The sequence below is a fragment of the Rhineura floridana genome, chromosome 11 (genome assembly GCF_030035675.1).
Source record: "Rhineura floridana isolate rRhiFlo1 chromosome 11, rRhiFlo1.hap2, whole genome shotgun sequence".
Lineage (NCBI taxonomy): Eukaryota > Metazoa > Chordata > Lepidosauria > Squamata > Rhineuridae > Rhineura > Rhineura floridana.
In genome coordinates this window covers 57,232,939-57,304,685 of record NC_084490.1, presented here as the reverse complement: position 1 = coordinate 57,304,685, position 71,747 = coordinate 57,232,939, and the positions used below count along the sequence as shown (strand labels likewise).

The window sequence follows — 71,747 nt, the reverse complement described above, 5'->3', positions numbered from 1 at the left end:
TCCAAGTGTTTAAGTCCATTTTCTGCTCGTTCTGAACAATTTGTCTCTCTTGTCCACAGTGAGTAGGAAGGTCAGTGTTCTTTCTGTGACACTTTTAAAAAATGTGTTTGAAGCAGCCCAGATCAAAGCTTAGAAGGTTACTTTTCAATTACAATTGTTCTGAAAGGAATTGATTACTGTTACTCAAATGTAATCACTACAATTACAGTTAAGTTACTTTTAAAAAAACTGGAGTGTCTACAAGGTGCTGGCCTTGGAGGCTGTATACTTAAGTAGCCTAAAACAACATTAAAAATAAACACACACAAAAAAGAGGTTAGAATAATTATTTTTATCCATAAGATAGCAGTGGTGGTCTCTCTGCTGGTAAGGGAGGCGGGGTGGGAGGCAGAGACCACCGCTCAGATCTTTGTGTCAAACCAAATGTAACCCTCCACTCTCTCTCTCTCTCAGCCAGCAAGCATCAACTCTCACTCAACCACCTCCCGGACCCTGCCATGCCGCCAACTAAGGCACATCCACCCAAGCAAACATTTTCCCCTGGGGTGCAAAACAGTTAAAATACTGCAAATGCAGCAAAGTAGCCAGGGTGGGCGGTGGAGGCTGCTTTGTGTGCCAAGTGCAAACACAGTATTCACACACACATCATCTCTCATCTCCACAGTTCTTTATCTCCATTCCACTGCTGCTTCCTTCACCTTCATCCCTGCCCTTGCCCTCTGGCTCCTTTCTCCCTCCACTCTATTCTTCTCCACCACCATCTTTTCCCCCCCAAACAATTGTTTTCTCCACTCCACCCTGTCTCACTCTCCACCTCCTCCCTCGCCACCTCCTAAAAACCCACAAAGCACAAGGGAAGAGCAAGAAGCCCAGTTCTGAGGCACATGATTTTCATCCACGAATCAGAGGAGCAGAAGACTTCCCCTGCTCCCCTCCCAGTAACGCCCAAAAGTAATACTGAAAACATTGCAATTACTCCTCAAAAGTAATAAAATTACTCCTCGTTACAATCAAAATGTGAAGGAATTACCCACTGATCCCTCAAAAAAGTAACAAATTTCAAGTAATTCATTTTTTGTAACTAATTACTTCCAAGCTCTGGCCAGGATCCATACTTTCCACTTACGATATGAAAGCACTCTGGGAGGGCAACTAGGGATTTGGAATGAGGTGCCAGTGGTGTGCAGCTGTCACACTGAAATGTCTCATTTTTGTTTAAATTAGATGAGATGGTGGAAATGCAGAACCAATATCTGGATCTGTAATGGACTGGATAAGGGTCAATAAACTAAAAATCCTGACAAAACAGAACTAAAAATTCTGACAAAACAGAGACTGGTGTAGTTAGGTGGCACGTCTATTCAGGAATACAGTGTTCAGCCTGTTCTAGGTGGGGTTGCATCCCCCCTAAAGCTGAGATGAGGAACATTCCTGCATTGAGCAAGGGGGCTGGACTCAGTGGCCATATAGACCCCTTCCAATTCTACATTCTATGACTCTGTGACTTAGCCCATGGACCACATCTGGCCTATGGATGAATTTCATCCAGCTGCTAATATCTTTAGATTTGTTCTTGGCTCTCTGGACACTGCAGGTCAAGGGGCAAGTGTTTTACTGGGCCACATCCAGGTTGGGAAAGAGTGTTTTTTTCTTTAATGGGAGGGGGGGGAGAGAAAAAGGCCTCTCACTACTCCTCACAGCAGCATGAAGCTCTCTGACTGCCGTCTCCCAGCCAGCTGCATCTCCTCAAATGTGGCGTGTTGATGACTAACAGGCCTGGCCAACAGAGCCATCGCCTATCCAGGCTGGGACTGGAGGGTGTGTTGTTTTGTTCTTGTTCGGGGAGGGGGGGGAGAAGTACTTCAGCTCTGGCAGTAGGGTGAGAACCTCCAACTGCAGGCTCCCCACGGATTTTACTTCCTGGAAAGTTGCCTTGAGAACAAAAGGCCCCACAGAACTGCTGCCGCCGCCATACTCAGGAAATAGCAGGCTGGGTCAAGTGAAGGATAAGCTTTTGAACTTTTGCTGTTTACTCTAGAGTAAATCTAGAAAACCCTTCAGAGGGGCTTGAGGGGGTGGGTGGAAGGAAAGAAAAACACAGGGAGCTAGAATGTCGAATGCTACAGCGGCTGTAATATTCCATTTTATCTCCCAACAAAACGTAAGCATAATACTAAGCAAATCTGGGAAAAGAACCTTTGATTCAGAAACCTACGTTAATTAGCCTGCTTCTCCATCAAGCATCAGAATCGTGGGGGGGAAAGAGGTACTGGAAAGAGAGTGACAGCCAAAAGGTGTGGCCCCACCCACTTTTGTCTTTGACCTTGCCGACCTCTGGCCCTGGCCCCTGAGTGATTTTTTCTGTGAGGCGATGGCCCTTCATAGAGAAAAGCAGGGGTGCGGAACCTCAGGCCAAGGGGCCAAATATGGCCCTCTAGGCCTCTCTGTCAGGCCCTCAGAACTCTTCCCCACTGGTTGTGCTTTGCGTCCCAAGAGTGCCTGGGTGGAATGTGTCCTTGAAGTCTGATAATTCCTCTTGCTTGTCTGGAGGGAGGATAGAGAGGCATATGGAGCGTGGGTAGAAACTAGCCAACTGTGGAAACGTAACATTTACATTTGTTTCTCCACACACTTTTCCTCTGGTCCTTCTCAGTGCTATGTGGCCCTTGGAAGGTTATTGCTGTCTGGAGTGCTTCTTGATGCAACTTTGTCACTAGAGGCCCAAATGGCCTCTATGGCCCAGAGCCCCTTTCACAAACTGGCTGGTATGCCAGCTCTCGCCTCTTCTGGAAAGAGGTAGACTCGTCATAGTAATCTGTGCTCTAGTAATCGCCAGAATTGATTAGTGTAGTGTGTTCACACATGAGGTTAACCTGAAGACTATCTGAAAATCACGTTACTTCACAACGCTGCCACCAGACTACCAACTGTGATCAGATTCTGGGAACGCATCATGCCAATGCTTAAAGAACTGCTTCTGGCCCATTTCCGAGTATAATTCAGAGTTGGTGCTCACCTTTAAAGCCCTACATGGGTATCTGAAATGGCTGTTCCCATATCAACCTGCCATAAGCTGATATCATTGAGTGATGCACTCTGAGGTGAGGCTGATGGCAACCATCTAAATGGTGGTAGGGCCCATAGATGGTATTCCCTTTTCTGAGGCTCGCTTTATGTGTACTGTGCTCTGTTTTTCATAGTGGGTGAAGGCCTTTTCAAAATTCTGAGCTTTACATTTTATTTACATATTTTTTAAAAATTTCTACCTCACCTTTCCTCTAAGGAGCTTAATTTTCCCAATTTTATCCTCACAACAACCCTGTGAGGTAAGCTAAGCTGAGAGACAATGACTGGCCTAAAGTCACTCAGTGAGCTTCTATAAGTGAGCTTGTTGTAAGCTACTGCTTTGAATTGCTGGTTTTCATTGTGTGTGTTTGATATGTACTGGTTTTACTCCCAAAGAGGGCTTGCACTTTAAAGACTTTCTTCTTTAAATCAGGGTGGAGATGGGGAGCCTCCGGCCCTTGGGCCAATGTTGGCCCACCAGGGGGTCTAATTTGGCCAACAAGGCCATTTTCCCCAAACCACACCCACCTGTCTATCAGCTGACATCACTTTTGACATCAGCTCATGGACAAGATTCAATTCTGCACTAGAGGAGAGTTTAATTCTGCAGCAGATTTAACTCTTGCTCAACAGCTGATTAGTGGGGGTTAAATCCTGCTCATTCTGGCTGTGTGCAACTCTTCCCTCTTAGGAACAGATGCACAAAGTCAGAGGAAGCATCAGGGGGAAAAATCAGGTCTGCTTGCATTTGCTGCACGTGCCTGTTCCCTGGAAAGAGTGAAACCATCCAGCATTGGGTTTTTAGTCTCAGTGGCGTCACTAGGGTTGGTGTCACCCAGTGCAGCAACTCATGGTGTCACCCCCATGGACCTCCTCCCATACCAGACCATACAGAACGGTCGGAACCTCCCGAGTGTGGAAGAGGGCAACTATGGTTTCCCCAGGACTGGTCTGGTTGGTTTGCCTTTTGCCTTTTTTCAGCAGGGAAAACACAAACCCTGGCTGTGGAGGTTTTCTGGGAGCTATGAGGTACCAACAGGATTTTCTGAGCCCGGTACAACCCCAACCATATTCTATTGGCAAGTAAATAAACTAAAATAAACTTAATTTGCCTCTGGGCACATGAAGATGGCAGGTGGCTTGGGGGCAGCGGGCTTTGCAGAGATGCACCCAGGGGTTCTGTAAGCCAAGATGATGATGATGATGATGAAGAAGTTTACAAAAATAAGGGAAGGGGCAAGAGGGAACCAGAGCCAACTCTGATAACTATGTTCTGCCTCCTCTGTCGGAGGCAGCGTGCCCGTTACTGGGTATCACAAGTGAGGAGAGTTGCTGCTGCCCTTAGGCCTTGCTTTTTGACTTCCCATAGACACTGGAACGGCAGCTGTGGGGCATCACAAATGGAGAGGTTTGCTTTTGCACTCCGGTCCCACTTGTGGGCTTCCCATAATGGACACCTGGCTGGCCACTTTGAGAAGAGGTCGCTGGCCTGATCCAGCAGCCAGGCTCTCCTTATGGTCTGAAATGGGACCGTGAACACAGCCCTACTCTTCCTTTACCTCTGTTTATGTCTGAGCATCCCTGTCCAGGTCCAGCAGCCAAGCTCCTCTTGGGTGCAGGATCCTGTAGCCTTCGGCCAGTGTCAGGTAAAGGGCCGGCCATGGACCACTGGCCTGACCCAGCCCGCCCCTTGAGGATGGCTGCTGAGGGCTGGTGCTGGAGTGAAGCGGGCCGCCCCCCGGGGACTCCTCCGCCGCTTCCCAGTGCCTAGGGGCGGCTCTGGGTGTCACTCCCTCTGACGGTGTCACCCGGTGTGGTCTTATTGTGTACTGATCTGGCATTAAACAACAGCACACATGGGCCAAAGGGCACAGCAGATGAGCAACCAGATACTGTCCATGGGAGGAATGGGAGCAAGGAACAAGGCCTTACCCTCATCTTCCATGATAGCCTATTGCCTCCAGATGGCTATACTTCCCTCTACCCATGATCACTGAAATTGGGGGTGGCATCACCCATGCCCCTGCTTCCCAAGACTTCTGCTAAACACATAATATAAACACAACAGCCCATCAATAAAACCTACTTGAACAGTTATCCCAGTATGTCTTTGAGAGAATTGGGAACAGTATTACTAGAACTACACCAGACTCACCCAATATCTTTCACACAGGGAACATCTCCTCCCCCCTCCATCTCACATCCAGGGAGGGCCAGCCTTCTGCCAGTTGCAGACTCTCACTCTGAAGGCATCTGGTGACTTTCTCTGATCACACATTTCATTGCACAGGCTCTCATCCTGCACAGAAACTACACATGCGCCTTACACCCTTCCCCACTACCAATCTCCTCTGGATAGTGTTTTTTTTTAAATACAAGGGTAACTCCCTTGCCCTTGGGACTCTCTAAGGGGATTCCCAGGGGATGATCCCCTTTGGTGTCGTGCCTTTGGTGGCAACCCCACTGGTGACAGACCTACCACCCAAGGGCTGCCGGGCTTTTATGCTCCCTGACCTAGGCAAGAGCTGATGCAAGAGGCTGCAAGATTGAATGCAGCCTCTCTCTGGACTCAGGGTCAGGCAGGGGGTCCCAGTCCTTACAGCACTTACCAGGGACGTCAGCTGTCTCAAGAGAGAGCAACCTGGGGGAGCAAGCAAGCAGGCAGGCACCCAAATGCTCAAATTCTACCTTTAGCCGACTCACAGGTAGAAATTCTCAGAGGGAGAACTGTGTGACTTCTGTTTTGTATCTCCACATACACATCTGTCTGTTCCCCTCCCGATCCCCTGCTTTAGCTGTGAATTTGCATTACATCACTTATTCATGCTTTGGGCATATTGTTCAAACACACAAATCTCCCACCTATTGGGAAACCATTTGCCTACAATTAGCTCCTATTGCTCAAGACATCAGCTGACCATTCAGAATGCTTAATACCAGAATCAACTGAGCTGGGTCTCAGTCCATTTCTAAGCATAATTCAAAGTGCTGGTACTTATCTTAAAAGTCCACCACCTCGGACCTCGGAGGATTGCCTGTCCCGACGTGATCTTGCCCACAGAGACTAATGGTACAGTGTCTACTCAGAAGCAAGCCCTGTTGACCTAATGGGACTTGCTCCCAGGTATGAATGTAAAGTATTGCCGCCTAAGATGATATTTGGAGGTGGTCTCCAGTTGACTCCATCATCTAAGGTAAGGTAGAAGTGGCCCAAAACATTCTGCTGCCTGAGGTAGTGCAGCAACTACTGCTCTCCCTCTCTCCCAAGTAAAGGTGTACAGTACAACATGTCATGTTGTTGCCTGAGGTAGGAAATCCCACAAACACTGCTGCCCTTTCATTGTGCTACAATACAGCAATAATAAATGAAATAGCCAACAATTTGCTGCCCTTTCAAGGTACCAAAAATGGGATGGCACTGCCTAATAGGAGGGCTGGCCCTGCATAACTACAGGGGGTTTCTTAATCATGGTGCCCTGCCTGTGGAAAGCTCCCTCAGGGATGCTCACCTGACACCTCCTCTTGCTCCTTTTTCGTAGCAGACAAATACCTTTTTAATTTTCCCAGTTTTTTTAACCTCTGGTGGTGATGGTTTTATATTGTAGTTATATCTGCAGTTCTTGTGGTGGTCTTATGTATTGTTTCTTCAATTAGTTTGTTTTAGTACATTATTTGCCTCCCTGGAAATACAGTATCCAAGGGCCAAGGTGAAAATATAGAACTGAAGTTGCTGTAGATATTTGTTTTATTAATTTTTTTAAATGCCATGTTAGCCTGAGAGTATTTGTTTCCACTGAAATACTATAAATAAAATTTCCGTGATAAAGAAATTATCAGCCAGCTGCCATATATCATCACTTCCTTGCCTAAACAGGTTTGGTCCTCGGTGCTGTTTGACCCCCACTTTGATACTATCATAAATGCACAATAAGAAGGATGAGCCTTACAGCCTTGAAATCCACCAACCAGAGTGTGGTACAAAAGATGTACACTTATAATGACAGTATTTTCAGTCCAGGAATTTGTTTTGACTACCGGAACGAAACAATATTAACAGTCCTTCCATGCAATAATCCACTCCTGATTATCCCAAGCTTTTTTTCATTGGGTAGAAACTGGAGTCATTTTATTGTTGCTATCGTTAAAGTAATGAGCGTCAGAAATCATTTCTGATCTACTGCAAGTCGTCCAAAGATCTAGCAATAGATCCCACTCTGTCTTCTGGCATCCATTTTAAAGTGTCTCCAACTCTCTTTTTTTGGGGGGGGTGAGAATAGATAGACAAATTAACAAGAAACAAAGAAAAACCACCAGTGATTTGAGGTCAGTTATTCACATATTACAAAGGTATTTCCTCATCACCAAAACAGATTTTCCTGTTTGTGGTGATGTCTCTTAACAGTTTTTCCTATTAGTAAATCAAAAAGTCAAGTGTTTTAGTCTCTCTATGTAAGCACACCATGGAGGTCTAGTCTTCAGGGATTGTCTGTTTCTTTGAACCCTCCTCATACAAAGCCATTGCCTCATCCTTGTCTACATAGATACTCGCTCATGTTTACATGGATAGCGGTCTCCTCTTGCTCCCAGTGTCTTTCCTAATGCTTACAAATATGCCAAAATCCCCTTAACTTGGACAACCCACCTCACTGTAGGAAAGTTATGAAAACACAAGTTCCCCAAAACACCACTCCAACTACATAAACTAGGGGTCCCCTATCTTTTTCATCCTGCAGGCACAGTTGGAAAACAAAGAAACTTGGAATCACAAAATACCCATTTCACAGAAGAAAAACTGGCAATGCTTAGAGCCTCCCTCCCAACAACAATGACCCAAACATCTCCCTGCTACAAAAGAAATAAAACACAGACCAAAGATAAAGCGGGTAACTCCAATTATTTTTTAAAATAATTTTTACAAATGAACAATAGGAATGGCAGGGGGCCTTGGCAGGTGTCTGAGGGTGCCACATGGGGCACCTCAAACCCACACACACCCTTCAAGAGGTAAGCTGTTCCTCCTTTGCCTGGAGCTCAATTGAAGTTCATGTCTGTAGCGATTCCTGCTGCTTGCAAGCGGTCTCAGTGAAGGCACACTTAAATTGTAATTGGAACTTTCATTTGATTTTCATGGATCAGGTCAGTTAAGGAAGGGGTCCTGCTTCCTCCCATCTTCCAAACTGTTTCCTGTGTCAAACTAATGTAAACTGTGTCACACTAATTATCCAAACTGCAGATCTAGGTTCTAGAACAAGTTTTTATCTGGTGGTTGAGATAAAACCAGCATTAGAACCAGAAGGACTGACTTCACCTCAATTTAATTTACTGTAATCTGGTTTGGGTATTTTCTTCTGATCCACACATGTCCAGTTGTGCCTCTGGCACATTCTTTTCTGCTGGTCCCTGGGGTGAAGAAGTTATTCCTTGCTGATGCTCATCTCTCTCTAAGTCACTCACTTAAAGCATGGGCTGCGTTTTCTCAAACTCCAGCTTATGCAACTCGTTACTCCTACCCTCTTGAATCTTTCTCATTCCTCCAGCTTTTCACACTGGTGACAAGCACCTGGATAGAGAAAACATATTGACTCTCAGCAAAAACTTTCAGTGATGCATTGAGACCAGGACTTTAGGTGTAGAAGTCCAGGGCCCTGTTGGGAGTAGAGCACCAATTAATGTCACAAATGACCTGAACCAATGTGTATGTGTGTGCGCAATAGAAAGACAATGTATTCTTCCCCTGCTGATTCCTTTTCTAAAGTATTTGTTGTTTTTGCAGGCTGTGCTCCTCCCCTTCCCCATTTCTGTTCCTGTCTTTGTTCTTAGTTAGTTAGTAATGGCTCCCCAAGTGCAGGCCACATGGCAGCTTCAGCATGTATTACCTCTTTCTAATAATACAGTAGGGCCCCGCTTTTTGGTGGCCCGCTTTTTGGCATTCTGCTAATACAGCGGCTAAAATTAGAGTAAGGCCCCACTCATATGGCACTTGTTCCACTTTTACGGCATTTTTTGGGTGTCGGGTGCCATTTATTGAAGGAGTTCCATTTTTCAGTGGGTTTCGCTTTTAGGCGGGGGTCTGGAATGTAACCCGCCATATGAGTGGGGCCCTACTGTAAACCTTAAGTTTCTTTATCTTTCAACTTCCAGTTGATAACAAACCAGTTATTTCTGCACCCTGCTAACAGGCCCCACAGTAAAATGAGCAAGGGGGCTCCCAAATGCAGAGGGCTGGCTTATCATATTTTGAAGTAAGTGCACATTACCATCTCAAAAGGAGGGTCACTGGAAGACCATTACATCCAGAGTCTAAAATTACCTAACTGCACCACTAAAACTTCCCAGTCCCAGCCTATCAGCTGATCATCCATCTTATTGACCTCCTCAGCTATCCCTGACTTGGGTGCTCTGCAGCTATGGATGCTGGAGAATGCTGTCAAAAACGGGAGTGGAATTTCCCACAATTTGCATGTTTTCCGAGGTCAGGAATGGAAATCGATCAAGCAAATACAAGCGGCATTTGCTATAGTTTTTTTTAGCCTGCAAACATGTAAATATATTGTTTTCTGCATTGATGTTCTGCTTTCCTTGAAATGTATTGAAATTAGTTAATTACTAAGTTTTGGCCATAGTGGATAGTGAGACAAATAAAGTAGGTTTTAGTGGAAGCCAAACAGTAGCAGAACGGAAGCATCACTGATTACAACTAATCCAGAACAGACGGAAATCGCTGCTTCCTTCCATCCCTATCTGCAACTGGACTTCTGGGTCAGCTTCTTCAAACCGAGGTAGCTGCTGACAAGCAGTTTTTCTCATCCCCTCCTTTATATCCCCCAAGTTTATCTTAAGTTTTTCGCAAATAGCAGCTGCAGTCCTGTCAGTCTTTCTTGGTGTATTGTACAGCTTGGCTTCCTATCATCTGGAAAAATGTTCTGATTTCTGTGAGGAGTTCTACTGCTTTATCTTAAACAACCATCTTTTTCTGATGAGGTAGATGCCTTTGTTAAATATATTTATATTTTTATATTTTATAAATATTTTATGACCCCAATGCAGAGACCCTGACATGTTTCACAAATGCTTTCGATCTCTTAGTATCTTACTTACACTCACCTGATAATGGGAGGTGACTTAAATGAAATTTAGACCCCATCCTGGACTGCAGTACACCTCCATACAAAACACCTTCTATGGTACACACTGTCTTACAGGCATACATGGAGGAACAGGGCCCAGTAGATCCATAGAGATGCCTGCATGCCAGGGACAGGGACTACGCTTCGTGTTGTCTGTCCACCTGAACTGCTTTAGACAGAATTATTTTCTTGTCAACTCCATTTTGATGCCTTTGGTGGACAAGTGTGAGATTGGTATGACAATCATATCAGATCATGTCCCAGTTCACAGCTTGGAAAAGTTACCTTTTTGAACTACAACTCCCATCAGCCCAATCCAGTGGCAATGCTGGCTGGGGCTGATGGGAGTTGTAGTTCAAAAAAGTAACTTTTCCAAGCTCTGCTTAGTTACACATTCCCTGCAGCTGAACCAGATTCTGGTCCTGGAGCCTAAATACTTCCCTCCTACAGGATGATGAATGTGTTTCACAATTCTCCTGGGCACCATCTGGGAGGAAGGGCAGGATAGAAATGTAATATATATTAATAATAACTGTCACGATAACTTACTTTGCCTTGAATGAAAACATTACTTATTCAAGGGCAACAGAATTGGAGAATTGGAGAAGTGTGAATCCTACATGTGAAGGTGTGTGATAACCTTTGCTGCTCTCAGGAAAACAACAAAACGCTCACCAGGAGACTGAGGCCCCATCTGCATTATATATTTACAGCAGTTTTATACTACTTTAAGCAGTCATGGCTTTCCTCAGAGAATCCTGGGAACTGTAGTTTGTTAAGGGTGCTGACCCCTATTCCCCCCTCAGAGCTACAATTCCCAGAGTTCCCTGGGAAGAGGAGTTGATTGTTAAATCAGTCTGGGAGTTGTAGCTCTCTGAGGGGAATAGAGGTTTCCTGACAACTCTCAGACCTTTACTACAGTTCTCAGGATTCCTTGGGGGAAGCTGTGACTGCTTAAAGTGGAATAATAGTGCTTTAAATGTATAGCATAGAATGGGGCCAGAATTGGACAGTCAGGTTAAGTCTCTTCTCAATACACATCTAACGCTTCCAAGGACTTTTACACTGACCTAACAAGAGCCAGATATGAACTTAATGTACTTGAGATCTCAACTTTGCCTTTACATGTTTAAGGTAAAAGTACTGGGAGCCAGGTGAGGGGCCCAGTCAGCCTATCATCTATTCTAAAGCAACCAACAAACAGGAACTATATTCCTGCAATTAAGGACAGTACGAATATGTTACCCACCACTTCAGCTGAGGTAAATAACTAGTTCCAAAAAATGTACTCTAAGCATATGAAAACAACACCAAAGCCATAGAAGCAGAGATATCTGCATTTTTGACCCATTCAAGGAACCTCATTAGATACAGATCAATCAGCATTCCTTGCAGGAGAGAGGACGTAAACAGAACAATCAGATCAATGAGTAATGAAAGGTGCCAGGTCCAAACAGATTTCCTGTTGAACGGTATGAGTTCCATGTTGACTTATTGGCCCCAAAGCTGCACTCAGTGTATCACAAAACCTTTGAGAGAACTTTGCTCGCTTCCCTCCCCCAAAACCTTCATCTCTGTAACTCCAGACCCAGACAAAGATCCCACATTGTGGTGGTTGTGGCAGATAGGCTACAGGAGGTGATCAATGCCGGTACCAGTCTGCAACAGGTCTTTGAAGGTGGTGCGCAATGCAGCAGCACTACCGCCACTGCCAGGGGCTTAGATAGGTTCAGCTGCGTGAATACGCTGTGTGCGCACGCCTGCCATCACTCAAGACAGCAGCAGAGGCACGTTGATGCCCCGCTGCACTCTTGGGTGATGGCAAGCATGTGCGAACTGATGCAGTGATGCCGGAAGTGGCATGGGCAGCCTGCAGCAGCAGGGGTTTTGCCTGGGACAGTGGCTCCTGCTCTGCGATCTAGCTACACCCCCACAGCCCCAGCCGCAGGGCCCTTGGCCAATGTCCAACCTGGCCACCGGCTAGTGCTGAGCCCGGAGGTGATAAATATCCGGATCCATCCAAGCCAGGTCAATTTTATACAGCAATGGCAGGGGTTTGATAATCTCCATCCGGTGATGGAGGGGCTCAATAGTTCCAGCAATTCACCATCTGCCCTTTTCTCCTTAGATGCAGAGAAGACATTTGATCTGGCGCATTGGCCCTTACGCTTACAGCATTTGGTATGCTCCAGGAGTCTGTATACTGGGTACACACCCTGTACTTAACATCCAAATCTAGGATATGGACTAGTAGTGTGTTGTTACCATTTTTTCCTGTGCAGAGGGGCATCAGGCAGGGCTTCCCCGTCTCTCCAATGTTTGTTTGTTTTTAACCTATGCCTGGAACTGCTGGCAGTTACCATGGGACAAAACACCAGAATTCATGATTTACAATATTGTTCTCTATGTGGGTTCTCTATGGTTCTCTATGCAGATAACATTTTGCTTCTTGTCACAGACTGCACCAACAGTATCCCAGAGGTTATTGATTTGATAGAAGGACATCAGACTACAATATCAACTGGACCAAATCTCCCTCTTACACAGGGTGCCTCTCTATGAGGATATGATACCTGGCAACTCCATATATGCTCCAAATCTCTTCCATACCTGGGAATTCAAATTCCTAGAGATGTAAACAAATTGGTACAATTAAATATAGATGGAATCCTGAGTAAAATATGCACTGATTTGAAGAGGTGGCACATCTCCCTTTAAGTCTATGGGGTCAGTTCAACATCCTAAAAATGTATATTCTACCCTGCCTTGTTTCTGTTGTATGGGGGCTCCGCAATGTCTTTTCTGGGGGAAAAAGAGTATAAAGCACTGACAGGTGCTGGTGTTGTGATGCCCCACCACCATGCAACACTAAGCAAAACGATCTGGTCCTGCCCCAAAGTAACAATAAGTTGGTCAAAGGTAATCAGTTGTATAAACATGGTCCTAGATACATCCTTGAGATTTACCAATCTCAATGCACTATTGAATTATATCCCAGTCCTCTGGAACTTGTCAGAGAGACAATAGAACTGGCTATTCCAAGTGCAGAAGGTGACTAAATGTTTAGCACTTCGATACTGGAAGAAGATCTACCACCACCACCACCACCATTGTACAATGGACAGAAGACATGGCTCAGCTAGCAGCCTATGAGAAGATGACCAACCACAAGCACAAGGAAGGTGGGAAATTTTCAGATATATGGACTCCATATACAGATCTATTTGTATTATTAACAATCACTGGATTAGCCTGGACCACCAGCTGCATCCTCCCCCACAAATGGGTACTTTGAAAGCATCATTTTGTATTGTGTATTGCATTTTATTTGACTGTATTTCTTGTTTTTTTCTTAAAACGTCAATTTAAAGAACTAGTTTTGTTTTAAAGGAGTGCCGTTGCTATTTGCTCTTGGCTCAGTCACACCAGCCCACAGTTTCACCCAAAGGGGAATACAATTGGCAAGTGGTGCAAGGTGAGCGTCTATATCCATCATTTAAGTAAAGCCAGGACTTGTAGCCCATCCAGACTGCTGTTTTATCATGGATGTAGGCAGCAATATGTCACTGACACATTAATAGTGCATTTGAAGTGGATTTATACTGGACTGTCCGCACATCATCCAACTTTATCAGTTGTTCTGCAGTGCTTTCCAAATGTTCCTACATCATTGAATCCACACATTAACTCAGCCCATTCCATTCCAGTCTGTTTTCTGCCACCTCCAGTTCCTATCTATCATCTATCTATCTATCATTTGATTTATATTCCGCCCTTCCTCCCAGCAGGAGCCCAGGCTGACAAACAAAAGCACTAACATCATAAAAACAAACTTTAAAATATATTAAAAAAAATATTTTAAAACTTTTTTTAAAGGTTTGAAAACATATTTTAAAAAAAAGTTTAAAAAACATATTAAAAAGCAATTCCAACACAGGTGCAGACTGGGATAAGGTCTCAACTTAAAAGGTTTGTTGAAAGAGGAAAGTCTTCAGTAGGCTCCGAAAAGATAACAGATGGAGCCTGTCTAATATTTAAGGGGAGAGAATTCCAAAGGGTAGGTGCCGCCACACTAAAGGTCCGTTTCCTATGTTGTGCAGAATAGACTTCCTGATAAGATGGTATCTGCAGGAGGCCTCACCTGCAGAGCGCAGTGATCGCCTGGGTATATAAGGGATAAGATGGTCTTTCAGGTATCCTGGTCCCAAGCTGCATATTTGTACATCAAAACTAGAACCTTGAACTTGGCCCAGTAGCAAATGGGCAGCCAGTGCAATTCTTTTAGCAACAGGGTGACATGTTGGTGATAACTTACCCCAGTGAGCAGTCTCACCGCCACATTTTGCACCAGCTGCAGCTTCTGGACCAGCGTCAAGGGCAGCCCCACTTAGAGTGCATTACAGTAATCCAGCCTGGAGATTACCAGTGCATGAACAACAGTTTGTGCTATGCCACCATACTTTCCTGTGTACATGTTTTGTTTTTATTTTTATGCTGAAAAACACAGGAATGCTAGTACACAGCATCAACAGGAAGTATGTGGGAGTGCTGCAACAGCACAAGCTTCTATCCCTCCTATTTTTTTCTGAGTGTATATTAGTTGTGCCATCATGCCATGCTACCACGCTTCCATTTTTATTTCCATTTTTATGTTCAGGGTGTGATTGCTGTGCTAAACAACAAGGCATGGCCAGATTGCAGCTGAAGCAGAATAACCACCCCACTTTTGCAGGTGCAAGTGTGATTGCATATAATAACCGCAGTAGCATCATAAGCACAAATCATGATGAATGCACAATAAAAAAGACATCTGGAGGGGCCCTGGGATTAAATTCCAGATTGTATTCTTTTCTTGGCTACTCTGATCTCCCTTCTAATAGCTGAATGAGACACACACCCTTCCTGCAGCTGAAGCAGAGGCTAATTTCCAAAATGATTAAAAAAAACCCATTAATTTGTCTGGAGGGAAATAAATCAAATAAGAGAACTCTGAACTAGAATGGCCAAATCTAAGTTCACGGAGCTTCTCAGAATGGGTATGGTTGAGGTGATCAGCCTGGAACTAGCTGCCCTTCTAGCAATGCATAGGTTTTCATAAAGACACCATTTGGCCAATGGCACAGTAGTAGACTCTAACTAGGGATGGTTAAATCTGTCAATTTTGGTTTCTCATAGTTCCAGTCTTCACCTCTCCACATTTCCACATCGTTTGCAATGTTGTTTTTTAAGTCCTCATGAAAAATCATAAGTATTTTGGTGCAAATTTCTCCTAATTTATATGTTGTATGCAGGTTTGTCTAATATACACATTTTTGCAAGGCAATTTTCCCTAATATAATGTATTTTATATGTTATATTCACTACTATAGTGAATACTATAGTATACTATACTATTATATATGCACACCTTACCCTAGCATATGCAGTTTTGTACAAATTACTTTGCTGAAGAACAGGATTGCAAAATTCAGAAAACTGAAATTCAAAGGATGGCTCAGTTCATGTATAGTTTTGGAAAGTGTGAATTAGGTAGATTCACCTTTCAATGCAAACTGAATCAAATTTCTCCGATGTCCCTAACTGTAACTGCCATGAAGAACCCCATATGTTTTACTCGGTGATAAACCAGCTGCTCTGATAGGAGGGGTTTTTCACATTTTTTTTACCCATGAACTTCAGGCATATTCCTTTTGGCCTCTACCCAATCATGTCACATTTCCTGGAGTATTTATTCCTGCTGTGCATCGCCAGCAGCCAAGTTATCGGCCACTTGGACTGACTTTGTGAGAAGAGCTGTTGGGGCTCCAAGGCACTCCCTTGCTGCAATGAATGCGAAAGCCCTCCTAGTTCTCCTGGTGCTTGCTCTGGTTACTATTTTTGCCTTAGTGTGCGTGCTGCTGACCAGGAGGGAGGCCCTTCCTTACTGTGGTGCCGGGTCTCAGGCTTCCCTGGATGGAAGGCACAACGACCAGAGTCTGGTATTTGCTGATCTGTCAGCAGAAGAGATGGTCCAGGTGGTGAAATATCTACAGTCCCACCTGGGGCTGCCCTTGGTAGATGCTTATCACGCCAACTCTTCCGATAACTGCATTTACTACTTGGATGTGGAGCTGCCCCACAAAGAAGAGGTGCTTAAATTCCTTGATGGTAGCGGGCCACAGCCTCTTCGACAAGCACTGGCCGTGATGTACTTTGGAAATCAGCCAGAACCAAATATCACAGAGTACGTGGTGGGCCCGCTCCCAATGCCAACATATCATCAAGATGTGACGGTCGAAAAGTATGGGAAGAAGTTGTCCTACCATGGTAGAACTGTGATGGGAAATGAATATGAACAAATTGCAAAATTCCTATTGGGAGGGAAACTTCTTGAGGCATCCACTTTCTTCAATCAGGTATTTGGGCATAATGGAAGCAACTTTGCAGCCCTCACTGTAGCCCCTCGAGGGTTCCACTCTGGAGATCGTGCCACTTGGTTTTCATTGTTCCAGGATATAAAGGGCTTCTTCCTGCATCCAGTGGGATTGGAGCTGATGGTAGACCACAGCAGTCTGAACATATCTCATTGGAGTGTGCCAAAGATATTCTACAATGGCCAGTATTTTGACAGTTTGCCAGAGCTGGAAAGAAAATTCAAAGAGAAGCATGTGAAGGTGGCAAAGATCAAGAAAGTCTCATCTGATGGGGGCTTTGCCTCAATTGATCAAAGGGTTCCCCCTTTGGGAGCTGGTCCTTTGCACTATGAGCCTTGTGGGCCACGCTACAGTGTAAGGAACAACCAGGTTATTTCACCATCTTGGAGTTTTGCCTTCAGGATGGATGTGAACAGAGGCCCCTCTATCTACGACATCAGATTTAAAGGCCAAAGGATTGTCTATGAACTCAGTGTGCAGGACGCCATGTCTGTCTATGGTTCTAACTGCCCTACTGGGATGTCAACCCGTTATATGGATAGCAGTTTTGGAATTGGGAGGTTCACTTATTCGCTAGTTCGTGGAATTGATTGCCCATACTCTGCCACCTATCTCAATGCTGTTTATTTAATTGAAACCTTGACTCCAGAGGTGCAGAAGAACTCCATCTGTGTTTTTGAGCAGAATGTAGGGGTCCCCTTCCGGCGTCATTACTCCAACCTTCAATCCCTCTATTATGGGGGTTTGTCTGACTCTGCCCTGGTCTTGCGCTCTGTGGCTACTCTGGGCAACTATGACTATGTCTGGGACTTTATTTTTCATCCAAACGGTGCCATTGAAAGCAAAGTCCGAGCCACTGGGTACATAACCTCCTCTTTTCTCTATGGGGATGGGCTGGACTATGGCAACAGAGTTGGGGATCATACCCTTGGGACGATCCATACTCATTTCATCAACTACAAAGTGGACTTGGATGTGGGAGGTAAGCTCTCGGAAGCGTGAAATAGCTGATCACAGCAGTTTAGCACTTTTTTCCTGGCTACTCTTGGCAGCTTTGCCTACTGTCATGGGTTACTCTCTGACTCTCCCCTGCACCTTTCCCGCTGTGCAAATGTTTCTCTCTGGAATGCATGAAGGGAAAATAGATTGTCAGATGAATTGCAGAACATAGTAAGTAGTTAAGGGAGAAGAATGCAAAACTGTATAGGTCAGTAAAGCTTCCTGCTGGAAGTTCTGCCTGTTGGTTTCTCAGGTTTCATTTTATTGTACTTGATTATTCCCTCTATTTCCAGTGTTTTGCCTTATGTTTATTTATTATTTGTTTCTTTAGATCAGGGCTTTCCAAACTGTGGGCTGCGGGCCACTGAGCTTCGTTCGGGTGGTCCATGGCATGCCTGTAAAAATACAGTTAAGAATCGTACAGCACCTAGCACAGCGTGGTACAATTGCTACAAATTGCTACAACAGGCAGGAAAATCATTAAGTGGTCCGCAAAGACCCTCAACAATTTTCAGGTGGTCTTTGGGAACAAATGTTTGGGGACCACTGATTTAGATAAAGTATGTACTGCCCTTTGCACAAGCCACAGGTCGGTTTGCAGCACGCAAATACATAAAAAGTACAATAAAACTGTACAGTAAAACAAAAACACATAAGAAACCACTAAAGAACATTTCCAAACAGCACCAGCAGCAATTAGGTCTCTTCTAAAGAAGATGCGTCTTGCATCTTTGAGAGCTATTACTTATTTGGCAAAGGTATTAGAAGGCTCGGGGAAACATCAAGGTTTGCAAAAAGTCCACAAACATATTTAGAGTAAAACCTCTCAAAACATTACAGGGTTAAACAAAATAGCACAATGAGGACTGAGCATGCTCAGTAACCACCGAATGTTGTCTAAGGGGAGACAGACCACCAGGTGGGTGGGGAAATGGTATAGAATACTGTGGAAAAGAGCATGACTGATTGGCTGGAACACTGAGCAGAAGCACTGCATATTCCAGTGTTTTGTTGCACATCAATTCTCTCTGTGTGCACACACATGCATGAAATTTTACGTAATTTCCTTTTAAGGAAAAGAATGAAAGCTTTTCCCCCCTGAAGTTGAATTTGAACAAGATTTGAGGCTGTCAGCTTCCCATAGGTAGCCATGATTTATCCTTATGTTCTTTCATTCTCTTCTGCAACATCATGTCCTCACAATTAGATTCCTATGATATGCTGCATGTGGGACTACCCTTGAACCTGGTTCAGAAGCTGCAATTAGTGCAAAATGCAGCTGCTAGGTGCTTTGCTAGGATATCCAGCTTCACACATATTGCACCAGTGTCGAAAGATGCCTGTTAGCTACCATGCCAAGTTCAAAGTTTTGGTGACAATTCAATCCCTAATCAACTTGGCACCAGGGCACCTAGCAGACTGCCTCCCCTGATACTGACCAAGCTGATCTCCAAGATCTTCTGAGGAGACCCTGCTGGTCATTCCACAACTAGCAGATTGTCTTTTGGTGACAACATAGAAGCCAGCCTTCTCATTGATTGTATCAATCCTTTGGAATGGCATATCATATGTGAGTGGAGACAGTAATGACCTTTAAATGCCTCTTAAAAACTTACATATTTATCCAAGCTTTTCTGGACCTTGACTCTTAATTATTTCTTTTTGTCCTGTGTACCTTGCTGCGTTTTATTTGTGAAATACAGTTACATTGTGTATTTACCTTGTTTTTAGGAAATATAATTGAATATTGTTTTATTTTTATTTATATGTGAGCCACTTAGAGATTTTTATTGCTATATTTAAAAAAAAAAAACCATGCGAGAGGCGTAAAATCAGTTTGGGCTTAGTTACTCAAGAGTAGATGAATTTTGCAGGTATATGTTGCAATGTCATTGATGCAATAGTTCATTAGTTCTGGATTTACTGGACTATTCACACATTATTCTGCTTCGTTAGTTGTTCAGGTCCCATCTGCACTACAGATTTAAAGCAGTGTTATGCCACTTTAAACAGTCGTGGCTTCTCCCAAAGAATCCTGGGAATGGTAGTTTGTTAAGGGTGCTGAAAGTAGTTAAGGAGACTCCTATTCCCCTCACAGAGCTACAGTTCCTAAAGTGGTCCAGAGCTTGGAAAAGTTACTTTTTTGAACTACAACTCCCATCCCATATGCTGGCTGGGGCTGATGGGAGTTGTAGTTCAAAAAAGTAACTTTTCCAAGCTCTTAACAATCACCCGCTCTTGCCAGGGAACTTTGGAAATTAAAGCTTTGAGAAGGGAAGGGGGATCTTCTAACAACTCTCAGCACCCTTAACAAACTATTGTTCCCAGGATTCTTTGGGGGAAGCCGTGACTGTTTAAAGTGGCATAATACTGCTTTAAATCTGTAGTGCAGATGGGGCCTCCGTGATGCTTCCCCAATGTTACTGCATTATTGCTATCCAGAGGCACTTGCACTGTAGCGCAACAAAAGTGGGAGAAAACCCCACAGAACATTTCTAGTATAAAATATGACAAGAGTTCAACAAGAAGTTAAGGAACATGCACTGATTGGAAGTGAAGCCATACGTCCACCCAGAAACCTTTGCAGGGGCAAACGCTATTGAAAGTAGGATTGCATATGATCACATCAATACCATCATGAGCATAAGTTGAATGCATAATAAAAAGGACAATTGGAAAGACCCTGAACTGGCAGAAGGAAGCTGTAGTAAGGCCAGAGGAGAGATATGTATTACATTATTAAATTAATGATCTCCTCTTCCACCCTGTGTGGCTCTCTGGGCTTATCCACATGGGAGCTTTATTTTGTACTAAAGACACTGTTTTTACCTCCGTTTTCTATTTGCACTGTCCACAGTAAGGGCTCAATGCCAGCTGCAAACACAGTGTTTTCTGTTCACACTGAGGGGAGTTTCCTAACTAGCACGCCTTCTAATTTAACATTTCCACTCCCTCTAGTTACCTGGCAACCGAGCATGCGCAGTTTGTTCTACCAGTTAGTTTCATTTAAAAAAAAACCCGGAAGTGTAATTATTTGTATTTTCACTGGTACAATATAGCTGAAATACAAATTTCTTTGAGCAGTTATGCTTTTGCACAGAAGTTAGAGGGGAAAGGGGAAAAAAGGCACAATTTGCAGCAACATAAAAAAGGCTTACAGAATGGGGGAGACCAGTTGGAAGTTGTTTGTCTGCCCGCAGGAAATGAAATGAAAGAAGGGAGGAGGAGGGAGTGGGCATGGAGAGGGGAACAATTGACACACCCACCTAAAAGCATAGGAGCAAAGCATCTGTAAGCACTAGAGATACGGAGTGAAGGTGATTTTTTCCTTCCCTTTTCGTGTTATCAGAGGATTGGATTAGTAGATTTACAGGAGGGAAACTGCGTGATAGCTTCTGTTTGCCAGTAGCGTCATATGAACCATGTGAATTAAAAGGTGATGTGAGTAGCACAAAACGCACACTAAACCACTGTGTAGATGAACCCGCTAAGGTTGCAAACTTTGCTCTGCAGTGTGTATACTGAGTCAGTGACAGTGTCCACCAGAAGAGGGCACCATTACAGCAACCAAAGTGCCAACCACATCTATATATTTTGTAATGTTGAAGAACTGTGAATTCCTAACCATCTTAAAAAAAGACAGACACCAAAAAGCCCTAAAATGAAGTTTTTCAGTTAAGTTTCTGTGGAACCCTTTGAGCATTCCTCATGAAATTTTATAACCTCCCACTTTGGCATTTCACTTTCCCCTCTTTTACCAGTAGGCATGGGGGAGAAATTTTGTTTTCTTTTATGATTACATTTATATCCAATGTTTCCTCCCAAGAGCATGAGTTGGTATACATGATTCTCTTCCCTCTCTACTCTATCCTCACAACAACCCTGTGAGGTAGGTTAGGCTGACAGCAAGCTTCATGAATTTGATTCAATTCTCATTTAAATGGACATCTACTTAATTCATACTTTCCAAACCAATGTGCAAGCCAGAACACAGCAATCCTTTGGAGTTTGCACGTCTCTGAATTTTGCAATGCAGTTTTCCAGCCAAGTAATATGTACACGGATGCATATGCTAGGGTAAAGTGGTGCAAAAATTCATACTGTCATGAAGACATACAAAAATGCATTATATTAGGGGGAAATTTCTGTGTTAGGCGATATTGTATGCAAAATGTGTATATTAGGAGAAATTTTCACTACAATGCTGATGAATTTTCATGAGGACTTAAAAATTAAATCACAGACTGATGTAGCAATGTAGAGAACTGAACTTAAGATGGGAACATTGAGAAACTAAGAGAAATCAAAATGGACAGAATCACCCATCCCTATTTGTCAGCCGCTCACCAACATTCCAAGAGTGAGCACATTCATGGGATGCAACAAATTATTTATTACCAGTTTTTACTTCTTTTTTTAACTGAGGAGGTACAGCAGAGTAAAGCCATCTCTCTCTTAAAAGCCAAATGACTGCCATGGACTCATTCCTTCCATCCAGCACTGTGAAGAAGACATGTAGATCAAGAGCTTTTGATGAAATATGCAAGAGGAGGTTTTCTCCTTTATTCCACCCTATCTGATCGGATCTAGGAGGAAATAGTATCTCTTTGCTTCTGATCTGATTCTCCTTTATTCCACCCTATCGGATCGGATCTAGGAGGAAATGGTACCTCTTAAAGTCACTTCCATGGTTGAAACTATATGTTAAATATGGTTACCCCATATAGATTAATGTGAAACCCAAGAAAAGCCCAGGACCCTACCTGATTGGTCACTTGCTTCTTTTTACTTCCCTTCCCCATCTGACATCTCCTTGGAATACAATATTTAAAAAGGATCATTTGAACATGCTTTTACTTTTGTTCTTGTTGGCCTGGGGAAACTCTGCTTGCCCCCTTCCAGAATAGAACCCATGCCATTAGCATGGAGGACATTCTGCTTTTGTATGCACGTCCAGACCTTGGAAAAGTTACTTTTTTGAACTACAGCTCCCATCAGCCCAATCCAGTGGCCATACTGGCTGGGGCTGATGGGAGTTGTAGTTCAAAAAGTAACTTTTCCAAGCTCTGAGTCGTTTCCTACAAAACTCAGTTGCTTTTGTATTAATCAAATGTTAGGACATATAATAAGTGTAAGGCCTAGTTAGGCAATATTGCTTATTTGTTGTATTTAATATAACCTTCCATTTTCCTATTGACTTCTCTAACCATCATCATCATCATCATTCTTTACATCGGTAGTCTGAAGTCAAGCATTTAACCACAAGATTATCTCACCCATATGTTTAACCAGGTTAGATACATGCTATAGACTTGGTAAAGCCAGGTAAATGGGAATAACAAGATTGAATCTGGCTGGTGGGCCTGAGAAGAGCTACTTCCCTCCTTGTAGGGAGTCCCTTGTTTCTCTGTGACGCTTCCGGCTTCAAAGCCAGGGAGACCATGAGGCTGGTGGCAGGGACTGATTATAGAAGTGCCTCTTCCCCAAGAACAAGGGGGCAGTGATTGGGGTTCTTTCCAGATCTTGGAAATTTTTTATTTTTTTTAACTACAGCTCCCATCAGCCCAATCCAGTGGCCATGCTGGCTGGGACTGATGGGAGTTGTAGTTTAAAAAAAGTAACTTTTCCAAGCTCTGGTTCGTTCCGCAGGTTATCATGACATATTAAAGCAGTTCCTCAGTCAATCCGTGGTTGAAAACCACTGGCTTAAAAGCAGTGGGGGCGTGAGGATTGGCTTAAAATCATTGAGGGAGGGCCATTCCTATGTGGTGTGTGTGTGTGTGTGTGTGTGTGTTCTCTCTCCTTCTCTCTCTGGGTGAGTGTGTGAATTATGGGCATTGACTTAATTTTTAAATTGTTCTTGGTGATTGTAATTCTATCCTGAAAATATTTTTGTACTAAAAGTCCAGAGTATAAATGTTACAAAGAAATGAGAAAAATAGAGGGAAGCAGGAAAGTTGAAACAGAAGTCGTACTTGTCTGAGGGAAGGAAAAACACATAGAAAGGATAAGGCAGGTTTCCTCACTGAAAAACGAATAGGCAGCACCACAGCCAAGCTAACCGTAACTTCCATAAAGACTTCCACAAGAGTCTTCAGTAGAACCAAGTTTCCCCATAAGCATCTGGAGACATGGCCTACCTATGAGACTCAAGCCATCCATCAAGAGTCCAAAGAGGGTGACACAAATGCCTCCCCCTCCTGGTCTCCTTTTAATGTCCTGGATTCTCCTGAATCCTTTTAGTCAGATTCAAAAATAGAAGAAATCCTCCTCTTCAGAGATACTGCCGTGTATTTATTTATTTATTTTATTATACTTGTATACCGCCCCATAGCTGAAGCTCTCTGTGCGGTTTACAGTAGTACTTCTTCCCTGCAGAAGTTCCTAATTTGTCCCAAAAGCAAAATAACAAGCACACAAGGCTTGAAGGCGGCGAAAGAGGGATCTAGCTCAGGATTAAGCAAAGGAAAGCAAGAGAAAGTGATGTGGAGATTGTTTCGAAGAGGTTGAGCTGGTGGGACTAGGGATTTTCTTCCAGCTTGTTACACTGTTTGATAAAGTATTTTCACTCTCAGTAGTTGACTGCAGAAGTCCACAGTCCCAGCCTATCAGTTGATTATCCTCAACTGTCCTCAAGTGGTTGTTCTGCAACTGGGATTCTGGGGGACCTTCTTCAGTGCATTGCAACTGCTGCTCAAGTGATTCTCCCACCTCCTCCTGTATATCTGTCAGGGTTCCTCCCGACAACATGTTTATTCAGCATTCACCCTGATTTGCTTGCACAAAATGTATGCAGTGGTTAGAATATGCCCAGTCTTGATGTAGCATTCATTCTGATTTGTTTGTGGCATGGTTATATGACAATTATTCATTCTGCAGTGATCCTGATTTGCTTGCAGGGTGTCCGCTCATCCCACACTTTTCAGTGCATTTCCCTGTCACTTTCCAAACTGAAAGTCCAGGTTCTTTTTGTTAAGTGGATTTGTTGCCCTAGGGTGGCAGCAGAGCCCATTAATCCACAGTAACTGCATGAATTCCAGACTGCACTTGAATCCCTCCCACAAGATAGTGACAGTCTAGGCACCCACAGACTTATTTTAATTCCTTCTGCAAATAGCAGCTGCGGTTCCTTTAAACTTTATTGGAATGTTGTATCACTTCCTATTACCTTATAAAATGTTCTGATTTTTGTTAGCAATACTACTGCTATTTGCTCCATTTTAGCTTAATCACATCAGCAGGAATAATACTGGTAGTGGTTCAAGATAGCACCCATTTCCATTATTTCAGTAAAGCCAGGATATGGATTAAACTCCAGATTCCACCTAGACAGACAGATTTATTACAATCACAGACCAATAAAAATATTTAAATTTCATCAGAAGCCACTGATAGATGCTATGGAGACAATTCAGATTCTTGGCTACTCTAATCTCTATCCTGATAGCTGTGTGTCATACACACCCTCCCCTGCAACTAAGGAAAAGACTGTTTTCCAAGTCCACAAAAGATTGAACCCATTCATGCGTCTGGAATGAAAATAAGAGTGTTTCGAGCTTGAGATGCTTCAAGATGGGTGTTTATTGTGGGATGGGTGCTCCTCCTGTAGGCAAGCTTTTCTGCAGTGTCCACATGACACCATTGGCATTAGGGAAGGGATCTGTTGGCCAGTGCTGGTTCAAGAGCATTCCGTCGACTTAACAGGCCGATATCAATTAGAGTTAATTATTTGTCCTCTAGCCACTACTTTTATCAATCTGGTTTTTTGCTTCACAAAAATATTGACATTTGTCTCAATAATTTTGAAAGGAAATACCAGTGTTTTGAAAGGAAATATTGATAAAATTATCGTTTATAATATCAATGTTTTAGAGGGTTTTTTAAAAAAAAAAACACCGGTTTCAAAAATTCACGGAAGTTTGCTATATAAAAATCTGATCTGCAACAATAGAGAATAAATGAATTAATGGAAAATTCAGTACTAAATCCACACTGGGTGGAATTCTAGCACATTCTTAATTGGTACCAAAATGCCAGCCCTTTTTTTTTCCTTTTTGGTGGAAACGAGGGTGTTTACTTACCTACTCTATAATAACAATCCTAACTTCCACTCCAGCGGTTCTCCTACACCTGTGCCATTGCACCAGTCTCAGTTATTTCCTCTGAACCCTTAACTTACCAATAACCGGGTAACTGTGGGGTACACACATGGTACCAAGTCAATCAGATATTATATTTAACAAAAAAAGACTTTACTTTTATATATGATTAAGTGCCCAAGCTTATCTGGTCAATTTAAAATAGTACTGTATCAGTAAATGAGCATACGCTTTGTGGACTTGTGACTGCCACTTAAATACCCAGCAGCTTATATTCAACTACCAGTGTTATACCAAGACAGCTTTAAGGAAGCAATTAATTGCCTTGTTAAAACTCTTTAGCCAAATTCCCCTTTTATCTTCTCCACCCCAGTTAAGCCTCACCAACACTGTAACTGAGGACTTGACTAGAAACCTCTTTTTCCAGCCCTTTACTGACTACTGAAGCGCAGGCTTGCGTTGCTGTCCGGCCCTGGCAATCTTCCCCCTGGAACTCCTACCAGTCATCACAGACCAACATTCCAAGCTGCTTCTCACATCAGCTTAAGCCAAGTGATTCAGCTATTCACCAGCAAACCTTCGGCCACCAAGCCACTCTACCTGTCGCTCAGGTCTTCCTTCTTGCCTGATCCTCATCCTCTGCTGTTATCTTCTTCTTCTGGCTGACTCCATAAATACCAAGCACCAGCAATTCCAGCTGCAACCAACTAACCACTCAGCTTCCCTCTGTTGACCAGCACTCAGCATATATACACCTTTTCTGGCCCCTCCAGTCCCAGCCAATCACACTGTCTAACTGAAAATTCTAGCCATTCTATCCTTTTGCATACTGAGAATTCTAACTGGGTCATAGTTGTCAGTTAAAGCCCCATGTGACAGTTTAACTTTCACCGGACCCAACACATCAAATACGTTACAATGTATATTACAAAACTAGTGTCAGAATTTATTTTATTTTACTTATTTACATTTATATTCCACCTTTCTTCTAAGGAGCTTAGGGTGGCGTTATGCGACTCTTCCCTCCCTATTTGATCCTCACAACAAACCTGTGAGGTAGGTTAGGCTGAGAATCAATGATGAGCCCAAGGTCACCCAGTGAGCTTCATGGTTGAATGAGGATTTGAACCCTGTTCTCCCAGGACATAATCAAACACCTTAACCATTATACCATGCTGGCACCACACATTAGTCAATATGTGTTAAACCTTAATTCCAAGAAATGGGTTTTCTTCAAACTTTTTAATCTGGTTTTACCCTTTCCAGGGAAAATCCAATAAGTTTTTTAAAAAACAACCTGTTGTGAATGACTCATTTGTTAATTAAGCTCCCATCTGGAAACAGCCTTGGAACTAGAATGCAGAATGTGGAAATCAGTTTAAGTGACCAGCGTGGCACTAGATGCCCTTTTAAAGATGCAACCTTTTCCCATTAAAGCACTGGAAAGCAACGATGACAGAATGTAGCTGCCATGGGGAGTCCCCAGATGTTTGGTCTCTGCTCTGATTCAACTATATGAAGAGAAGGGGGAGAGGAGAAAACACCTTTGGCAACTAAGCAGTGGGTAACGTTAAGAGAATAGCAGGAAGGAAAAAAGTCCCAAATTCAGAAAATGATTAATTAGTGGCAGTGACAGAGCACAAGGGAGGGGTTTTTTTTGAAAAAAATTATCAACAGTACATTCTTCTTCACTACTGTCCATTTTTTAAACATTTTTTCTCTCTCCAGTCTACCCCCATCTCGCTCTCCACATTCTCCCTCATCGCCTCCTAAATACCCACAGAGTATGAGAGAAGAGCAATGCTGCACAGAAACCCAGTTTGAGGCACATGATTTTCATCCATGAATCAGATGAGCAGAGGACTTTCCCTGCTCCCCCCCCATGACACCCCAAAGTAATGCTGGAAACATTACAATTACATCTCAAAAGTAATAAAATTGCTCCTCATTCTATTACAATCAAAATGTAAAGTAATTACCCACTCGTTCCTCAAAAAAGTGTTAGGTCCAAACTTAACACGCGAGTCGTCTCTGTCTCCTCAACTCACATTCACCCGGGAGGGGGTGCGGAGATGAGTGCAAATTAACCCACTATCAGAGATCAAGTAAGCGCAACACAATTCCTTTGCAAAGGGGAACCCAATACCTACAAGCCAAAGGCAGGTCAGCGTGGGAACCCTGATTTATTGACAGGTCAGAGAATATATAGCCTTTCCCCGAGGTTACAATATTGGGGAGCAGCGTCATAAATTATAAACACTTTGATTGTATACAGCCTAAAGATATGTAAAGGAGGTGAAGGGTGCAGAGGAAGAACATAAGTAGAAACATTAAAATATCTTTCAGACTCTGGGTCTGCATATTTCACATGTCCTTGAGATAAGCACTCTGCAACTAGGAACAAAGGGAGATACATAGAAGGGGCCCCAGCTGCAACCGGGCGCCCCTCAAGTGGCGACAGATTTAATATTGCTGGTCTTGCATTTCAAAGATTCACAAGTTTTCCTTTGTGGGGCAAAGGAAAACTTTAACACTTTTATGCATGTTATGCTTTGTAACTATGAGCGAGGTAATAAGCATGAATGTGATACAAGATTAAAGGAGGGGAGGTTTCCAGCTTAAACCGGCCTTTATTCACTGAGCCACTGGAATGCAAAAGGGTCAGGTCATTAGGAAATAAACCGACATTATTTTATATCATGATCAATTTAATTTTTATCCCAACAGTCCCTCCTCTCAGCGCTGAGTGAAACCATATTCACTCAGCAAGCTGCACACCCTGGTTTGGTTCCCACAAGGGTCTTAACTCTATTTCCATCCATGTTGGTTTTGGTCCCTTAAAAACTAAACTCAGAGACCTCTTCATGCATATAGACATTAACTGAATAACATTAGGAATACATTGCAAGTAACAACATCCAGCAATAAAAAAACTATCATTATAATCACATAAAACAATATCTCATGCCAGCTAGACCAAGTTTCACACAGCCACCAAGAGCCAGTAGGCATTTGGTGACCCGTTGAGCCCAGTAGGAAAGAACAAGTCAGTGATCAAAGGAAAATCAAATGCAACAAATGCTACCCTCTCAAAAGTCATGTTACCTTACCCACTGTTTATGTCCCATGTTACTTTACCCCTTACTAAACCGCTTATCACCAAGCCCCCCCTCTACCTCTTTCAAGCTGTCGCAGGAAGCAAAGGAGACGTACTCCTTAAGTAACAAAGGGGACTCCCGCTTATCCATGTAGTGAAATGTGTGTTCCTTGCCTTGGTTGCCCCTGTCTCCTGTAAAATCCAGGCCAGTGGGGGGTATTTCTAACGAACAATGGGATTCCCTGTGGTGGGGGTATATCCGCCAAGGAATAAGATGACATTTATGCTGTAGCTTTAGTTTTGTATCTTAATTTCTGCCCTTGTTACTCTTCGCACAAAACCTCGTGGGAAAGCATAACCAGTCATACCATTAGGTGGGGGTGTGGGGTGGGAATTGTAGTTTAGCAGGCTCCATGGCCCTGCCTCGTAACAATCTCCCCCCGTTGGAAAGCATCTGTATATACTTATTCAGATGTCTTTTCACACCTTAGACTTCTTAGTCTTGCCCTTGGCTCTAATGCTTACTTCCCTCTGGTATCTGTGCCATTTGGGATCGGATCCATATTACAAGGGCCATTAAGACGAAGACCAGAATTATTTGAAATACCAAAATCACCACAATGGGGTGCATTATAAGGGTTTTGACTCCTTTGGCATCCTTACCCCAGCCAAACAGGGAATTCCAAAATCATCCATGTGCCTATATCTGTGGGTTCATATCTATAATGTAAGTGACTGTATGGTAATCATATGCTATCTAGAGTGCAGCTTGCACTCCCATTTATTTAACTGCTTTTAATTGCTTCTGTAACATAGGATGAGAAAGTAACTTCTAGAGATCAGCTAGGTCATAACCTATGCAATGGGTTTGAGGTGGTGAAACAAATCTGGATTCACTAATGTTCTCTGGATGGTCCATACAGGGACTTTAAATGAAAATTCACATCCTACTATTTTCTTAATACCACAAGGCATCCATTGATATATCTTAGCATGAAAGAGCAATAAGATACATTAATCATTTTGAGAGAAAAGCAATCTTGATGGGATTCCAAACAAACAAATCCTGGATTATTATGGCAGAGTGAGAAAGTAAACAAATGGCCCAAAACTCTATACTTGATGAACCTCACATCAGAAATGGCCAAAGTCAGTAAACCCCTTTTACAAAATCACTCAGAGGGATTTGGAAAGCAAAAACATCTAAAGAACAAAATAGCCATAACATGTAAATTATGAGAGAGAAAGAAACAACAACAACAATAGACAAACATCCTCAAAGAATAATGCATAAATAATTACATTCAATATTATAATGTACATGAAACAAGTATCATTGTTGAAACATGCTGTGGGATGGCTTGGGCACAGTTCATCCTCTGGTAACCAACTGGCCATGTTCAGTGGAAGCTGTAACTGGACCAGTGTGTCTTTCGCCGATGCTAGGCAAAGAAACTGGAATAATGAAAAGTATCTTCATTCCCCCCTCCCCCCGAGTGACTGTATGAAAAGATTGCAAACTTGCACAAGGTGTCTGTGACGCCCTTCCCTGGCTCTCCCTGTCAGGTTCCTACCTGCGCGTGGCTACTGCCTGTCACTAGGCACCACCAGGGACTCCACCAGTCCGGACTGTCCTTTTTTATTTTTTCTCTCCCCGCTCTAGCACAGATCTCAACAGATCCCCCTGCTAGGCAACCACCAGTCACGTCCTAATATTAGTATTCCCAGAGACTCTGAATACTGGTATTGTTATTCTCTTCACCGCTGCCACCATTTGTTACAGTTTCCCTTCAGCCTTGGTCATTACCTTACCCTCCCTTCTGGTCTGTGAAACCCCAGCCAAGGATCAGGCCTTTGGTAAACCAAATTAAGTATTTATTAAAGATAACAAAGCTAACAAGATTAACAAGATTTCTTCTTAAGGCACATAAGCATATGGTTTTACTCAATACTAATCCGAACTCCACCCCCCTCCTTCTCCACGCTCTCCTGACAAACCACTCTCTCAAACCCACCAAACAACCCACTCTTTCTCTTCTCCCCCCAGATTCCACTCTCACTCTTCCTTTTATACGTTCAGCCATTTTAAACACTCAGCCAATCATCTAGCATTCTACTGCCCATTCACTCCCCCTCCTCTTTCACTCCACTTACCATGTATCTTCTAAACAACCAACACTTACCATATATACATTAATATAGGAACATCACAGTGTCCATTTCAGGTTGATGGCCAAAATAGGCCCGAAAATAGTTATGTGGTTGGGTAGAATGAAGCAGGCCCCTATGCTGTTATTGTGGCAATGCAGGAAAATGGCAAGGATCTAGTCAAAAATGCCTTGAGTAAAAATCTTCTGTGATATGCTTCAGCGCAGGAAAGAAAATATAAAAATAAAACACCTTCATGGCCACAGATAAGGAACTGAGCATTCCCATTATTGGTGGGAAAAAGAAATAGATAATTAAAGGGATTTAGACAGAAAAATACATCACAACATATATTTAAAATTTTGAGTTTCCTAAGCCTCTGGCCAGGTACAGTTCACTGGAAAGACACGGGAATACTGGGCAAAACAAACAAAAAAGAAAAGAGAGCTCCAGAGAGGAAAATCAAGTTAACAGGAAAGGAGAGAAAGCCGGCATTTGTAATAAGAAGAACATTTTGTGGCTACTACATAAACGTTAATAAGGCCTTTGTATAATTCCCCAAATTCCGTTGGTCATGACGTGGCTGAAAAGAATTGGCATAATTAAAACAAAACATGTATATCATACCTTTTAAGCTGGCCCATTAAAGAATACTAATTGTACCTCCTGGGTACTGAAGTCCTAGATTTGGGATGCATGCATCTTTATCAATATCTCTGTAAGTCTTATTCTTATGTCTGAATACGTTTTCCTTGTTTCTTACCATATTTCATCCAATGTCTGTAACCATTGGACTTTATTGGCTTCAGGGATTTTCCACCAGTGAACACCCTGTTTGCAAATCAATTCCAGGCTGGATTCATTCAAAAAAACCCAAGCCTGGCTTTCTTGCCAATTTTCCAAATTGTGCTGCATTACAAAGGAAATGCAGCCAGCCTTTAAAAAAAACATTCTCAAAAGTCATACAAAAACACACGTCGTTGTTTGCAATTCTTTTCAAGAAAGACAAACAAAAACACACCAGATTAAAAACACTACATTCATTTAACACAAAGCAATTGTTTTTGTTTTTTTGTTTTTTTGTTTTTTAACAGACAACACAATAATTAGGAAAACACAGTCAATCCATCTTTATATAAAAATAGTAAACCATAAGGATCACGTTAGACTTAAAGCATAAACATCAATTAAAACGTTATTATACAAGAACGGAGAGGAATCTGGCGTGCGCAATTTTCCTTTTAAACAGTGGAAGAGAATGCTGTCTCCCTTTTAGTTTGTACTTTATGCATAGCTGATGCAAAGAACAAATTAAACCAGAACTAACTCAACACAAGGCAATCGTTTTTGTTTAATTCCAAACTGCTGCAGAATAAAACAATCATCCCACTGTTTAAACAGACTGGAGAAAACAGCTTTATGAAACTTTCTTAAATTACCGAAATATACTTATACTTTAAACCAGACAATAAAAACTTCTTGATCATATACAAATACATACAAAAGATATAACAATTATATCAGGCTGCATAGAGCTGCTTTGCTCTCTTTGGCTACTTGCCCACCAAGGGGGGAAGAAGGAGGGGTTATAGACATACACATACAAGAGGACAAGCTTCAGTGTGAGAACTAAACCCCGTACTGGATCAGGGGAGAAAAAAAAAATCTTAACATTAGTCTCCAAACAGCTGCAGCACTTTTGCCATAGCTTAAAAATCTCCAACACCAAAAGTCAAATGCAGAAAAAAATACAACAGTGCATTAAAATAAATTCAAGCATGAGCCACCTTCAAATGCCATGAAACACACCTTCTTGAGAGGAAGGGATCTCTTGCTAGAGACAAAACAAACGATCAACCCAAGAAATTCAGGTCCAAAACAAAACACAGCAAAGCCTGTTTTTTTTTTTTTAAGAGAAAGAGCAACAAAGCACCGCAAAATTACTTGGGTGCGTGACAGCATCTATCATTAACATCCTGACTCGTTGAAATTGAAACAGGTAAGGTGTGGGATGAGTAAAAGAAAGGAACAATTCTCAGCATGAATCAGCATAACAAAGCCATCTGCCTCAGCTGTACTGCCAAAGACATAGGATCTCTCAATAGACCACCTTCTTCCCCTTAGGTGATGCTCCAAAGTGAGACCCCAACCTCAAGATTTAAGCCTCCTCTATTCCCATGCGAAACAGAACAAGCATTGTTAATGTATAAACATTTAGCAAACAAGACAGACAAACACACACACACACACACAAACCTTAATAATCTAGAGTTCAAATCCTATACTCTCTTAAAAAAAATGCTAAGAACTACTAAGAGAACAGGTGGGCAGCGCAGCTGATCCAAGCAATTAAAAGAGGAAAAGTAAAATCAACATGATTTAAAAATGACAGTAATGGAAGGAAAGTTCCCTTGAAAACAAACCCACAGAAAAACTTTCATACATAAACTCAAAAAAAAAGCTACACGCATACATTCTCACACTTGGGTACCCAACTCATACACATTTCATTTATGCAAATCATTCCTAATACCGTTCTTACGTTCTTACTTCCCGGGAAAACACAAGCCTTACACACCTAGGAGCCTGACGGCCGACTCCGTTCCTTTTCTTTCTCCTTATCCCCAGTAAATCCGCTACTTCTAGAATCACAGTCACATCTTCCCCTCACCAACCCGGTCTGTAATTTAAAAAAATGATCTCGTACAGGCGGTTGTGCCTGATGGACAAAAGACCAAGTCCTTTGCTCTACTACCTTCATGTGCAAGACCTATCCCTGGGCGTCCAGGTACGGCTGGTCGTTTCTCTTTTTCTCTCTTTTTTCTCTTTTTCGCAAGCGCGTGACCGTTCCCCCTGAGGGCCCCTCTCCTGGATCCTTCTCTTCCGGCTGAACACTTGAATCGGAAGAGACTTGTTTCCGTGCCGGCTGAGGAGTCCCGCCTTCGGGGCTGGAAGGCGGCGCCGGCGCGGAAGGCATAATAGAACGACTTAAAATCATTCTTCTATCTGAGTCATCCTCAGAAAAATAACTTGGAGGGGGGGCCTCACCGGTCGAAGATCTGACTTTCAGCATTGTAAAACCCCTTGCTCTCTGTCCTCCCATCTTCCATAGGAGCCAGGAATTCAATTAATCCAGATGGTTTACCTCAATCTGTTCCCCTACTCTTCTTAAAGGAACAGGTTTAAAGGAGACACCCTTTGGCCACCGTTCACCCGGTGCCAACACTGCAGTTACCCGCGGCCTCACTACCGCACAGAGCTCTATCATTCTTTTCTTTTCATTCCTTTTAATAATGGCAACTCCTCTTTTTCCAGAGCTTGCACATTCCCAAGGGGCCATCCTTTACCAGTACGCTCCCTTTTAACCCATGACGTCTGATAGAGGTTTCCTCAACTGTGCTTTATCCCTGCACTGCCAATCAACCCGCTTTCCTTGACAACCGAGAAAACTCTCTCGTGGCGCCTGTTGTCAAAATAAAGGGGGTGCAATGGCAATACGGGGGTCCGCACAAGGGATCCCGGACGAGCCCCCAATTGTTAGGTCCAAACTTAACACGCGAGTCGTCTCTGTCTCCTCAACTCACATTCACCCGGGAGGGGGTGCGGAGATGAGTGCAAATTAACCCACTATCAGAGATCAAGTAAGCGCAACACAATTCCTTTGCAAAGGGGAACCCAATACCTACAAGCCAAAGGCAGGTCAGCGTGGGAACCCTGATTTATTGACAGGTCAGAGAATATATAGCCTTTCCCCGAGGTTACAATATTGGGGAGCAGCGTCATAAATTATAAAGAAACACTTTGATTGTATACAGCCTAAAGATATGTAAAGGAGGTGAAGGGTGCAGAGGAAGAACATAAGTAGAAACATTAAAATATCTTTCAGACTCTGGGTCTGCATATTTCACATGTCCTTGAGATAAGCACTCTGCAACTAGGAACAAAGGGAGATACATAGAAGGGGCCCCAGCTGCAACCGGGCGCCCCTCAAGTGGCGACAGATTTAATATTGCTGGTCTTGCATTTCAAAGATTCACAAGTTTTCCTTTGTGGGGCAAAGGAAAACTTTAACACTTTTATGCATGTTATGCTTTGTAACTATGAGCGAGGTAATAAGCATGAATGTGATACAAGATTAAAGGAGGGGAGGTTTCCAGCTTAAACCGGCCTTTATTCACTGAGCCACTGGAATGCAAAAGGGTCAGGTCATTAGGAAATAAACCGACATTATTTTATATCATGATCAATTTAATTTTTATCCCAACAAAAGTAATACATTACAAGTAATCTTTTTTTTGCAACAAATTACTTCCAAGCTCTGGTACAGAATACATCACTTTCAGTTTGCTTAGTACAGACAATAATTGTATAGTCTTTGCCATTTTAAAAGTATTGGAGCCAACATACCAATATTCAATGCCACCATTTGGATTTGGGCAGCTGTATTACACTCTCCCCCCCTGGAATGTGGAGTTCGAACTGTTATATTTCTATTCCAACTATAGGTGGCACTGTGTCTGAACTGAGGGAGTTAACTATGCTGCTGTTCTAGACTGTTCTTAATGACAAACGTTCTTGTTCTGTTAGGAATTCATTTTGGTCTCTGAAATAGCTTGACGTCCACCAATGGCAGCCCCCAAACCAGGGACGGCACCAGAGGGCAGCCAGGTTGGGCCCTGACCAAGGGCCCCTGAGGGGCCCTCCTTAAGATGGGAGGGTAGCGCTCCTGCTCCATGATCTGTGGCAGTGTCAGCTCCTGACCCTGCCACGGATTGCAGAGAGGGAGCTCTCAGGCAACCCCCCCATACAACCGTGCTGGCCCTCAACGCATGCTCCACCTAGCTCTTCTGTTCCTGTGAATGCTGTGTGCACTGTGCGTGCATACCTGCCATCAACCAAGATGGTGGCCGAGGCTCCCCTAAGGGACTGTTGCACCTGCCGCCATCTTGGTTGATGGTAGCCATGCGCATGCAGCACTTCCAGCATTCATCACAGCGGGAGAGTGGTACGTGCAAGTGGGCACTGTGGGCCTGGGGCAGGCTGGTGCCCAAGGGCCCAGTGGTGACTGATGCCAGCCCTGCCCCAAACAATAAAAATTGACACCAAAACACAAATATTATATGGTTAGTATATTTTTTCTAAATAAGCAAGACCCAAGAGGACCGGGGGTGGGTATCATCCACCCATGAAATTCCATTAAAGTATGAAAGAAGATACCTTTCACAACAGGACAAATATGAGCTCCTACATTATGCAAGCAGAATACGCTTTTATTTATTTATTTATTTATTTGATTTATATCCCGTCCTTCCTCCAGCAGGAGCCCTTTTCTCTCCATTGTTTGTCCATGCCTGGGATAACTCCACCAGTATATAGATATATACTACATAGCCCAGGAAGGCAAAATTTCACTGGTATTCTTACCCCCTTCCCCCTTTCTAGGTGTTCAGAATTCCTTGATAGCCAACGACATGACTTTTGAGACAGTGAAGGCCCCTTGGAGCCCAGAACATGAGATCCACCAGATGAAAATGGTGAAAAAAGTCTTGGATACTGAAGACAAGGCTGCCTTCCGCTTAGATGACAGCATGCCAAGATACATATATTTTGCAGCAAATAGCAAAAACAAATGGGGCCATTATCGTGGCTATCGGATACAGCCAATCAGCTTTTCTGGGGACCACCTGCCAGAGACAGATCCAATGGAACGAGCCATCAGTTGGGCCAGGTAAGCGACTAATTTCTAGGGGCTGGAATCCAGATTGGACATGTAGGCTATAGGCATTCCTTAAACGTGGGTGTCAAGGCCTTGAATATGGGACCTTTTATAACAATTTTTTTGCCTTTACGCCTGTCATGCTGGCTATCTTCACACTCTACCTCAGACATGTCTATTGACTGACAAATGAATTCCTGTAATCTTCAGAATGATGCCTTTAGCCTTGGGAATGATAAATTTTTATACGGCATCTTCACAGTACCATCATCCAGTCATAGTCATCCTGTATTTTCCCTGCTATTCTTCCATATTTTCTCAAACCATAGAAAGTGTACCTTATTTCAGAAGAATGGAAGAGCAGCCCAATTTCCACAGAAGTAGATGCCTTTAGCACTACTCTTGTTTTTTTTTAAGGGTTAGGGTTTTTGCATGGGCATAGCTCAGCACACATTCTTTATAGCCTTTGCAATGGGTGTCATTTTATGACCCCTGTTTGTTTATTTTTCAGTTCACCACCATATAATATTATAACACCATTATGACATAGTAGCGCTATATATTTCTTTCATTTAAAACATTATTGCTGGGAAAGTGTTTTAGCACTAATTAAAATAATGTTTTTTTTAAATGGGGCCATAAAACATCACTCGCCACAGGGGCTGTAGTGGATTTAAGCTTCAAGTAGCTCTACCTACAGCAGTCATGTCTTGCCCACTAGTACGGATGGGATATAGTGGGGTGTAAATACAGAAAAAGACCCCCGATAGTGTGGATGTGAAAAGTCAATTGCAGTTGTGCTGGTAGCTTACAATGGAAGAGCAATGATTGGGATAGCATTAGGAGTCACCTCACCTGTCTGGAAGCAACCCATGTCCCAATTTCAGGAGAGCATCCCCTTGTTAGCTGCCACTGGCTGTAAACAAATTCGAGTGCCTCAGCATGATGCTGGACCTCATACCTAGGAAAGTGGAGATACCATTCAATTTCAGCAATGCTTTGCTTAGGTCTTTGTTGTTCTTACTCTGCTTTTTCAGGTACAAGTTGGCCGTCACCAAGCGAAAGGAGGAAGAACCATTCAGCACCAGCATCTATAACCAGAATGACCCATGGACACCTTCAGTTGCCTTTGCTGACTTCATAGATAATGAAACAATTGTCAATGAGGTGCGTTAACAATCTCTAAGCTGCTGGTGATCTTTATAAGCTGGCATCCCAAACCTCCATAGGAATTGGGCACAGTGTGGACTCCAGCCTGAAACTAGATGGTCAACACATTTGTTTCTCCCCCTCCTCTTATCATATGGCCATTTCTTGGTATTAACTTGGCATGTAGGATATACTGGAGACTGAGATTCATGGTATCTTCCACACATTTTAAGAGTGGAAATATACATTATGAAGCAAATCTGGGGTTCCAAACATGAAGGGAGGGGTGGGAGGTGGCATTTGCAGGGGAGAATCAATAGCTGGAAAGATATTGTTGTGAGTTTGGGGGTTGAGATGGATAATTCATTTGAGTCCCCTTTCAGTCTCTGATTTGGAATCCTGTGCCTGGAGTGAGAAACTCGCTCTGCTGGTCAGTTGAGTTTCTTTGTTAAGCTAATAGAGTGGCCAGGTGGGTTAATAAGTCTATCAGGTGCCCATCAACTGGTGAATGGGCCAGGGAGATCCTTTTGTCATTGAAACTCTTCAGGAGAGCCTCCCCCCCCCTTCTGGGGCCAAGGAGAGGCTTGTGTTTTCAGTGTGTCTGGGAAAGGCTGGGGACTGGAGGCAGGCAGAGAGACTGGCTCTCTGCACTATGGCTTTAGGATGCCTCCTATAACCCTGATGGAAAAGCTGGATATTGGACTGCTGATGCCTTGAATCCCTCCACCTTAAGCTCAGGTTGGAATGTGTGTAAATAAATAAACCATATTTCATAAAGACACCACAGTCTCCGCTGACCTTCTTCCCAAGGAAACCAAACCCAGGGTGAGTGCAGGGACCCCTGGAAATCTCACCACTTGAAGATTGGGGTGGCACGCAACACTGGTGTTAGAAGTGGGATTGAGTTTCCTGGAAGAAGCATTGGGAGCAAGGTGTGACTGAGTTAAAATGTGGGGAGAAACAGCAACCCTCCTGGAACAGATAAAATTGATGCTCCAGCAGTATAGCCAGGAGAACCAGCAGCAGAGGCAATGAGAGCGCCAAGAGGAACAGGAACACTGGCAATGAATGCGGGAGATGATTGGAAGCTTCTTGGGAGAGGAAAGGGAGAGCAACAAAGATGATCAGGGGACTGGAAACAGCCTTATGAGGAGAGACTGAAAGAACTGGGCATGTTTAGCCTGGAGAAGACTGAGGGGAGATATGATAGCACTCTTCAAGTACATGAAAGGTTGTCACACATAGGAGGGCTGGATCTCTTCTCGATCGTCCCAGAGTGCAGGACACGGAATAATGGGCTCAAGTTGCAGGAAGCCAGATTTCGACAACATCAGGAAAAACGTCCTAACTGTTGGAGCCATACGACAATGGAACCAATTACCTAGAGAGGTAGTTGGCTCTCCGACACTGGAGGCATTCAAGAGGCAGCTGGACAGCCATCTGTGGGGAATGCTTTGATTTGGATTCCTGCATTGAGCAGGGGGTTGGACTGGATGGCCTTATAGGCCCCTTCCAACTCTACTATTCTATGATTCTATGTGAGGAAGTGAGAGCCCTGCCTGATCAGCCGCTACAAGGGGTTGAGAGTGACCCAGGAGTCCAGCTGCAGAGCACCCCAGACTGGGGTGGCTAAAGCAGAGCTTGGAAAAGTTACTTTTTTGAACTATAACTCCCATCAGCCCCAGCCAGCATGGCCACTGGATTGGGCTGATGGGAGTTGTAGTTCAAAAAGTAACTTTTCCAAGCTCTGGGCTAAAGAGAAAGTGGATGGGCAGCTGGAGGGTTTGGACTGCAAGGAGTTGCAGTCAGTAGTGGAGAAGGAAGAAGCTGTGATTGTCCAGGAGCCTGCCAGGGGGGAAGACAGCAGAAAGCTGGAAGTGAAGCCCCAAGAGTTGAAGAAGGACAGGCTGGAAAATGAAGAGGAAGATGCCTCGGAAGAAAGTGGGGTAGAGTCTGGAGAAGAGATGCTGCTGATATATTTCTCCGCTCCATGTGTGCCTGCTGTTAAAGAAGTAATGCAGGAGGAAGAAAAGGCCTTAGAGAAAAGTGAACTACAGGCTAGACAAGAGGAGCTGTTGATACTTTTCTTCACCCCGTGTGTGCCAGCCGTGGAAGAGAAAGTGAAGGAGGAAAACTTGGAGGGATGTGTGCAAGAGGAGCTGCCAGCGCCTGGAGAGATGGGTGAGATAAAAACCCCAAGTGACTTTGCCCCTTTGGTGCCCCATAATGGTCTTACAGGGTGGGATGCAGCTCCTATGATGAGTGCATTCCCTGAGCAAATTCCAGCAGTGAGAGGTACCCAGCACCCTGTGAGTTTGGAGGGCAAGAGACACTGGGAGGGTTACCTGCCTCTGTTCGAGCCTGTGTTTCACGCTGGAGATGGTGAGGGAGAACAGAGAAAATTTCTTTCTGCCAATCTGGGTGGGCTAGGCCAGCTAGTCCTGAAGAAGATGCCCCCAGATAAAGACTTGTGGCAGGACTTGGATTTGGAGTTTGGGGCAGGAGATAAAGTGGACTGGCTTAAAGACTTTTCCCAGAGCAGTGAGTGGAAGGAAAATGGCTACAGTCTGCCATGTGCTGATGAGGAAACAAATCTGTCCCTGGAGAGGAGTCCTAAGACCCTGCAGGCAGCAGCAGGGACCAGCTTGGACTGGGAACTCCATGAAGCCCCAAGACAAAGGGCCATGTGGGCAACTGCATGGTTTGGGAGTGGGGATTGTGCTTATGGGACTGTGTATTGATTTGCTGTAGGAATTCTTCTGATGGTTTTATTATTGCCTTTTGAAATGCTGTTGATTTGTGCTTTTTGCATGCTTGTGGGAATATGAGCTGTTTAATGCTTTTTTATAAATTATGCTGATAGGTTTTTGCAATAAGGTTTTAATGTTTTACTATTCTGTGTCTGTTAGAATGTGGATGTATGTACAACTGTTTCAGGGAACAAGGGGAAAATGTGCATGTGGTTGGGGGCTGCTGTGCTGCAGTGGCACAAGGCAAGACAAAGGAGATCCAGTACTGAGACTGTAATATGACTATGCTTTTAATTATGTACATTTCAATGTCTTACTAACCTGTATCTGTTATTTCTTTGTAGGAAAAGCTGCTATTCTGTAGTTTATTTGCAGGTCTGGAACAGACCTTTGGCAGGGAAGGGGGTAGTGTTGTGAGTTTGGGGGTTGAGATGGATAATTCATTTGAGTCCCCTTTCAGCCTCTGATTTGGAATCCTGTGCCTGGGGTGAGAAACTCGCTCTGCTGGTCAGGTGAGTTTCTTTGTTAAACTAATAGAGTGGCCAGGTGGGTTAATAATCTATCAGGTGCCCATCAACTGGTGAATGGGCCAGGGAGATCCTTTTGTCATTGAAACTCTTCAGGAGAGCCTTCCCCTCCCCCCCCCGGGGCCAAGGAGAGGCTTGTGTTTTCAGTGTGTCTGGGATAGGCTGGGGACTGGAGGCAGGCAGAGAGACTGGCTCTCTGCACTATGGCTTTAGGATGCCTCCTGTAACCCTGATGGAAAAGCTGGATATTGGACTGCTGATGCCTTGAACCCCTCCACCCTAACCTCAGAATGTGTGTAAATAAACAAACCATATTTCATAAAGACACCACAGTCTCTGCTGACCTTCTTCCCAAGGAGACCAAACCCAGGGCGAGCACAGCGACCCCTGGAAATCTCACCTCTCGGAGATTGGGGTGGCGTGCAACAATATGCTTAAACTTTTCCCAACTGCCAAGTTCTTCTTGCAAATGCCTCCAGGATTATTTTAACCTGTTTTCTCCTCTTGTAAATTCCAAGACTGGAAATAAGACTGATTGGGGGAAACTGCCTCAGTGACAATTGCAGGGGAGTACTGTGGGAAGGGTTAAGCATTCCTCATCCTGTCTGCTGATTCTTCTGTATGAACACATTGCCTCAACATTAAAATTATATCAGCAAATGTGGGCTTAGGAACCACTATATTTTTATTGTGAATGCAAAACATTGTGTTAGATCAGTGTTTTCCATGTAGCACTCTCATCCTCTTAAACATAGGGCTTATCCACACAGGAGCATTACTTCATACTAAAGAGGCCATTTTAACCTCCGGTTTCTATTTGCACCATCCATAGTAAGGGCTCAATGCCAGCTGCAAACACAGTGTTTTCTATTCACACCAAGGGAAGGATCAATCACACAGTTTCCTAATGACCACACCCTCTAATTTAACATTTCCACTCCCTCTGATGCTCAGTTTGTTCTACCAGCTGCAGCAAGGTTTCATTTTAAAAAACAACAATCCAGAAGTGCAATTGTTTGTATTTTCACTGGTACAATGCAGCTGAAATACAAATCTTTGTTTGAGCAGTGTTATGATTTTGTGCAAAAGAAAAAAAATAATTAAAAAGGCCAGCAGAAGAGGAGAGCAGCTGGAAGTTGCTTGTTAGCCTACAGGAAATTAAATGAAAGAAGGGAGGAGGAGATAGTATACATGGAGAGGGGAAAACCCACCTAAAAGCATTGGAGCAAAGAGTCTGCAAGCACTAGTGAAACTTTTTTTTCTTCTCTTTTCGTATTATTAGTGGATTGGGTTAGTATGGATTTATAGGGGGGAAACTGTGTGATTGCTTCTGTTTGCCAGTAACATCATGTGAACCTTGTGAACCTACCCGTACACTACGCTCAACATCTAAGGCCCTCCTCCGAGTACCATCCCATCGAGAGGCTCGGAGGGTGATGACTAGAACCAGGGCCTTTTCAGTAGTGGCCCCCGAACTGTGGAACAGTCTCCCTGATGAGGTGCGCCTGGCGCTGACGCTACTATCTTTTCGGCGCCAGGTGAAAACCTTTTTATACTCCCAGGCATTTTAAAGTGTATTTTAAACAGCATTTCCGTATTTTGGATGTTGTTTGGTTCGTTATTGTTTGTTTGTTTTATTATTATTATTTATTGTATTTATTGTATTTATATATTGTGCTTGTTTTTATCTTTTTGTACACCGCCCAGAGAGCGTTCGGGCTTAGGGCGGTATATAAATTAAACTAAATAAATAATAAATAAATAAAAGAAGATGTGAGTAGCACAGTAACACACAGTAAACCACCGTGTAGATGAGCCTATAGTCATGTTCTCTTAGGAAAGAAAGAAATAATATGCTGCTAATAAAAATATTATATTTTGGACTTGAACCAAGATCATATTGGAGCAAAAAATCTGAATTTCACATATACGCTCATGGGGTCTGAACTGGCGGTGACCGACCAGGAGAGAGACCTCGGGGTTGTAGTGGACAGCACGATGAAAATGTCGACCCAGTGTGCGGCAGCTGTGAAAAAGGCAAATTCCATGCTAGCAATAATTAGGAAAGGTATTGAAAATAAAACAGCCGATATCATAATGCCGTTGTATAAATCTATGGTGCGGCCGCATTTGGAATACTGTGTACAGTTCTGGTCGCCTCATCTCAAAAAGGATATTATAGAGTTGGAAAAGGTTCAGAAGAGGGCAACCAGAATGATGAAGGGGATGGAGCGACTCCCTTACGAGGAAAGGTTGCAGCATTTGGGGCTTTTTAGTTTAGAGAAAAGGCGGGTCAGAGGAGACATGATAGAAGTGTATAAAATTATGCATGGCATTGAGAAAGTGGATAGAGAAAAGTTCTTCTCCCTCTCTCATAATACTAGAACTCGTGGACATTCAAAGAAGCTGACTGTTGGAAGATTCAGGACAGACAAAAGGAAGTACTTCTTTACTCAGCGCATAGTTAAACTATGGAATTTGCTCCCACAAGATGCAGTAATGGCCACCAGCTTGGACGGCTTTAAAAGAAGATTAGACAAATTCATGGAGGACAGGGCTATCAATGGCTACTAGTCATGATGGCTGTGCTGTGCCACCCTAGTCAGAGGCAGCATGCTTCTGAAAACCAGTTGCCGGAAGCCTCAGGAGGGGAGAGTGTTCTTGCACTCGGGTCCTGCTTGCGGGCTTCCCCCAGGCACCTGGTTGGCCACTGTGAGAACAGGATGCTGGACTAGATGGGCCACTGGCCTGATCCAGCAGGCTCTTCTTATGTTCTTATGTTCTTATCTTTGTTAAACTGAGCCAAAGATCTGCTGCCTCTTTTTCCACTCTTCAGGACTGCATGTTTTCTGTGGCCCTGAGCAGGGCTGGCCCCAGGCATGCCGGGGCCCTTGGGCATCAGCTTGCCCTGGGCCCTGGTATGTGCACGTGCACGCGTGTGCCCCCATGCCTCCCACCTACCTGTCTCCTGTCTTTTAGCATTGCCATTAACCAAGATGGCGACCACGGTTTCCCTAAGGGGATGAAGCCTTTGCCACCATCTTGGTTGATGGCATGCGTGTGTGCCATGCACGTGCATCTCTGCCATCAACTAAGATGGCAGCAGGGGCTTCAGCACCTTAGGGAAACCTCAGCCACCATCTTCATTAAGGGCAATGGTAAAAGGCAGGAGACAGGTAGGTGGGGCAAGGGAATGGCGGACAGGCAAAAGCTCCTGGCTTGTGATCCATGGCTGCTGCCACGGATCATGGAAGGGGAGCCGAGGGGCCCCTGAGGGGCCCCCTGTAGCTCCAGGGGCCCTCGGTGTCATGCCCAGGCTGAGACTCAATGACCAGACTCGATGTTGTAAGCAATTCTTTCTTTATTGAGATCTCAACATTATATTTACTGCGCTTCATGCAAACCCCTATTCTAAATCACTAGTATCCCTAACTACCTAATCCTGCAGCGTTGAAAGAAAGTTGACAGAGCAAAGTTTTCCCGCCTCTGCGACCCTTATGAAGAAGGGAGGCTGGCGCGTAACCTCGTGCTTCTCCTGAGAGATTCCCCGCCTTCCCCCCTTTTCTGCTCATCCCTCCTCTGCCTTCTTCGGGCTCAAGGAGATGGGGGATCCTTGGGCCCCTCCCCTTCCGAAGTGCTGACTTCCCTATCCAGCCCGGGGGGGGGGCGGAGAATGGAGAGCCGGGCGCCGGCTTCTTCCCAGGACTGCTGGGTTGAGGGGGGGTTAGGAATCCTCTTTCTTCCGTCTCCTCCTCCCATCCCCCTCCCTGCGGCGCGAAAGGAGGCGTGAGAACTGGTAGGGATGAGTCTTCTGCATCTCTCGCTCGTCCCCTTCCTCCTCACTCCCCCTCTGCAACTCCTGGAATCCCAAATCCCCCTCCCCACTTTCTCCTAGAGCATCCTCAGGATCTCGATCGGAAATCCCGACACTCGGCCAGTGTCCCACCTGGCTGCCCTTTAGAACCGGCCCTGAGTATGTACAAGTTCAACTTACAGGGAAAAATCCTTGGTGGAGTTTGCTTGATTCTCATATGACAACTGTGATGAGAGTTTAACCTGTGATTTCTGTCCATGTGTATTTTTGTATCATCCTCATTTGCTATAGGGACATTTCTCCTTTTCAAAGTGATCCAGTTTGAAATGCACCCATACAGATTCTGGTTCTTCACTCTAATCACTTTCAGATATGTTCAGGATAGCCATGCCATATAACCTCTACATTCAGTATTCAACATGGCATAAATCCACGCTGTATTGCAGGACAGATCAGCATTTTAAACACTTTAGAAATAAGGATTCAAGTCTGGTTTATGACATGGAATACAAGACACACTTATGCTTAATATCTTACATTTTCAGTTTATAGAGAATTCTATTTCTTTTTAAACTACCGCTCTGCCTTTAATTAGTTATTTAATACTCATTGCACATTAGAGAACCCACTTTCATGAAAGAAAACTCTATCTGACTTAGGCATTTTATATTTCAGTGGTGCATAAATATCAGAGATTCTATGGACTTCCATTAAGCTGGTGCAGTTCTGTGTCTCTGATGACAAACATACGTGGTGTGTCTGGGGCAGAGGGATAAGAAAGCTCTGTTCTTGGGCTTTATATTAATTAAAGCTCTCACTGAATGGAAGAACCAGCCACTTCTTACTCTGTGGGGTTTTGGGATGTGAGCCCAGTAGTCAAATCAGCCAATGAGCTGAGTGTTCTACAATTCTTAGCTTGGAATTCTTGGATGCATTTCTCTCAAAGCAAACAGATGTAAACAATAAACAGTTTCTGTCCCTCTGATGTGCTTGCATTTTAAAAGTTGTTCTAAACTGTCCTAAAAGGTGGAGAAACTGGTTACAGGCTATGGGCCAAATCTGTTTAACTCTCCAAATTTCTACTTTTTCAACCTTTTTACTTGTAAGCATGGCATGTTCTCTTCCTGGAGCTTCTCCTTTCCCTTGAGAGCTTCTGTGTTTTTGGGATCTTTCTAATACACATCCTGTGATATTTCCTTCCAGAATTTTGTTTTTCTTTCACCACTTCTGACTCATTGTTGTTTTTCTAAGCGGAAGTATCAAATTCCTCAGACTGGTTTGAGGGAAATGGCTTCACAGGCCAAATTGGACCCTTTAATGGGTCAGGACTGGCCCATGGGCCACCTGCCAGGTGCAGATGCATGTCAGATAGTGTCATTTTCAGGGTGTCACTAATTGCTCATTAATCAGCTACCAGTCTATACTAAACTTCAGAGAGCTGCCTTTGAATCAGTGTAGTGCAGCACATGTTGAAAGATGGTCCCTTGAGCTTTTAATGTAGACAGAATCTCTGAAACCGCCCAGAATAATCACTGCATCCTTGCCTCTGATGAAATGACATGATCCTATCTTCTTCCCTCACCAGGACCTGGTCGCCTGGATCACCACTGGCTTCCTGCATATTCCACATGCTGAGGACATCCCCAACACTGTGACGCTTGGGAATGCAGTTGGCTTCCTTTTGAGGCCCTACAACTATTTTGATGAGGATCCCTCCATCTATTCTCCTGATGGCGTTTTCTTCACCAGCGAGCAGGATCCCACTTCCTGTGACGTCAACCACATTGCCTGCCTGCCAAAAACGGCTTCCTGCTTGCCCAACCTTCCACCTTTCACTTATGAGGGCTTCCAAAATCTGACAAGGCTCTGATAAGTTCTAGACTTTGGATGGGTGGCAGGGTTGAGAGCAGTGGGGACAGAGCAGTGAAGTGAAACCTATGTGTAACAAGGGCAGTTAGCCCGAAATAAATTTCTATTCAGTATCTTCTAGCCCAAATCTTAAGCCTTGCTTGCATGTATTGGACAAGTTTGGAAATCATATTTGCGATACCAGACAGATTGCTCAACTGAAGTTTATTTTTTTTGCCAGTCACCTAAACACTCATATATTTCTTTCCTTCTGGAGATTTCCATAGGTATATCTACGTTTCAACTAACTGGCTTAACAGCCATTCTCTTTCTAAAATGAACTCTGCAGACTGTAATTTTGTAAGGTAGGGATTTTGAACGAGTTCTTAGCATCTTCACCAAACTACAATTCCTAGGATGCTTTGAGGGAAGCCGTGACTATTAAACTGATGTAAAGCCAGTATCCATTTGTAGTACAAATATATTTGTTTGGTTTCTTGCTTGTAATCTGGGATTGCCCATAAATCAAAGGGTGGTGACGGACACAATATTTCAAGAGAAATCAGTGTGTCTTCTTCACCCAAGACGTGAGTTTGACTTCATCCCAGCTTTATAGATTGCTTAGTCACCAGACTTCTCATCTCCCATCTACTCCCGCTGTTTCAGGTAAGATGCCCATCTTTAAAAAAAATTAAATAAAAATGGAATACCACATGTCTTCAGTTATATGTTCATCATCTTTTTCTTTAAAAAAAATAATTTGGGAGAGAGGGATTGGAAAATGTGTTATTTGAATGCCATTGGGCTAATTAATGCTATCCACAGCCAACTTTTGCTACAACTTGCAAAACCCTTTTGTTTAGCAATGGACCTAGAGAGAGAAAAGTATGTTTTTGTCAATGTGATGACAGCATTTCCAAACTGGTACCACTGCTCTACAACTGTGCTGCCTATCTTCGCCCAAAAAATTTGTCTGCAGTTAATCTAACCAGGAAAAATGAAAAAGGCAACAACAGGACAGAAGTGAACAAAAAAAAACTTCAGAATGGTGCTGCCATGTATAGTATAGGAAACTTTAATGTAAGGTGTAAAATACTCGGTGTGTTTCATTCAAACACCCCACTGCCATGGCAGAGCTTGCTCAGAAATGAACATGTATTCTTACGAGATTAGACCCAAGTTAAATCTATATTCCTGGGAGTGGGCAAGAGGGTAATGTAAACATCAAGGAAATGAGTTTTTGAGCTGTCCGAATAAATGGTTTCTGCTGTGAGCAGGCATCGCTACCTTGTAAGCTAGGGAGGGATCAGGTTACAGCATGTGGACAGAAACTCTACCATAATTCTCTCTCAGGGTCTGCTGTGTCTGAATATTTTGCCTCTCTGTGGCCCAGCCCAGCCTAGCATTTTCACCAATTCCATCATCCTGGGCTAAAAGCAGCTTACAGAGAGCTGCTGATGAAGTGGACACGTAACGAGAGAGAGAGAGAGAGAGAGACTGCCTTTTACGGTTCCTTGTGAATCCCCAAGCATTCCTAAGTCAGTCCTCTCCTTTAACTCCGAAAGGAGCAGCAGCTTCCCCCCCTCCCTCTGTTCTTCCCTCCCTCCCAAGCTGTTTGCTGCAAAGAAATAACAACCGGGGCGTAGAGTGTGCCGCCAGCTCCCACTGCTACCTTCACTAATACCAACATGAACATGAAAACGGTTGTTATTCTTCTAATATTGGCTCTGGCTACAATTTTTGCTTTAGTTTGTGTCTTGCTGACCAGAAAGGAAAACATCACGAGGTGTGGCTCCTCAAGGCTCCAGAATTCCCCTAAGGGTGCCATCAGAGATCCGAGCCAGATCTTTGCTGACCTGACAGCCGATGAGATAGCCCAAGTGGTGAAATACCTCAAGGACAATCTCGGTGTGCACCTGGAAGATGCATTTTATGCGAAACCATCCAATAACTGCATTTACTACCTGGATACTCACCTCCCCCCTAAAGCACAGGTACTGGGTTTCCTTGATCATGGAAGGGATCAGCCCCCTCGACAGGCATCGGCTGTGGTGTACTTTGGAGACCAGCCAGACCCAAATATCACAGAGTTTGTAGTAGGTCCCCTCCCAAACCCAACGTACCATCGAGACATCACACGTAAGAAGTTTGACAAGAAGGTGCCATACCACAGCAGACCAGTGACCGAGAGGGAGTACAGAGATATTGACTTGTTAATTTTCAATGAGCTCTCCAGTGCCCCCATCTTCCTCAAAGAATGTTGCGAGTATAATGGGACTAACCTGGCTACTCTGACCACAGCCCCCCGAGGGTTTGAGTCTGGCGACAGAGCCACGTGGTTTGTCCTGTTCCAGAACGTGGTTGGCAGTGGATACTACATCCACCCTGTTGGCTTGGAGGTGCTGGTGAATCACAGCAGTCTGAACATCTGTGAGTGGAAGGTGGAGAAAGTCTTCTACAATGGCCATTATTATCAGGACCCAACACATCTGGAAAGGGAGTTCAGAGATGGACGTGTGAAGGAGGTCAGAGTGAAGGCAGTCCAGCTGAACGATTTTCCTCTCAGGAAGCCTTTGGGGTCTCCTGTTCATCCAGGTCCTTTTCAGTTTGAGCCCCAGGGGATACGCTACACCGTGACAGGCAGTCACGTTGCCTACCAGTCATGGAAGTTTGCCTTTGGGATGAATGTGAACACAGGTCCACGTCTCTTCAACATCAGATTTGGTGAGGACAGGATTGTCTATGAGTTGAGTCTGCAGGAAGCTCTTGCTACTTATGGCTCCAACTGTCCAGGGGGGATGGTGACCAGGTACATGGATGGCAGCCTTGGCATTGGGAAGTTTGCTTACGAATTGGTTCGGGGAGTAGACTGCCCCTATATGGCTACCTACGTAGACCGATACTACTTGATAGACTCTGACATCCCAAAACTGAACAAGAACTCTTTCTGCATCTTTGAGCATGACATGGGTGTGCCTCTGCGTCGACATTTTTCTGACATGGGCTCCTTCTATTATGAGGGGTTAGCCAAATATGCTCTGGTCTTAAGGGCAATTTCCACTCTCATCAACTATGACTATGTCTGGGATTTTGTGTTCTACCAAAATGGTGCTATAGAAGTCAAAGTTCATGCCACAGGATACATCAGCTCTTCATTCTTAATGGATGGCGGCACTTCATATGGGAACAGGGTAGGGGAACACACACTTGGAACCATGCACAATCATCTGATGAACTATAAGGTCGACTTGGATGTTGGAGGTAAGTTTCCATACAACCTAAAACATTATGATCTGCCACAATAGCTATGGAAACCCTAGCTGTATACTGACAGGTATTGTAGCTTGGGGTCCCACTCCATCCGGCTTCCTGCTATAAATCTACCTTTTCCCCAAGGAACTCACATTCTACATTTCAAATAAATGCAGGTATTTGTGTTCATTTTCAGAAATGAGTATTTATAGGGTTTGAAATATCAGAACAAGACTAGGACTAGTAGATTGTAAAATGAGACTAGAGTGATCCTTTCCCTGCTTAACTTTGTAATTGGGTTCAGAAAACAAAACTTTTTTTTCGCCAGAACTTGGAAAATAACATGCTTTATTCTAACAATTTCCAGAGGGATGCCAGATCGGTAAGAGTCTTGTGGCACATTTATTATGGATTTATACTGGGTATTCTCAGTTGAATTATGAATCAAAGAGGTCCCTATGGACCCCTTGATGATATCACTGGAAGTGTGATGGGGTCTCATCGGGGCAGGGACTGGAAGAAAAAGGGTTGGTGGGTGGGACCAAGGGAAAAGTTTAGATTTCAATCCAGGCTAAACAGGGGTAGCACCAGGCATGACTGGGCCTTTGGGCACCAGACTGCCCTGGGCCTGTGTCATTGTGCTCCTTAACACCCCCTCCTGATGCAGGTGGCGTGGGCTTGAATAGGCCCACCCACTTCACCTGTGTTGCCGCATCAGTACGTTAGCATGCTGTGCACACATGCCTGCCATCACCCAAGAAGGCAGTGGGGTCATTAACCCCTTGGGGATGCTCTCCCACCATCTTGTGTGATGGCAGGCGTGGGAGTGCAGTGTGCCAGTGCACTGACATGGCAATGGAGGAGGTAGGTGGGGTGGGTGGGCCTATTTAAGCCTGTGCTACCTGCATGGGGGATGTTTTCTGGAAGGGTAGAGCTTCTGCTCTGAGGCCCTGCAATAAGATGCTGGCACAGATTGTAGGATAGCTCCAACTTCCTAGCCTAAAGAGCAGAGCTTGGAAAAGTTACTTTTTTGAACTACAGCTCCCATCAGCCTAATCCAGTGGCCATGTTGCCTAGGGCTGATAGGAGTTGTAGTTCAAAAAAGTAACTTTTCCAAGCTCTGCTAAAGAGGGCCCCTGCAGGGGCCCTTCTGGCCTTCAGGGGCTCTCAGCCAGTGCCTAAACTGGCTGCCTGCTATCACTGGGCCTTAAGCCAGAGAAGAACTTGCTTGGCTGTAATGCTCACCTTGTACAGTAAGCAATTCACTAATAGGCAAAAAAAACCTTGCAGTTTAAGAACGTATCTATAGCTAACAGATATTTATATCAAACTTTAAAAAGCATGTAAATTGGGCAGCTATAGTGAATGCACCAGGGGAGAAGGAAACCTGACCTTCTCTCTGAGATATTGTACTGCCCTACAAATTTGTCAAAATGCAAACACAATTTGGGTTGGTCTTTCACAGTCCAATCCATTTCCTGCGTAGCTTGGAAGAATTTGGTAATGTGCCTCTGAGCATATGGTGAGTGTGGCAATACCTGTCATCTCCAAAGAAGGAGAATTACATTTTTGTATGTTTGCTGGTGTTCTTCTTACTTTGTTTAATTCCTGTGTTACTATTGTTTCTACAGAGAATCTAATCTAGAAAATTATATTTCTCTCATTATTCATCCTAGAAACCTGTGTCAAATTTATTGTTATTAATTTCAAAGCCTTTGTATTGGTCAGTGTCATATGATGGAGACGACAGCCTTTTGTGTTTCAAATTGGAGGTTATGTTCTATTTCTATTTTGGGTGCATTAACCGTGGAATCTGAAACTGCAGTTTCATGTAAAATCAGACTGATTACAATATGTTGCTATTTCAGGAATGACTCTAGCTGTTGGAAAAAACAAACTTAGCCTGCCCAAGATGCATGTGTTCAGCCTGCTATGTTTAAACCACTTCATTTAAGGCAAGGTGGGCACGGTCAATTAAAAACATAGAGCACACCTGGAATTTTGCTAGAATATATTTCACCTTCCACTGTTTTATCTTGTGCAGACTGAGACACTCCTGATGTCCACTGGAGACTATTCTGCAGAATAGTCAGTGCCATTATTCCACAAATAATTTTGGAGTTTTTTTAGTGCAAATTATGCAAAGAGTTGCTGTACTTCACATATTCGCAGAAGCAGAAGCAAAAGAAAATGCTTAACTAAAATTGCAAAGTAAATAAAACATTTAAAGTGACTATCTGAACTATATCATCTGTTTTAATATTGTTGCTACCTCCCTGCTAAAACAAGGCCAGCACAGCACATATCTTGTTTTTGTTATTCCATCTGATTGCAGGTGTTGCCATCACTCATCATATGCTCAGAGGCACAAGTTACCAAATTCTTCCAAGCTACACAGGAAGTAGATTGGACTGTGAAAGACCAACCCAAATTGTGTTTGCATTTTTAAAGATTTGTAGGGCAGTACAATATCTCAGAGAGATCAGTTCTCCTGCTCCCCTAGTGCATTCACTATAGCTGTCCAATTTCCCTGCTTTTTAAAGTTTGCTAGAAATATATGTTGGCTATAGGTATTTTGTTAAACCTCAAGGTTTTTTTGCCTATTAATGAATTTCTCTGCTTTTTAATCTGGGAGGTAAGAAATGGGATCCTGCGCAAGTCTGCTGAGAATGGATTGATCATTTGCATGCACATTGAGTTCAGTGGGATTTACTTCTCTGCAATCATGCTTAGGTTAGGTGAAACTGACCACAGGAGAGGAGGAGAACAGGGAAGGAGGGAAGGCTGCAGTGGGCAGGGCAGGAAGAAGAAGGAAGAGGAGAGGGGAAGGAGGGGAGAGGGGAAGGAGGGGAGGGAAGAGCGGAGAGAGAGAGGGGAGGGGAAGGAGAGAGAGGGAGGAGAAGAGAGAGGGGGAGGGAAAAGGCAGGTCTGATAATTTGCATCCTTATTGAGATCAATGGGATTCACTCCTGCGCAGTCATTCTTAGAATAGGTGACACTGACCATAGGGGGAGGAGAAAGGGGGATGGGGAGGAGAGGGCAGGAGGAATGGAGGGGCAGGAGGGGATGGGGAGGGGCAGGAGGGACAAAGGATGGGGAGGGAAGGGGCAAGAAGGAGGGTGTAGGAGGGAGGAGGAGGGGAGGGCAGGTTTGATAATTTGCATGCTTTTTGAGTTCAGTGGGATTTACTCCTGTACAATCATGCTTAGGATACGTGAAACTGACCTGGGGGAGGGGCAGGAAGGGGGAAGGAGGGGGAAGAGGGAGAGAAGGGGAGAAAGTGGAGGGGGAGGGAGGGGAGAGGGAGGGGGAGGAGTTTGGGTGGGTAGGCACTGGGCAAAGGGAAAGTCCCTTTCCTTTCCAAAAGGAAAACATTGTGAACAATATCATTGTTTTTCAGGGTTTCCCCCACCTTTTTATTCTACAGCAGGCACCTGTAGTGTCCCACCCAAATTTAAACCAAAGCTGTCACTGGCCACATCCACACCAGACCTTTATTTCACTTTAGACAGTCATGGCTTCCCCCAAAGAATCCTGGGAAGTGTAATTTGTGAAGAGTGCTGAGAGTTGATAGGAGATGCCCAATTCTCCTTGCAGAGTTACAATACCCAAAAGATGGGCTGACTGTTAAACCACTCTGGCCACTGGAGCTCTGTCGGGGGAACAGGAGTCTCCTAACAACTCCTAGTGCCCTTCACAAACTACACTTCCCAGGATTCTTTGGGGGAAGCCATGAGGGAGGTGGTGGGATCCCCTTCTCTGGATGTCTTCAAGCACAGGCTGGACAGCTATCTGAGGGAGATGCTCTAGCTGTGGATTTCCTGCTATGAGCAGGGGGTTGGACTCGATGGCCTACAAGGCCCCTTCCAACTCTATGATTCTATGATTCTATGACTGTCTAAAGTGAAATAAAGGTCTGGCACGGGTGTGGCCCCCTAAGTAGCCAAACCAAACAGCTGTCATTCTGGCTTTTAGAACACTTTGGTTTCTTTTTCCTTGGTGTAGAACTTTGCACTTATCACTGTTAAAACTCCATTCTATTGTTTTCAGCCCAGTGCTCCAGCCTATTAAGATCCCTTTGAATGTTATTTCTGTCTTCCAAGGAATTAGCTATCCCTCTCAATTTTGTATCATCTACAAATTTGATAAGCATTCCCTGCACCTCCTCATCCATGTCATTAATAAAAATGTTGAAGAGCACTGGACTCAGGACCAAGCCCTGTGGTACCCCACGCATTATCTCCCTCCAGTTTGAAAAGGAACCACTGATAAGCACTCTTTGAGTACGATTCTGTAGCCAACTGTGGATCCACCTGATAATTGTTCCATCCAGCCCACATTTAGCTAGTTTGCTAATTAGAACATCCTGGGGCATTTTGTCAAAAGTTTTGCTGAAGTAGAGATAGATTATGTCCACAGCATTCCCACAGTCTGCCAGGGAGGTTACCCAATCAAAAAACGAGATAAAATTAGTCTGCCAGAATTTGTTTTTGATAAATCCATGTTGGCTTCTAGTAATCACTGCATTGTTTTCAAGGTGCTTACAATCTGTTCCAGAATTTTTCCAGGGATCGATGTCTGGCTTTCTGGTCTATAGTTCCCAGGTTCCTCCTTTTTGAAGATAGGGACAACATTAGCCTTCTTCCTCCAGTCATCTGACACTTCACCCGTCCTCCATGATTTCGCAAAGATAATAGAAAGTGGTTTCGAGAGTTCTTCAGCCAGTTCCGTCAATACTCTAGGATGCACTTCATCAGGCCCTGGGGATTTGAACTCATTCAAAGTTATTAGGTATTCCTTAACCATTTGTCTATCAACCAAAAGCTGCAATCCTGCCCCTTCAACTTCACGTTTCCCAGGAGGTCATAGACCTCTTTCCTCTTCTCCCAGGCATTTTAGTATGTGTTTTTAAATTTGTATATTTGCTTTTAATGTTTTAATTGTTGTAAACCACCCAGAGAGCTTCGGCTATGGGGTGGTATACAAATGCTATAAATAAACAAATAATTAAGTAGATCCTCTTTTGGGAGAAAACTGAGCCAAAGTAGGAATTGAGTATTTCTGCCTTTTCTTTGTCATCTGTTATCATTTTGCCATCCTCAATGAGTAGCTGTACCATCATTTATTTTCTCTGTTTTTTACAATGGATGTACCTGAAGAAAGCTTTTTCTGGCTTTTGGCATCTCTCGCTAACCTCAGCTCATTCTCAGCTTTAGCCTTAGTTTTAGACACCATCCCTGCAATTCCGCGCTACCTGTCTGTACTCTTCCTTTGTGGTCTGGCCTTCCTTCCACTTCCTGTATGTGTCCTTTCCTGTTTTCAGGTTGTCTCTAAGTTTTCTGTGAAGCCACATTGGCTTCTTCTGCTGTCTTCCTTTTTTTCTTGAAGGAATTGTTTGCCATTGTGCCTTTAGAATTTCCTCTTTTAAAACTCCCACCCATCTTGGACTCCTTTTCTCATTAGGGTTGCTTGCCACAGAACCTTACCTACCATTGTTCTGAGTTCAGCTTTGCTGAAGTCCAGGGTATGCATATGGCTACTCTCCGTTTTTGATTCCTTGAAAATAAAGAACTCAAGTATAGTGTGGTCACTTTCCTCCAGAGTTCCCGTAACTGCCGTTTCATTCACCAAATTATCTCTGTTGATTAGAATCAAGTCAAGGATAGCCGATCTTCTAGTTGCTTCTTCCACTTTCTGTAGGAGAAAGTTATCTCCAACACAAGTCAGGAATTTCTTGGAGGGGCCGTGTTTGGCAGAATGTGTCTCCCAAGTCCCAACAGATATTGGGAGACTCCAAGAACTGAAATAAGAGGGGAGAGCGTCCTTTCAAACAGAACATCTGGTATTGCTAGTAACTTTTGCAAGAGGGAGTACCATCCTATAAATTCTATGAGCTGCAGATGTTCCCTTCTGATAAAACAGTGTTTAGAGCCTTACAGATACATTGGAGAGAAATGATGATGCAGCAGAGTTCTTGAAATGGTTATATCAGGGAGAAGGAATGCTGTCCAGCCCAAGGGTACCATTCCCTCATGGACAACCATCTAGGAGCTGCCTGCTTAGAGGTGGGTGAGGCCATAAACGAAAGTGGGTGGGGCAATGGAAGTGGCTTTTATATCTTTGTACAGTAGGTTACATTCCAGCCACACAAAAAGTCAGGAGTCCCCACATCTCCACCCCCATGTTTCTATCCTCCATCCAGATAAGCAAGAGGCTTTGCCACTGCTCAGGGACACATTCCAGTCAGGGAAAACCAAATGAGGAGAGGGTGGAGCAGAGCTAGAGAGGGGCGTGGCCTAGGGAGAGGGTGGCCTGGGTGATGGGTGTGGCCTGAGGAGAGTCCCGAGGGACAAACAGAGGTCTGAAGGGTCACATTTGGCCCCCACGCCTGACCTTCACTTCTGAGTCATACGGTCAGATTTAGCTTTCACAGCAACAGAAAACTGTTGGTAGGACTGGGAGCTCCTTGCCACTTTCTCTCCTTCACGTGCCTCGCTTGTAATCGTGCTGCATTCCTTTGCATGTGGAAATGATGCAGTGGATCTGGAGTATTTATTTCTCAAACTCTGGGCCAGTCTGTGATAGGTCCTGGAGATGGGCTATAGGCCTAGAGATAGGGGAGAATTTCAATTCAGTTCACATTTTAAGCTGAATCTATCAAATTTGCACTTTCCAAAACAACTTGAGAACCAACATAACCATGCTTCGAAATTTGCACTTACCCGAATTTTATGATGCAGTTCACCAAACAGTGTTTACAAAAATGCATGTGCTAGGGGCAAGTGTGCATAAACATGAATACATGGGTGAACATAGCATGCAAAATGCATTACATGACGCGAAATGGCTTGCAGAAATGTATGTGTTAGTCAAAACTCCTTACAAAAATAAGTTTATTAGAAATTTGCACTAAAATGCTGGAGAATTTTCATGAGGATTTTTTTTTAAATGCAAACTGCTGCAGAAATGTGGAGAACTGAATTTAAGATTGGAAGAATAAGAAACTGAGAGAACTGAAACTGACAGATCTTTCCATCTCCAGCTGTAGCTCAGCAGAAGAGCGCATGCCTTGTCTGCACCACCAGGCCACAGGGTCAATCTCTGGCATCTCCAGAGAGGGCTGAAAAAGACTCCTGTCTGAATCCCTCAAGAGCTGCTTACCAGTCAGGGCAGACAATACAGAACTAGTGGGTCAGGAAGATTCCTCTGTTACTTGACCGCTAGATAAATGGCAAGGAGCTAGTCTTAGCAACTAATTGCCAGCCAGAAAATAAATGCAGTGGTGTCATTGCAATGTAGGGACTATAAGGTGTTTCAGTATACAAAGGGCATAATAATACTTTGTTCCCTTTCTTCTGTGAGGGAGGCAAAGCTAAGGTGAATCACTGAATAATGCTCAGATCTGGAAAAGCTGGTCTCAATTTCCAACTCTGCTTTTGGCTCATTGTACAATCCCGCATAAATCAGTCTCCTCTCTTTCTGGCTTTGTAAATTCTCAGTTTTCCATTTGTTCACAGGGAATAAGAGAGATCTACTCTACTGAGTTGTTATGAAAGAAAATATTTTAAAAGTAATAAAATATAAACTGATTTGTCATTTCGTGTGGTGGCTGTAAGGAAAGTCAGTTAAGAGGTCCACAGACAAACATCCCCCCCCAGCAAACCGTAATAGTGGTTCTCAGTCCAACAAAATTTAAGCACCACAGCTCTGAAGGAGGAAGTTTAATTGATCAGCCACTAAAAAGGCTTCTCTCTGTGCTCCCTTCAGACGTGTTGCCCGGGGGGGGGGGACACTAGGGCCCCCTGCTCCATAATTTTTTCTCCCTGTTAATTTTTTAAGATTACATTTATTACAGAAAATAACGTTCTCTCCCCTAGTTTTTTCAGTGCCCCCCCCCGAACATTTAAGCGGGCTATGGGCTTGGCTGCCTTCCTGTTAGAACATGGTGTGTGTCAAGAAGGTGTTCTTGGTTGTTCTTAAAAGTTTGCAATGAAATGGAAGGCAGATTGTCTTTGAGACATGTAAGTCAGCTGATAAAACAACCCTTCAATACTCAGAGCTACTGTTAAAGAACTGAAACTAAGAGATGTTGACTTGCGCAAGCCCACATGATTAGATAAAATCTGAACTCACTCTCCCAAATACATGTGAACATTCCATTCACAAGTCCAAAATAATGTTTGTTTATAAAAAATATTTGTATACCACAATTTCATAACAAATATAAAAAGAGTTTCCAATGATAAAAACACTACGTTAAAAAAAAAGATCATCAGTTTACTATTACAGAAGACGTTTTCTTAATTCCTTGCATAAGCCTGGCAACATAGAAATGTTCTCAGCATACATTTAAATATTAAAATAAAAAGCATCCGCTGAAGGCATCCAGCGGCTGTAGGAATCTACTTACTTTAGTGAGGGTCTGTCTTCAGAGATCAGGAAAGGCAAGTGACCAGGACTGGAAGCTGTTCTCTTCTCTTGGTCTTTGCTTTTGTTAGGAACTAAGAATACCTTGGTGGCTCTTGATATGGCGTTTGAGTCTGTTCCGGCCCCTTGGAGCCCAGAACACCAGATCCACCGGCCAGTGCTCACAAGACGAATCCTGGACAGTGAGGAAAAAGCTGCCTTCCCTCTTGATGGCAAAGTCCCTCGGTACCTGCACTTTGCCACCAGCCGTGAAAACCAGTGGAATCACCAGCGTGGCTACCGCATCCAGATTGTCAGCTTTGCAGGCGACCACTTGCCTGAAGCTAGCACCATGGAGAAGTCCATCAGCTGGGGCAGGTAGGCAGCAACATGATCTCCTGCTTTGTCTTTTGGATAAGTGCTACCCTGTTTAATTTCAAGGATAGTTCCTGGGGAAAGCCTTAGCTCGGTAGTAGGGCATCTGCTTTGCATGCAGAAATCCCAGATTCAAACCCCGGCATCTCCAGGTAGGGCTGGGAATGTTCCCTGTCTGAAATCCTGGAGTGCTGAGTCAGTGTAGACAATACTGCGCTAGATGGAACAGTGGGCTGACTAAGAATAAGGCAGCTTTCTGTGTCCCTATGAAAGGAATATGGGGTAGATGGTGACTATCTTGCTATAGGCTATATTCAAAATAGAGGATAGCACCAATGCAGGGTAACTGGGAGCCAGTTCGCATTGTTAGGGAGAAGCAGGAAAAACCCCTGCTTCTTCCCCCTCCCCCATCCTCTCAACCATTTCTCTCATTGTCTATATTCTTCAGGTACAAGCTGGCTGTCACCAAGCGGAAAGAGGAGGAGATGACCAGCACATGCATCTATAATCAGAATGACCCCTGGGATCCACTGGTGGTCTTTGCTGATTTCATAAACAATGAGACCATCATCAATGAGGTGAGTGCTGAGATCTCACCCCCCAAACTATTGTTTGCATTCAAAAAAGGAACAGCAGTCAGTCAGAGATTGAGAGCAAAGGGCTTCCTGTATCTTTTCCAGAGAAAGCCATAAAGGAGGGAGAGATGTGGTAGAGGAAAAATGCACCAAGAATAATTATAACAGCATAAACATTCTGGGTGCAGGATACCCCAAAAACACTTTCTCCCATATGACCGTAGATCTGTTGGAAATTCTCTGCTTAGGATACCATTATCATCAGGAAGCAAGGCCTTTTTGGTGTTGTCTTCATTCCTGTGGAACTCCTTGCCTAAGGGTGCTTCCAGACAGCAGTTACTGGGGACTCAGTGCTTTTGTGCAGCATCTACACCATGTCAACTTCATCAAAATGCCAGCCCATATTATTTTCCCATTTAATCTAGATTTACTATTTTCATGGAAAGTCCACTATGTTAAAAAAAAAAACACCCTACAAAAATATGGAAATGGTAAATCCAGAATAAAGAGATGGGGGATATAGGATGGCGTTTTGATGAGGTTGATATCATGTGGACACTGCCAAAAACTTGCATGTAGAGATGGATGAATCTGTCAATTTCTGGGCTCTCTGTTTCTCATTCTGCCACTCTTAAATTCAGTTCTCTACATTTCCACAGCAATTTGCATTAAAAAAACTAATGAAAATTCATCAACATTTTAATGTCAATTTCTCCTAATAAACTCATTTTTGTATGCAGCTTTGACTAATGTACACATTCTTGCCAGCAATTTTTCTTCATATAACGCAGTTTATATTGTTTTTACAAGTGTATGCCTATTTATTTATTTATTTATTTATTAAATGCATATCCTGCCCTTTCTCCCAGAAGGAGCCCAGGGCAGCAAAAAACCCACTAAAAGCACTCATCTTAAAAACAAAAGACTTTAAAACATATTAAAAAAAACACCTTTAAAATCATATTAAAACATAATATCTTTATGCACACTTTATCCTGATATGTACATTTTTGTAGACATTTGGTTGGGGAACTGCACTGCAAAATTCAGAGAAGTGTGAATTCTGAAAGGTAGTTCAGTTTTGGTTCATGTTTTGATTAGAAAAGTGTGAATTAGGTTGTTTCATTAAAATGGAAACAAAACTGAAATCCCCACCCCACCCCTGTTTGCATGTATGAGCAGCGCTGAGTCTACAGTTTCACATATACGCTCATGGGGTCTGAACTGGCGGTGACCAACCAGGAGAGAGACCTCGGGGTTGTAGTGGACAGCACAATGAAAATGTCGACCCAGTGTGCGGCAGCTGTGAAAAGGGCAAATTCCATGCTAGGGATAATTAGGAAAGGAATTGAAAATAAAACAGCCGATATCATAATGCCGTTGTATAAATCTATGGTGCGGCCGCATTTGGAATACTGTGTACAGTTCTGGTCGCCTCATCTCAAAAAGGATATTATAGAGTTGGAAAAGGTTCAGAAGAGGGCAACCAGAATGATCAAGGGGATGGAGCGACTCCCTTACGAGGAAAGGTTGCAGCATTTGGGGCTTTTTAGTTTAGAGAAAAGGCGGGTCAGAGGAGACATGATAGAAGTGTATAAAATTGTGCATGGCATTGAGAAAGTGGATAGAGAAAAGTTTTCCTCCCTCTCTCCTAATACTAGAACTCGTGGGCATTCAAAGAAGCTGAATGTTGGAAGATTCAGGACAGACAAAAGGAAGTACTTCTTTACTCAGCGCATAGTTAAACTATGGAATTTGCTCCCACAAGACACAGTAATGGCCACCAGCTTGGATGGCTTTAAAAGAAGATTAGACAAATTCATGGAGGACAGGGCTATCGATGGCTACTAGCCATGATGGCTGTGCTCTGCCACCCTAGTCAGAGGCAGCATGCTTCTGAAAACAAGTTGCCGGAAGCCTCAGGAGGGAAGAGTGTTCTTGCACTCGGGTCCTGCTTGCGGGCTTCCCCCAGGCACCTGGTTGGCCACTGTGAGAACAGGATGCTGGACTAGATGGACCACTGGCCTGATCCAGCAGGCTCTTCTTATGTTCTTACAGTAAACTGCTGTCTGGAGTCACCTACTCTAAGAGTCTTCCTGTGGAGGTTTAGGATGTTAGAAAGGTTTTGGCTAGTTCAGGAAATGTTTAGGGGCGGGGAACCCATGGTCCCCTAGAGGTTGTTGGACTCCCATCAGCCCCAGCCAGCAGGAGCAATTCTCAGTAATTATGCGAGTTGTAGTCCAGCAGTATGTCGAGGGCCACATGTTTCTTCCTCACTCTGGTTTAGAGTATGGGGGGTTGTTGTTTTGTATTTAAATGTTTTAATGCTGCCATAAATGCACATTTAATTGAATTACTGTGCTAAATGGTTTTATTAGTGTTTGTTGTTGCTTTATTGTAAGCTCTACCAGAAGACTGAAGGGCAAGAAGGTAGACAGAAATATATATTTAAAAGAAGAAGAAGTGGAGAGGACATAATTTTATGGACCAAATCTTGTTTCTGTATCATCTGCATGCAGAGCTTGGAAAAGTTACTTTTTTGAACTACAACTCCCATCAGGCCCAGGCAGCTGGTGCTGGCTGGGGCTGATGGGAGTTGTAGTTCAAAAAAGTAACTTTTCCAAGCTCTGTGATATATATGTATTTTATAGCTTAAGAAGCAGGGACAGTGCTTCTATGAGAAAAAACCTTCCGGCCCTTTGCGCACGGAAGAATGCTATGAAGACATTGGTCCAAGAGCCTGCATCCATGCCATTGCTCTGTTGACTGTACTGCTCAGTGTGCATAAGCTCACTTATGCACCTGATAGGTAAATGGCCTGCAATCTGGTTGCAGACCATCTGGACTGGTTCTTGGTTCAGCATCATTTACATCAGGGTTGGGGACCTTATAAACCTCCAGGTGTTGCTGGACTCCAACTCCTATGGCCACAGGTGAAAGCGACTGGGAAGTTAGAGTCCAACAACATCTGGAGGATCACTGATTCCCCATCTCTGATCTACATGCTGCCAGTTCTTATTCTTGGGCTAAGTTCAAGGTGCTGGTTTTGGAGTATAAAGCCCTATACAGCTTGGGATCAAGATACCTGAAAGATTGTCTTACCCCTTATATACCCAGTTGATCACTGCACTCTGCAGGTGAGGGCCTCCTGCAGATACCATCTCATCAGGAGGTCCATTCTGTACAACATAGGAATCGGGCCTTTAGTGTTGTGGCACCGACCCTTTCAAATTCCCTCCCCTCAAATAGACAGGAAACAGCTGGTATAGCACAGTTGGGAGGAGAGCCTGGCTGGGAGTCCACAGTCTGTGAGTTCAAATCCCCGCTCGTGTCTCCTGGGTGTCAAGGGCCAGCTAAAGATCACCCCCACAGGGAGTGGCTCAGGGGTTATGTGCCCTGCCACCTGTGCAGCCATGGGCAAGCTGCATAGTCCCAAGGAGCCCAGTTGCCCCCCCGCTGGCAGTTGTGGTCAAGGAAGGGGCTGGCTTGTGCAGCTGTGGCAAGCTGAGCAGGCCCTAGCCAGCTGGGGAGGACTAGCCTCAGAAGGAGGCAATGGTAAACCCCCTCTGAATACCGCTTACAATGAAAACCCTGTTCATAGGGTCACCACAAGTCAGGATCGACTTGAAGGCAGTTCATTTCCATAAATAGACCAGTGCCATCTCTGTTGCCTTTTTGGCATCTACTGAAGACCTTCCTGCTTCAACAAGCCTTTATCGCAGTCTGCATCTATACTGGAATTGGAGTTGTTTTTAAGATGTTTTGTTTTAAAAATGCTTTTCAGTTTTGTTTTTAAGATGTTTTTATTGTGCTATTGCTTGTTTGATGCCTTGGGCACCTTTGGGAGGAAGGGCAGGACGGAAATGTTGTTTATTTATTTATAAATATATTTGTATACCACTATTTCATTTAAAAAACATCAAAGTCGTTTACAATGAATAAAAAACATACAGTAAAAACCATTTAAAAATACAGTCAAATTAAGGTCAGCTACTGCAAAAAAAATCTTAAATGCCTGCATAACCTGGAAGAACAGAAAGGTCTTCAGCAGGCATTTAAAGATTAAAACAAAAGGCGTTTGCTGAATCTCTGTTGGCAGAGCATTCCAGAAAACTCGGTGATGACACTGAAGGTTCAATTTCATACCGATGTTACATGAGCTTCACCAACCTGGGAAATGACCAGCACCATTTCTGCAGATGATCTCAGTGACTGAGCTAGGATGTAAGGATTCAAGCGGTCCCTACGGTACCCTGGACCTAAGTTGTTCAGGGCTTTGTAAATTAATGCAGGGACTTTGAACCTGGCTTGGTAGTGGATGGGCAGCTAGTGCAGATGTTGTAAGAGTGGTGACACATGTTGTCGGCTATGTGCCTCCATCAGCAGTCTAGTTGCTGCATTTTGTACCAGCTGAAGCTTCCAGACCAGGCTGAAGGGCAGCCCCACATAGAGTGCATTGCAGTAATGTAGCCTCGAGGTTACCAACACATGGACCAAAGTGGTCAGGCTATCCCTGTCCAGAAATGGCTGTAGATGATGAACAAGACAAAGCTGGCAAAAGGTGCAGAGGATACGTGGCCTCTAGTGACAAAGATGAATCCAGGAGTGCCCCTAAGCTACAGACCTGGACCTTCAGAGGGAGTGCAACCCCATCCAGAACAAGTAACTTGCCTATCTCCCAGATGTGACCTACCCAAAGGGCCTCTGTCTTCCCAGGATTCAAGCACAGTTTATTGGCCCTCATCCAGTCCACTACAGCATTCAGCCATTGATCCAGAGTGTTCACAGCCTCTCGTGATTCAGATGTTATGGAGAAACAGAGCTGTGTGTCATCAGCAGATGACATCTTGCTGCAATACTCCTAATCACCACTCCCAATGGCTTCATATAGATGTTAAAGAGCACCAGGGAGAGAATAGTCCCCTGCAGAACCCCACAGCACACATGCCAGGGGGCCAAGGAACACTCACCCAGTGCTACTCTCTGAACACCAACCTGAAGGTAAGAGCAGAATCACCATAATATGGTGCCTCAGATATCCACCCTGCTGAGTCGGTCCAGGATGATACCATGGTGAATGGTATCAAAGGCAGCTGAGAGAATGAGCAGGAGTAACAGGGTTCACTCCTTCTGTCTCTGTCACAATAAAGGCCATCCATTAGGGCAACCAAGACTGATTCTGTTCCAAAACCAGGTCTGAATCCAGATTGTAATGGATCTAGATAATTAGTCTCATCCAGGAATATCTGCAAATCAATAAATAATTCTCAGCTGACATACCGACAGTGATTGCAGTCCTAGTTTAAGCATACTGTGGCCTAGAAAAGAGTTGAACCTATCTTCCATGACTGTATTACCAAGGAAAATGTCAATCACTCAGTCATGACAAAATGGGATGCTCTTTCACTTGGTGGTTGACAGGTGTGTTGTGTTTTCTGTTGCTCTTCCCCAGGATCTTGTGGCTTGGATCTCAACTGGCTTCTTGCACGTGCCACATTCTGAGGACATCCCCAACACTGTGACTGTCGGCAATGGAGTGGGCTTTTTTCTCCGGCCTTACAACTTCTTTGATTTTGATCCCTCCATCAACTCCCCTGATGGCGTCTCCTTCACAGCTGACCAAGATGCTAGCAAGTGTGACATCAACCAAGCGGCCTGCTTGCAGAAGACTGCTTCATGTTCCCACAGCCTACCTCCATATACCTACAGTGGCTTCCAGAACTTGACAAGTCACTGACAAGAGGAAAGTCTCTGCATGTTTTCCCAAAAGGTGCCTCAGATTTAGCTGAAGCCCAAGCTATGCCTGGCCTGAACACCCCCAATTCTACATGTTCATTCTGTCTGCTCCTTTACCTGTTGCTGCCTTGACAGCGTTAACAGTTTGTGGCAGGTGAGATTTTTCCCTCTTATGCCACAGGTGGAGAAGCAGTGGCCTCCAGATGTTGCTGGGCTACAAGTCCCATAATCTCTGACCATTGGCCATGCTGGCTGGGGCTGATGGGAGTTGCCGCAACCATTACATAAGCAGGGCTGGATTAAGCTGAGGAGGGCCCCTAGGCTGATTGGTGTTTGGGCCCCCCATCCCCATGCTTCACCTACCTTTCTGATGTTTTTTGCAGAGCACTCAGGTTTGCCATCAATCAAGATGGCGGCAGAAGTTTCCCTAAGGAGCTGAAGCCTCTGTCGCCATCTTTGTTGATGACAGCAATGTGCGCATGTAGCACGCATGCGTGCCATCAGCCAAGATGGCGGCAGAGGCTTCAGCCCCTTAAGGAAACCTTGGCCGCCATCTTTAATGATGGCAAATCTGCGCGCTGCAAAAAACAACGGAAAGGTAGGTAAAGCGGGGGGATAGCGGGGGATGGTGGTCCGTGGATGCTTCTGCGGATCGCAGAAGGAGAGCGGAGGGCCCCCTGTAGCTCCAGGGGCCCTCAGACCACTGCCCCACAGGCCCCCAAGAGCTCCGGGCCCCTAGGCTTCAGCCTACTAAGCCTAATGGATAATCCGGCCCTGTATAAGGCTGCAGCAGATGAGGGAAGAGAAGGGATGCAGGATCAGAGAGACCAATGACTTTAATGCCTCCTCTTTCTTGATCTTTTCCACCCCTGCTGGTTATTAGAAGAACTTGTAACAAAAAACTTGTACTTGGGTTTGCTTATTGATTTCTCCCTCTCAAACCACTTTCCTTTTGTGTCATGCCCTTTTAGATAGTAAGCTTGAGGACAGAGACTTGGACTGCTTCCACACATGGGGCTTATTGCATCAGTTTGTTGCGTTAAGGAACTGTGGCTTTTTTGGCGGATATACTGGCATTTTGTGCCAATGTCTTTCACACTACTGCAACAAGCTCCTTGTTTTCATCCCTCATCCATTATACACATGCACACTGTAGTTCCTCCATAATTCACTGCACGAGTTAGTGTCTGGCCGCAGAGGTGTGGGTGTGAGGAAGGGGAACCTGTTACCCATGCCTACACCAGAATACTGGTACAATTGGCATCGGGGGGGGGGAGCAAAAAAAAAATGTATGCCTAAAGGTCAGGAGCACACTGCATGCTGGGATGCCTGTCACGTGAGCAGCTGCAGCTAGCACAAACCCGCAATTTCCCAGGTTCCCAAGCTTGCAAATAGATCATTTCTGGAATCATTTATCACAGAAATGAGTGCTAAACTTCCACTATATTCCACTAGATTTCCAGAACTAGCTTTACATTGTGCAAAAGATCAAATAAAATGGGCAAATTATCAGGTAAGAAATCATCGGAATAAAGTACAGTGTGAAAGCAGCATGTTTTTTTCCTTTATAGTGATCTGTAAGGGCTCATCTACATGGGAGTATTTCTTCGTAGCAAATACACTGTTTTTACCTTCGTTACTGATTTGCACCATCCACAGTTCCTGCTGCATGGTAGCTGCCAATTGGTTTTTCCCATTCACACAAGCATTGCTCTGGGAAGGTTTAGTCTCACTGTTTCCTTGTGGCTCTGCCCTATAATTATACATTTCTATTCTGTCCAGTTGCTAGGTGACTGAGCATGCTCAGTCTGTTCTACCAGCTGCAGTAGGTTCCTTTTTAAAAAAAACCAGAAGTGTGAATATCTGCGTTTTCCCTGACCTATGGTTGGTAAGATACAGCTGAAATACAAAACTTTGAGCAATATTACGCTTTTGCACACAAGTTAGGGGGAAAAGAAAATAAAGGCACTGTTTGTAGCAAAATAAAAAAGGCCAACAGAATGGAGGTGAGCAGCCAGAAGTTGCTTGTCACCCCACAGGAAACAAAATGAAAGAAGAGAGGAGATAGTGGGCATGGAGAGGGGAATTATCGACACACCCACCTAAAAGCATCAGAGCATCTGCAAGCACTAGAGAAATTGATTAGAGACTTTTTCCCCTCTCCTTTTTGTATTATCAGCAGATTGGGTTAGTATGGATGCTGGCTGAGCCTGATGGCAGTTGTAGTCCAGCAACATTTGGATGGAACTCTTTCCAGCTCTCCTATTCCTTCACCCTTGCTGTACACTCAGTGCTTGTCCACGTTTGAGCATTATTTAGCTGTTAATCCATATTTTCCTTATTAAAATCAGACCCACATGTATTTTAATTTGTGTATGAGGAGGAACTTCAGTCTTTCCCGTTCATACCACTAGACAGTCCCTTTCGTATTTGACCCCGCTTCTAATATGTTGATTCTATTATGCCATTGAAGTACCAATAGGGTATGCCTGTCCGTGTTGTAAAAAATATTTCCTCGCCCAAGAAGTGTGCAAAAGCATACAGGTAGGCAACTGTAAACTTGCTTGTGCCGTTTCCTAGTTGTGTGGACAAGACCTCAGAGAGGGTCCTCTCCTGCCTTAACTTTCTTGTGGGCTCTCTAGGAGGAACATAGGAAGTTGCCTTATGGTGAGTTCAGTATTGTCAACACTGATTGGCAGAGGCTCTCCAGAATTTCAGACTGCTGTTTTTCCTCAGCTGTACCTGAAAATGCCATGGATTGACCCTGGAACCTTCTGACTGCAAAGCAGATGGCTCTACCAGTGAGGAGTGCTGCCGCAAAGGACCCACTGCCATTTTGTCCTACTGTCTTAGCTCACTGAGCTGGTTTTTGTACCACTGTGTAGAGGGAAGCTGTTGTATTGGCCACAGTAGTATTCTCCTTCATCCTCACTACCTACACTGTTGATATTGAAGTCAGTGTTGTTGTGGGTGCTACTAAAGTGATCCAGGGTCCCTCCAAAACAGCTTGAAGCACCATAACTAACTTGGGGTTTTGTCCTAGTTTCAACTGATATAAGGCCATGTAATGATTGACAGAAGAGGAAGCTTTGCACTGAATGGTCACTCTGTCCCCAGGACTTGCCTGTAAAGAAGCTGGTGTCTGAGTGATAACAATCTGCCCTCTAGATTCTAGACGGAGAGAAATAAATGAATTAATCTGTAACATTTGCCTTAGAAATTCAGATAGAACAACATCTCTCTTAAAACTTAACTTCAAAGAAACTCAAGACAAGCAAAATCAAATAAATCTGTAACATGATGATGCTGTTTATGAAACTCTTTTTCTTATTTCCCAGATAATGTCAACAGTAGGGATGTGCAAAAAAATCAATGTATCAAATCCACACTTTCTGAAACAATATTAGAACCAAAACAGCCATCCTTTGAAATTTGAACATTCAAAATTTGCACTGCAGTTTGCATACCAAACAATGTTTACAAAAATGCATATGTTAGGGGAAAGTGTGCATGAAAATGAATATATATAAATCCATTATAAAATCCATTATATGATGAGAATATAAAATCCATTATATGATGAGAAATTGCTTGCAAAATATGTACATTAGTCAAATCTGCCTACAAAAATGTGTTTATTGAGAAGTTTATGCTAAAATGCTGGAGAATTTTCAAGAGGATTTTTTTTTTATTGCAAATTGTTGCAGAAATTTGGAGAACTGAATGTAAGACTGGAAAAATAAGAAATTGAGAAAAACAAAATTGACAGATCTTTCAGTCCCTAGTGGGGATATAAGCATCCCAAGACCATGTGCAAAGAGAAATTTTAAATGGCCACTTGAAAGGGCAACACTTTTCATCAACCAATCACTCTCGGTTTAAATAATTTCTGAATAACCATGTATTCCTATGGTGTCTGTCCCCAAGGGCTCACATCTACTCTTTTACTTTCTTTCTTACTCTTTCTTTTACTTTAAATGAGTTCGCTAAATTCTCTTGCTAGACATACCCTTACTGTCATAGGAACTGTACTTAACCAGTTGTAACTTGGCGATAAAACTACTGTTATCTCTCCTTGGATACTAGAGGGTGGATGATCATAAAGGACATATTTTTGCCCTCCAGCCAGGGAAGATATAGTTGGGGCAGAGTGCTACTGTCAATGGTGGTGACACACTCCAGACATCCTTACACAATGCAAGAGAATGTTGAGATAATCACTACTTTTTCTTTTTAGTAAGAGGTGTAACAAAGAGGAAACAGAAGCAGTTTAAGCTCAGAAGGGACCAGGGATGTGGACTACATCTACTAAAATTAGTGTTAGAATAAACAACTTATTTAACTGCTTATTAAGTTTCATATGCTTGGTTGCCTTGGTCACATTTTAACGGAAACATGGGATGTACATAAAACGCATTTCAATAAATACTGCCATTTTATTTGCCAGTCTCCATTTTGTAGGGTATAACATAGCATAGATCTCCTCCAGATGTCCTTTTTATTGCACATTTGTGATGTTTTATGCTCATGATGGTATTGGGGCGGTTATATGCGATCCCCCTTTCAATACAGGTTGTGCCTGCAGAAGTTTTGCTTCATTTCCAGTCAGTGCATATCCTGTAACTTCTGAATGGAATCCTGTAACTTTTCATACCACAAATGTTCTGGTTATCATTTGTCCATTTTTGTTCCACTATAGGTCTCCCAGACAGCAATAGTGTGGTAGCATTAGGGAAGCAACACAGAACAAACTAAAGCAAAATAAATCTACCGCTAGTGCACTATTGTTGTGTTAAGAACATGCTGCAGAAATCACCCACAATTATTGTGTTAAGGACATGCTGCAAAATACATCCGTAATAAAACTCCATCTGGAGGGGCCCATGGAGTGATGTTTGCCTCCTTTTGAGGTGGGGTAGTGGTGAATGGAGGAACGGGGGACCTCCAAGAGAAAGGCAATGGGTTGAGGAGTGACCTTGCATTGAATGGCTTGTAAAGAACAATTAGAAGCAGCACAGAGATTGGCCATCATCACTTTCATCAGTGCTGAAGTGGCATGTTGTGTCTTTTAATTGCTTTTAATATCCCATTAAAAAAGAAGAGCCTTGCCTTCCTGAACAGAAAGCAGAACATATGGCCTTTGCGGGCAGTGAGTGCCCGAGGATGGGGAAAGCAACATGCACTGGGATTTTTCTGGTCATCCCTGGTCCTCATGGCAGACCTGCGAATGTTCTGCGAGCTCAGTTGGCTGAAAGAGAGCCACTGCTAGGTAAAAAGAGCAGGGTTAATATGTAACAATTATTAATATGTATCAAATTATGGGTGGGAAGATGAGTGAGGATAGGGTTGCCAGGTCCATGGCCTGAGACTGATGTATCTTTAGGAGAAGAGAAAGTCAGCCAAGTGCAGGTGTTCTTGCAACTCTGTAATGGGAAAAAACAGAAGGTGGAATTCTCCCTTCCCTCTGCACAACTTTTAAAGATACAGAAGACCTCTTGGAGGCCGGGCCTGGCAACCAAGAGGTCTTTTGTATCTTTAAAAGTTGTGCAGGGAGCAGGGAGAATTCCACCTTGTGGTTTTTCCCATTACAGAGTTACAAGAACACCTGCACTTGGCTGACTTTCTCTTCTCCTAAAGATACAGGATCAGTCTCAGGCCATGGACCTGGCAACGCTAGTGAGAAGGGATCTGTTGACCTTGGCTTCAGGAACCCCTTGCCTTGTCACTAGCCCCCCCTGGCACAGACCTGCCTGCTTATCAATGGTGAACAATAGCCCTTACCTATCTGAGCATCAGACTGTACAGGCCTGTTAAGCTTCTGAGGCCTCTGTTACAAACCACTCTAGGACCTTAGCAGGGGCTCTGATCCTGCTGGGCCTCTTCCCTGTCCCCCCAGGACAAGAGAGCTCTTAGTTGCTCTTCCCATAATTCTGACCTGAGCCATTCTGGGCTGCAAACACACTCCTCTCGGGCTGTCACCAGACTTGGAACACCATAAGTATTTGCTGCTTCCGGAGAAATCATGGTCCAAAGTTGACCAGCTTGCTTTAATGTCCCCATGTGACAATTACGCAACACTTTGTGCCGGATTAGAGTAAATCAAGAAAGAAGTATGTAGAGAAGAACTGGTGGGTTAGTAAGGAGAATATGGAAGAAAGTTGCACAATGCAAAAGATAAACAGCTTCTAGCATGTTAATTATCCTTCCAGAATGACCAATCTATGGGAGTAGAAGAAAAATGAAGGATGTTCATATGGAATATAGGAAGCTTCCATCTACCAAGTCAGACCATAGGACCATCTAGAGCAGTACTATCAACTCTGGAAGTGGCTCTCCAGGGTTTTAGACTGGTGTCACCGTCTTTTGCATTCATAACATGTGCTGTATCACAGAGATTGCAGGTTTATCTATGTAGAGATTCGTTCATTCACTCACTCACTCACTCTTTCTCTCTCACACACATACACAGTGGTTTTGTAGTAAAAAAAATGAGGTGCTGCTACTCATATCTTGCTAAAAATGTTGTGGGCGCCAGCCCAAAATGGCTGCCATGGGCAGCAAATAAAGAGGTGGCTGTATGGGAGAATTCTCTCTCTCACACACACACACACACACACACACACAGTGTGTGTGTGTGTGTGTGTGTGTGT

At 43.8% G+C, this 71,747-nt stretch overlaps 3 protein-coding genes across 5 annotated transcripts in view; all 3 read left to right on the top strand.

Annotated features, from left to right (window-relative positions):
* LOC133368042 (membrane primary amine oxidase-like) overlaps nt 1-4,837 on the top strand; it is an 8,097-nt gene extending 3,260 nt beyond the window's left edge. Inside the window, exon 2 of the mRNA XM_061592124.1 lies at nt 4,656-4,837. Coding sequence (XP_061448108.1) covers nt 4,656-4,837 — 182 coding nt within the window. The remainder of the gene's footprint in view (nt 1-4,655) is intronic.
* Nucleotides 4,838-15,942: 11,105 nt separating this feature from the next.
* On the top strand, nt 15,943-47,475 carry LOC133367225 (membrane primary amine oxidase-like). The gene is made up of 4 exons (XM_061591187.1): nt 15,943-17,588; nt 36,392-36,677; nt 37,703-37,832; nt 46,491-47,475. Exons 1-4 carry the CDS (start codon nt 16,019-16,021, stop codon nt 46,773-46,775), a joined length of 2,271 nt encoding a protein of 756 aa, XP_061447171.1. The 5' UTR covers nt 15,943-16,018; the 3' UTR covers nt 46,776-47,475.
* Nucleotides 47,375-70,463, top strand: LOC133367224 (membrane primary amine oxidase-like). 3 transcript variants are annotated; one of them, XM_061591184.1, is made up of 4 exons: nt 47,375-47,419; nt 58,504-58,789; nt 59,235-59,364; nt 64,814-70,463. In XM_061591184.1, the coding sequence occupies exons 2-4, from the start codon at nt 58,533-58,535 to the stop codon at nt 65,096-65,098; spliced, it is 672 nt and encodes a 223-aa protein (XP_061447168.1). In that variant the 5' UTR covers nt 47,375-47,419; nt 58,504-58,532; the 3' UTR covers nt 65,099-70,463. The 3 variants fall into 3 exon arrangements, with proteins under 3 accessions (XP_061447168.1, XP_061447167.1, XP_061447169.1); XM_061591183.1 differs by lacking the exon at nt 47,375-47,419 and adding an exon at nt 48,292-50,014; XM_061591185.1 differs by lacking the exon at nt 47,375-47,419 and adding an exon at nt 54,629-54,796.
* Nucleotides 70,464-71,747: the final 1,284 nt, after the last annotated feature.

Coding starts and splice junctions, on each gene's coding strand:
- LOC133367224 (XM_061591183.1), top strand. CDS start 48,442: ATGAACATGAAAACGGTTGTTATTCTTCTAATATTGGCTCTGGCTACA. Junction 50,015..58,503: donor GGTCGACTTGGATGTTGGAG/GTAAGTTTCCAT, acceptor TGCTTTTGTTAG/GAACTAAGAATACCTTGGTG. Junction 59,365..64,813: donor ATGAGACCATCATCAATGAG/GTGAGTGCTGAG, acceptor GCTCTTCCCCAG/GATCTTGTGGCTTGGATCTC.
- LOC133367225 (XM_061591187.1), top strand. CDS start 16,019: ATGAATGCGAAAGCCCTCCTAGTTCTCCTGGTGCTTGCTCTGGTTACT. Junction 36,678..37,702: donor CGAGCCATCAGTTGGGCCAG/GTAAGCGACTAA, acceptor CTGCTTTTTCAG/GTACAAGTTGGCCGTCACCA. Junction 37,833..46,490: donor ATGAAACAATTGTCAATGAG/GTGCGTTAACAA, acceptor TTCCCTCACCAG/GACCTGGTCGCCTGGATCAC.